The 72,089-nt window shown below is 37.4% G+C and overlaps 2 protein-coding genes and 1 non-coding gene across 3 annotated transcripts in view; 2 read left to right on the top strand and 1 right to left on the bottom strand.

Annotated features, from left to right (window-relative positions):
- The first annotated feature begins 25,180 nt into the window (after positions 1-25,180).
- On the top strand, positions 25,181-25,315 carry LOC126025386 (small nucleolar RNA SNORA42/SNORA80 family). The gene has a single exon (XR_007501393.1). It is a non-coding gene; the product is annotated as a small nucleolar RNA SNORA42/SNORA80 family (small nucleolar RNA).
- Positions 25,316-27,989: 2,674 nt separating this feature from the next.
- GCFC2 (GC-rich sequence DNA-binding factor 2) lies at positions 27,990-62,860 on the top strand. Its single transcript, XM_049784856.1, has 17 exons — positions 27,990-28,263; positions 30,330-30,449; positions 32,072-32,296; positions 33,477-33,571; positions 34,473-34,588; positions 36,097-36,283; positions 37,747-37,870; positions 38,583-38,664; positions 39,302-39,414; positions 40,234-40,433; positions 48,882-49,029; positions 52,615-52,736; positions 55,228-55,304; positions 57,728-57,794; positions 58,713-58,859; positions 61,286-61,410; positions 62,723-62,860. The coding sequence occupies exons 1-17, from the start codon at positions 27,990-27,992 to the stop codon at positions 62,838-62,840; spliced, it is 2,340 nt and encodes a 779-aa protein (XP_049640813.1). The 3' UTR covers positions 62,841-62,860.
- Positions 62,861-67,075: 4,215 nt separating this feature from the next.
- The window catches only part of MRPL19 (mitochondrial ribosomal protein L19), a 6,853-nt gene continuing 1,839 nt past the window's right edge, over positions 67,076-72,089 (bottom strand). Inside the window, exons 3-6 of the mRNA XM_049784848.1 lie at positions 70,656-70,774; positions 70,248-70,382; positions 67,545-67,726; positions 67,076-67,424 (exon numbers count right to left, since the gene is read on the bottom strand). Coding sequence (XP_049640805.1) covers positions 67,203-67,424; positions 67,545-67,726; positions 70,248-70,382; positions 70,656-70,774 — 658 coding nt within the window. The 3' untranslated portion in view covers positions 67,076-67,202. The remainder of the gene's footprint in view (positions 67,425-67,544; positions 67,727-70,247; positions 70,383-70,655; positions 70,775-72,089) is intronic.

Here is a 72,089-nt window from a genome sequence, read left to right as displayed (position 1 = left end):
ATGTGGAGCTGGGGAAACCAACCTATATCTCCAAGAACTACTATAGACTAAAAGAACAAGGAGCTATTACAGACATAGTAAAATTAAGACATTAAAACTACTTATAGTGGGGGCCGGGCGGTGGCGCTGGAGCTAAGGTGCCTGCCTTGCCTGCGCACGGACCGCGGTTCGATCCCCCGGCGTCCCATATGGTCCCCCAAGAAGCCAGGAGCAACTTCTGAGCGCATAGCCAGGAGTAACCCCTGAGCGTCACAGGGTGTGGCCCAAAAACAAAAAAAAAAAAAAAAAAAAAAAACTACTTATAGTGAACACTATAGTAGGAGTGCATGGCTTCCAAATGCATTCTGCACCTGTTTCTGTGGATAAAAGCATTAGAATCTTAATATAGACATCTATAGAGAGCAGTGGGTTGGACACCTGCTCAGTCTAAACAGCTTTATCTTTTATGGGAGAGTTTAATCTGTTGATATTTAAGGAAACTATTGACAGAAAAGGTTGTTGTGCCATTATATTGTGTAGGGTTGTTGTTGGTACAATTGGTACAATTTGAGTAGCTCATTTTGGGTCAATTTGGTTAGTGCAAATATTGTGAGTTCTTTTTTGTCTGAGAATATTTTTAACCCTCTTTCCCATGTAATGCAAGTTTCACTGGGTAATGCACTCTAGGTTGAAAGTTTCTTTCATTCAGTCATTTGAATATGTCATTCTACTTTTCTTGCCTGGATTGTTTCAAAAGGAAGATCTGGTTTGATTCTTATGTTGCTTCATTTATACTCGAGTGTTTTTCCTCCCTTACTGCTTTAAAGAGTTGGTCTCTCTCTACTTTTTGCCATTTTGATTATTTACTGTCTTGGTGTTGTTCTGGTATGGTCTATTTTGCTTGGCACTATTTTTGCCTCTTGGATTTGTAGAGAAACCTCTTTCCCAAGGGTGAGAAAGTTCTATGGTATTATCTCCCTCACTATTTATTCTTCCCCTTTCTCGTTTTCTTCCTCTTCTGGAATTCCTATATTTCAGAGATTATCTCTCCTGTCTTTGTTAATTAAGTACCTTACATTTTATTCCAGGGTTTTGTCTCTCCTTTCTTTTTTAACTTCTTTATTATTGCTGGCTTGTAATTTGTCTTCAAGTTCATTTCTGCTATTTTCCACCAGTGTAATTTTTTTTATTATGGCCTGTTAACATGTTTCTTAGTTCTTTCAGTTCCATTTATGTAGATTCTCTCATCTTCTGAGAGTTCTTCTTTGAGTGTATTGAGTTGTTCATCTTTAGATTTTTTCATTTTGCAGGCTACTGACTCCTTTATTTTCATTGCTAAACCAATAAGAGTTGATTTTAGGTCCTATTCTATAAGGTTCAGGTGTTTGGGAGGACTTGGTGATTTGACAAGATTTCTCTCTGTATCCCTCAAAGTAGATGTCTTCTTTGGCTTCCCCATTGATCTTCGCATTTAGTAGTTTGGAGTGCTTGAATATCATGGTGTTTAAGAAAGTGATCTATTGTGCAGGTCTTTTTTATTGGTCCCAAGATGTATACAGTCTGGTCGTGGTTCTCGTATCCAGTCATCTGTAAAACACAATCTTGGCTTTTGGACCTACCAAAGGGTGCCACGTCTTCTGGTTTTGTCTTGTCGTTGGCTGGTGAGGTAGGCTAAACTGCTCTGAGGTCACAATAAGCATGATCCTCAGTCCCAAAGATCCGACAGAGACAATTGTAACGGAAAGGGGCTTCTGGAAGCACAAAGAAAGACGCTATCCTAGATGCCATCCTAGGTTCAGGGCAAAGACTAAGATCACCAACCACAGAAGACGGATTAAAATGGCACTGAGGTAACAGAACCTCTAGATTCACAAAGACTGACTTCACCATAAGTCCCATCTCAGGATCTGTACGGATACTGGAGACCTCTAAACACAGAGCTCTGATTGCATCACCCTGGACAGAGCAGAAGTCTTCCACACACCAAAAAAAAATAAATAAATAAAAAAACCCACCACCGGGAGAGTAATGATCCTGAGCAAAGACTAGAGTTGATCCCATGACAGTATACTCCAAGGACGGAGAAACCCCATATCGCATAGGGCAAGTGAATTCCTTTTCGAATGACCCCAATATTTACTGTGCCAGGGCAGAAGGGAAAAAAAAAAAAGAAAAAAACACAAAACCTTGGACATTTATATATATATGTATATGTATATGTATATATATATTACCTTCATTTATTATTGTTATTATTATTTTTATTTACCTAGCTATTTTGGTCGATTTCTCTGTTTGGATGTGATTATTGAAATCGTTGTCCCCAGATATCCTTATTTATTTATTTATTTACTTTTCTTCTTTTCTCTCTTCCTTTTCTTTCGAGAGGGGCTACGCCAGGTTTCTTATTTCAAGACCACGGCGTGTTTTTTTTTTGTTTGTTTTTTGTTGTTTTTGGTTTTTGTTTGTTTTGTTTTATTTTGTTTATCTGTCTTTAGTGGTGCTTATCGATATAGCTGGAGTCCTCACTGGATATTTGACACTTTTTTTGGTACTGGTGGAGTGTTTCACATTCTTTCTCTCACTCATTTCCCAAATCGATGATGAGAACCTCTAGAAGGATTCTGCCCATCTTCGGGGTATTAGACTTTTACCCCCAGTTTATATATTTTCACCTTTTCAGGCAAAACCACGCAACTTGAACTAGCTAGCCCTGCCCCCACTTAGAGGGGGAAATCAGGGAGACATCAAGACCAAACTGATGCAAGACTACTAAGTAGTAGGTTAGATACAGAGGGGACCACATATTCTAGACGCCCTGGGGGAGAGGGAAGAGGAAAAGGGAGGTAGGACAAAAACGGAGGTGTAGGGAGGACAATTTAGGGATGGGAATCCCCCCGGATTATATGTAAATATATACCTAAAATATTATTGTCAACAATATGTAAGCCACTATGATCAAAATAAAAATTACATTAAAAAAAAAAAAAAGAAAGTGATCTATTGAATTGTTTATATGAAATGTAGCAGAAGATATATCTTCTTAGAAGTTATTTTTCTAAACTAGCAAGGTTGTTCAAGTGTGGTAAAAATATTGCATACTAATTTATTGATTTGTTCAGCTAATCTTTGAGCTGCATATTTTCTAAGAGAATAAAGTACTTGATCCAATCTTTAAGGAAGTCTATGATATAGTTGAATTTACTTTGGGAAAAGGAGGACTGATGAGCTGAGGGAAGGCTAAAAAGGAGCTCCATTTGAGCTTGTTGGAGGGAATTAATATGGGAGCTTCCTTGTTCCTGCCCAGACACAGACCTAACTTTGTTAATACTTTTTTAAAGCATTATACAGATTTAATGTAATCCCTATAAAAATTCCAGTGATATTTTTCAAAGAAGTAGATCAGATGCTCCTGAAATTTATATTGGCAAAAACAAAAACAAACAAAACTAATGGGAATAATCACTTTCCCCAACTTTAAATTATACTTTAAAGCCATAGTCATCAAAAGAGCATGGCATAGGAAAAATGACCAACTCTTATCAATGGAATATAATTGAATATACAGAGATGGATGGATCCATAGGTTAATCAACAATTATTTTTGATAAAGGCCCAATTAATATAAAGCAGAACAAGTAAATCCTCTTCAACAAGTGGAGCTGAGAAAATTGGTCAAATACATGAAAAAAATGACCTCAGACCTCTCAATACCATGCATAAAGGTCAAATCAAAATGGATTAAAGACCTTGATACCCAAAATAATAAGGTACATGGAGGAAAATATAGGCAGAACACTCCATGACATTGGAGCTAAAGGCCAGTGAAAAACCACTGGCCAACCAAGGGGAAGCAAAGATAAACTAATGGGATTACATTGAACTGAGAAGCTTCTGTACCTCAAAGGAAATAGTGTTTGGGATACAAAAGCTACCTATGGAATGGGAGAAGCTTTTCACCCAATACCTATCAGATTCAATGTTAAGAAATCCAACTATAATCATATTTATAATCAAGGTATTTAAGTAAAGATATTAATTAAAAGATCAGCTTTACAAAAAAAAAACTAAGCCCATCAAAAAATGGGAAGAAATGAACAGATAATTCCTCAGAGAAGAAATACAAATGGCCAAATGCACATAAAAAAATTTCCCTCAACACTAATAATCAGGGAGATGCAAATCAAAACAACAATGAGATTTCATATCACACCACAGATACTATCATACGTCAGGAAAAAAAGAAAGAAAAAGAAAAACCAGTGCTGATGTGGATGCAGGGAGAAAGAGATACTCATTCACTGCTGGTAGGAATATAGATTGGTTCAACCATTTTGGAAAACAATAAGGACATTCCTCAAAAAGCTAGAAATTGAGGACCCTTATGACCCAACAATATCACTCCTAGGGATATAGCCTAGGAACACAAAAACACAGTCCAAAAATGCCCGCTGCACTCCCATGTTTAGCACAGCACTAATTACAATAGCCAGAATCTGGAAATAACCCAGGTGCTGGCCAACAGATTAGTGGCTAAAAAAAAGCATGATACATCTACATAATGTAGCTGTTAGAAAAAATTAAAGTCACAAAATTTGCTTATACATGGGTGGACATGGAGACTATTATTATGAGTGATATGAGTCAGAGGAAAAGGGATAGACATAAAATAATCTCACTTTTTTGTGGGATGTAAGAAAAACAAGAGATAGTATGATAATAATACTAAAAGACAATAGAGACAAAGGTCAGGAGGACCAGCCTAGGGTAGAGAGCTAGCCACAAAGAGTGATAAGTGTAGCTAAAGTAAAGAAGGATCAACTAGGACAATCATAGTTAGAACTGATAGCTCTGTACAATTACTCAGAGCTAAAAGTGGAGAAACTAAAAGGTAAGGCACCTCCATTAAAAATAATGCAAACCACAGTATCAAAAAGGAAAGAGAAAGATACAGGGAGAAAAAGAGAAAGGGAGGAAGAGAAAGAATAAATTTGCCTGCCTAAGAGAAATAATAAAGAAAATAGACCCATAAAAAGGCAATTACAAGGTTGGGGCTGAGGGGTGGGAGGGAAACAGAAGACATCAGTGATGAGAAGGGTGCACTGGTGATGGATGGTGTACATTGTACACTGAAACCCAACAGTGAACAATTTCGTAACTGTGGTGCTTATATAAAGCAATTAAAATACAAATTTATGAAATAAAAATGGAAAAGAAATAAAAATTATATCTGTTTCAAAAAGTAAACAGAAGCATTTATTAGTTCAGTTTCTACCAGAAATGAGAAATAAAGATGCTTCATTAGGCAGGCATAAAAAAAAGGGTAAGAGCCACTGTCAAAGAGTAAAGCATCTGGGACTGGAGAGATAGCATGGAGGTAGGGCTTTTCCTTGCATGCAGAAGGATGGTGGTTTGAATCCTGGCATCCCAATGGTCCCCGAGCCTGCCAGGAGCGATTTCTGAGCCTAGAGCCAGGAGTAATCCCTGAATGCTGCCAGGTGTGACCCAAAAATCAAAAACAAAAATAAAAATAAAATAAAATAAAAAAGAGTAAAGCATCTCTTCTTTCAGAAACTGGAGAGGATCACCAACCTAGGAAGGTAGCTTAACAAAGGTAGTGCCAACAAGGCCTCAGACAGCAGATTACATATGAAAAAAATTTAATAAAGTAAAATTCTAAATAATATGATAAGTTTTAATTCACTCCAAGTCAAATTAATTTGGACAATCTTAATGATGTTAATATAAAGGTGTGAGGAGGCTATGGATTATAGCTTAGAGGCAGATCACTTATTAAACTCTATGTGAGGCCCTGGTTTCAATCCCTGACACTATAAGTCAAAGAAAGAAAGAAATTTTATAAAACATGTTAGACTTTTCCCTGACACAATAAAGAAAATAGACCCATAAAAAGGCAATTACAAAGTGAAAGCAAGTGGAAGTTGGGAGACCCACTCTAAACCTTTCTCGGGGTTTACTCCCTTCACTCCTGGCATGCCTAAGAGACCATGTGTGATGCCAGGGATCGAACCTAGATCAGTTGCAAGCAAGGAAAGCGACTTACCTGCTGTATGATCTGATTCCCTAATTATTTTTTTAAAGATAGGCAAGTATTGCAAAAAGAGTTCCTTACAAACGTTAAAAGTTAGTGGCTAAGTTCTAAATTGATAACCTGACATGAGGAAATGGGAATAACTTGATCTAAGAGCAAGTTGTCCTTCCTCATCAGCTATCGATAAGACAAAATCAGAAAATATGTCACCCTTTGATCTGTGCAAAAGCCAAGATCGCTATATACAGATGACTGGTTGTTGCAACCAAGACTAGACAGTACGCATCCAGGGACCACCAACAACAGCAACAGCAACAAAAAGCTCTAGCCTAGCTTTTGGTTAACGATCTGTTCAACAAACAAGATCTCAAATTCCAGAGGTCTGACTGAGACAACCGCAACTGAACGGGTCTTCCAGAAACATAACGAAAGACTTTATCCCAGGCTCCATCCTAGGAGCAACATAATGACTACAGCAACAGCAACAAAAAGCTCTAGCCTAGCTTTTGGTCAACGATCTGTTCAACAAACAAGATCTCAAATTCCAGAGGTCTGACTGAGACAACCGCAAATGAACGGGTCTTCCGGAAACATAACGAAAGACTTTATCCCAGGCTCCATCCTAGGAGCAACATAATGACTAAGACCACCAACTACAGAAGATGGATTAAAACGACACTGAAGAAGTATAACTGCTAGAACCACAAAGAAAAACTTCATAAGCTCCATTCCTTGAGCTGCACAACCACCAAGATCTCTAGATACAGAGGTCTGATTTTACCATCCGAGACAAAGCAGAAGTCTTCCATACACCACGAAAGCAACAAGAGGAGAGAGTAAATGATCATGCAAGGAGTCTATAGTTAATCCCATGACAGTATACTTCAGAGGTGGAGAAACCCTGTATCTCCTAGGCCAAGGGAATTCCCTCTATAATATCCGCAATAGTTACTGTGCCTATGCAGGGGGGAAAAGAAAAGGGAAAAAAAGCACAAAACAATCATTTTTCCACATATTTATTTATTGATTGATCGATTTTTTAAGTCTTTATTTTGGTGTAAGATTGAAGTTGATGTCTCCAATATTATTTTATTTTATCTTATCTTATCTTTCTCTTTCTTTTTGCACTCAAACATAATTTGATTTCAGAACCGAGACTATTGTGTAGTGCTTGTCTTTATTGCTGTAGTACTCACTGGTTATTTAATTTGATATTTCTTTCTGTATTGTTGTGGTGTTTCAATTACCTTTTTCACATCCTCTCTCAAACTGAGGTTGGAAGCCTCCAGAGGGACTCTGCCCATTTTCAGCATATTTGACTTCTTTTTTTTTTCTCTTATTTTTTACCCCAATCTATTGCTTTTCTTTCCTTCAAACAAAACCACATACCTTGATTTATCTAGCTCTGCCTCTTAAATAGAGGGGAAAACAAGGGAGGGTTCCAGGACCAAACAGATATATGATAACTAATGGTAAGCCAGACAAAGAGGGGTCCACCTACTCTAGCAGGCGGGGGTGGGGGGGGTGGGGGGGATGATGGTGGAGTATATGGGTTGTAGAAAGGGAACTGGGATGGGGGGAGGACATATTTGGTGATGGGTATTCCCCTGATTCAATGTTAATATGTACCTAAAATACTACTGTGAAAGATATGTAAGCCATTATGAAAAAAAAAAAGTTAGTGGCTAGGGGCAGAGAAATAGTATGGAGGTAGGGCACTTGCCTTACATGCAGAAGGACGGTGGTTCGAATCCCAGCATCTCATATGGTCCTCTGAGTCTGCCAGGAGCGATTTCTGAGTGTAGAGCCAGGAGTAACTCCTGAGCACTGCCAGATGTGACCCCCTCCCCCCAAAAAAAAACAGAAAACCAAAATAAAAGTTAGTGGCTGGAGAGATATTATAGTGGGTAGAGTGTTTTCCTTGTATGCAGTTGACCAGGGTTCTATTCCCAGCAACCTATATGGTCCCCCGAGCAACATCCAGGAGTAACTCCTGAGTGCAGAGTCAGGAATTTTAACTCCTGAGCATCACTGAGTATGGCCCCAAAACAAAACAAAACAAAACTACAAATGTTAAAAGTCAAAACAAGTGCCTAATACTGCTCTGGCCCAACTTGTACCAAGTTGATATGACAGCCTGAAGAAGAGGAAACACCAAGAACTTGATCTAAGAGAAGGTCACCCTACCTCATCACCTAAAGGTAAAATGAAATCAGAAGACACACCATCCTTAGATCTGTGCAAAAATAAAGATCACTAAATACAGAAGACTGACTTTGACAACTTCGACTGAGCAGAACTTTTCCTGGGACCAAAAAAGAATGACCCTAGCCTAGGCTTCGGCCAAGGATTTGAACGAATCCCCAAGATCTCTAAGTCCAGAGGTTTGACTTTGACAACCGTGACTAAGCAGAACTTCTGGAACCATAAGGAAAGACTCTATCCTATGCTACATCCTAGGATCTGAGCAAAAAAACAAGATCACTAATTACAGAAGAATGACCACAACAACCGTGACTGAACAGAACTTCTGGAACCATAAAGAAAGATTATCCTAGATTTCCTTCTACGATCTCTGCAAATACCGGGATCTCTAATTACAGAGGACTGATTTTGACAGCTACATGAGTAGAATGTTTCCTGGCACTATAAAAAGACTTTAAGGTTCGACAATGAGCATGTTCGGAGCCTGTAGACGTTCCCATGACAGTATGCTTCAAGGGTGGAGAAACCCTGTATCTCCTAAGCCAAGGGAATTCCCTTTCTAATTTCCCCAACACTTACTGTACCTATGCAAAAAAAAAAAAAAAAAATGAAAACCTTGCCACAGTAGCACACCAGCCTCCCCCACTTTCTTTTTTTTATTTTTCTTCCTCTTGGTGGTGTTGTTTTGTTGCTGTTTTTTTTCTCCGTTGTTGTTGTGGTTTTTTTTGATGTTGCTTGTTTCGTTTTTGTTTTTGTTTTTTCTCTTTCTCCTTTTAAATCTATATTTATAGCTTCTAGACGGGCTTCTCCCAGTTTTTTTTTTCTCCAACAGAACCACAGAACTTGAATCATCTTGTTCTGCCTCAAAAATTGAGGGGAAAAAATAAAGTGGATGGTATCAGGAACAAACAATCGCATGAACATTAAATTGATCAGACCTAAACACCAAACCCAAGGTCAATGACAACAGAATCAAGATAACCCAATCTAAAACAAGCTATACACAGAGGGGACCTGTGACACTGGCAGTTCGTGGGGAGCCGGGGTGGGGGGTTGTGATACATGCTGGGAACAGTGGTGGAGGGAGGACAACACTGGTGGTAGAGTGGCCCTAATTTATTTTCACTATGTACCTTAAATATAACTGGAAGAAAAAAAATAACTAAATAAAATATAACTGGAAGACTTGTAATTTACATTTGTCACAATAAAAAATATTTTAAAAAATAAAACAAAGGGGGGCCGGGCGGTGGCGCTCGAGGTAAGGTGCCTGCCTTACCTGCGCTAGCCTAGGAGACGGACCGCGGTTCGATCCCCCGGCGTCCCATATGGTCCCCCAAGCCAGGAGCGACTTCTGAGCGCATAGCCAGGAGTAACCCCTGAGCGTCACCGGGTGTGGCCCAAAAACCAAAAAAAAAAAATTTAAAAAAAAAAAAAAAAAAAAAAATAAAACAAAGTCAAAACAATTTTAATGTGCAAAATATCAGTAAATGAAGTAAACAGTAATCAATTAGAAAATATTTTCATAACATTTATCAATGTAAAGCATATATAAACACATATACATGCCTGTTATAATAATAAATTACAAGTGATTTTGAAAATAATCTCAGTATATATAACAAAAGCCTACATATAGTATGCTGGAGACAACCTATACTGGCACATGAGATCTAATTGTCCTTGTTTCTGAACTTCATGTTTGGTGAGATATAGATTGAAATTAGATGGTGATATATAAACACCATGGAAAGTAATGAATGTTCAGATCATCTAAGTTTAATTCTGTTTTTTGTCATTTATCATCACAGATCTGTTTATTGCATATACTCTATGCCTATCCCTACTCAAGTTTACATCAAACAAAATATAAAAGTCATTTTCTTGACACTGGGGCAATAATACAATGGGTAGGGAACTTATATTGCATGTGGCCCCTGAGTTCAGTCGCCAAAACCTTATATAATTTCCTGAACACTATCAGGAGTGATCCCTGAGGGCAGTCAGGAGTAAGCACTGTGCAATGCCAGGTGTGGCCCAAAAACCGAAACCAAGAGAAATCTTTATCTTGAGGAATTTATAGAGACAGCAAAGAAGATATTCAATGGAAATCAAATGTCATTTAAAAATAAAAATTGTGTCCTTTGGAACAAAATGGCAATATCTTCAAGTTATTATGCTAAATTAGACAAGGAAGGAAGCGAAAGACAATTATCAGAGTTTTATTCATATATGCAATATGAATAGACTAGCAAACTAGCAAGAAACAAACTAGTAATAAGTAAACTAGAAAAAATAAAACAGCAAACAAACTCACAAGAAACAACATAACTAATTCAGAGGCTCAAAGAAAGCTTAGTGGTTAGCAAAGGAAATGGGAGGAGGATAGGAAGATGGGTCTAAGGTGTTTGTGGAGCCAGGGGTGGCAATGGCACTCTGGTATTGGGGCTGGTAACAACTAAGCACATACCCAAGTGTGACACTGAGCCATGCATTTACATAATATTGAAAACCAATGATAAGTCAATGGAAAAAATAAAGAACATGTAAATGTTTAAAAATATTCTAGCCCACAGAATGAAAACAAACAAGCCAAGAAGACCCTTCTGGTTTTTAAGTATTCTGTTTCAAATCAAGAGTCATTGAGTTGAATAGCAAATCTTCAGTCACTTGAATATCCTTGAAGAGACTGTATTAGACAAGATCAGAATGGGAAATTGGAACAATAGTTAGAGATAATTGCATCTTGTGCAGAACCAGACCACTCAGGCAACGGCCACCAAGCCCCAGAAGGGAGCATCAGCTGCACAGAACATCTCCAGAAGAGCTGCATTACCCTTACAGTCTGGCTTCTAGTCAGAATCAGACCTTGCTTACACAAGAGGGCTGAGATCCCAATGCAAATGGAATCATCTATCATGAGAAAAAAATAAAGCAAGAGGAATGATTTCTACATTTAAAAATGTGATCGAATGTTTAATAGTGAATTCAACATAATATATGCATTGCTTGTTCTAAAAATAAAACCCAAAAACTTCTATATTGTTTTAAATGCAATGTTCCCTTAATTTTATAATGTGACACTAATATTCTAGACAAACAATGGTGTAGATAGAGGGTTGTACAATAACAGAGAGGCTATATGGACTTTTCTTGTTTAGGAATCCAATAGAGATAGTTAACAAATGTGTTGAAGATGACCAATACAAGTTTTAAAAAATGCAATCCAAAGATTCCAAACAGCCATAATTAGAAAAATTAAGGGGGTATGTAAGGCTAGAGGACAGAATTATAAAGAAAAAACACAAAATAAAATAGTAAAAATCACTCACAAAAACATAACAAATTAAATGTCACTATTAATTGACAGGAGCATTCATTTTAATTTCAACTTTATATCCAACATATACTCCTAAAAGAAAGCAACATGAATATGAAAAGTAATAAATGAAAAAATTATGTAGGCCTGACTTCAGTTTCAAAAAATAGAATTTACTTATGATACATTCTGAAATCCCACTAAAAATGGTAATGTTTTAAGAACTAAACCCTATAAAATCTATAAAAACAGAAAATATTGGCTATAAATTTCTGGAAACTGTAAAGCCAGTGAGTTCTTGGTAATTGACTTAGGTGGCAGTGAGAATAGCAAGAAGTAGCATGACTCATATAGCAGTCTCAAAACACTTAAGACTTTTTGGTGACACCAGGGATCTTTGAAATAATGGGGGAAATAATGAAAATTATACTGTAAATAAAAAGACTGGCTGAAAGTATTTAAGAAGCAGTTCCCTAGATGCCATCTTAAGGCATTTTGAAGATTATGAGTAATATATGTAAAGCACATAGAGAATTGCCTGGCACAAAGCAAGTGCTCTCGATATGTTTGCTCATATTACTCCATAATAAGAAGCTAATAGATAATTCTATCCAAAGTGGAGAAGCGGCAATATTAGCATGCTATAGAGATGGAGAGAAATACTAAGCGAATGATCTAAAAGAATTTAAACTTGCTTTATCTAAAACGTGGGGAGGTGAGTGGGGAATAGGGTGTTAACAATTTTTATAGTAAGTATCACAGAATAGTTGTCTCTATAATTATGTTAAAAATAAAAACCCAAAATGGGAAGGAGTAAAAGGAAAGTCAGCAGGCATACTGGCAAATACTAATCAAAAGAAAGTGTCATAATGTTCATATAAGATAGAATGTAATTAATTTATGTAAGAGGGACAAGGAGGAAACATTGCAAATGACTAACTTATAATGCAGCAGGTCCTCGAATAATGTCATTATGTTTGACTTTTTTTTTGTAATGTTAATTAGGAAAACAATCCAGCCTACAATTAAAGAGAAAATGAATCCAGGACTAACTTTTATGTTACACATTTATTTTCTGAAAGTAGCCATTTTCAAAAATCTATCCAGGACATTGAGATGTCGTTGGACTTTTGAACCTTGTGGCTAGCTGCAGAGCTGCAATGGGAAATTGATATCTTATTCAAAGAAAAAATAAGATATAAATCATTTGAACAATACAATCATTTGAGCATGTACAAGATTTTTGGTAAAACATTTACAATATCCTGCACCCAACAAGACTTTCAATAACATGTGGAATATTTACAAAAATTTTGATCAATCCCTGGGTTACACAAAGGATTAAGGAAGGAAAAAGAATTTAAAATTTTAATTGAAGGGCTGGAGAAATAGTTCAGAGGTTAAGGCACTTAACCTTGAGCATAGTCAACTCTAGTTTGACCTCCAGCACCATGGTCCCCTGAACTGTCAGGAAAGATCTCTGAGTACAAGACCAGGAGCAAGCCCTGCTAATCCTGAGTAGCCAAGAGTAGCCCCACATAATAAAAAAATTAAATGAAATTTTAAAAATAACAAAATTTCTGTTGACACAATCTGCACTCATGTCCATAAGGCAACTGAATTTCACATTTCAAATTTTTTAATTTAAGAAATTTAAGACTTATGAAAAACTTGAGGGACATGTTCTCAAAAAATTCATAGACCAAAATAAAATAATAATAGGAATTACTGAATACCCAGGAGATAAGTGAAAGTTTTCTGTGCCAAATGCTTCTAGGTTATGTAACATTTTGTGCTTTACTGTGCATATAAGTAGACATATAAAATGTTTGTTTACTTTGCCCTATTCATTAATTTTTATTTCTTTTCATTGAACCCATGGAAAAAGTCATAAATACTTGTCTTTTTATGTTTCACTTATTTCTATGCATATTCTTTTCAATCTATTTCATCTTTCTCTGAATAGCAAAACTTCATCTTATATAACTAAACAGTATTTAGGATATTTCCATTGTAGAAATATACCCCATCTTTTATATCTAATCATCTATTGATAGGGACTTTAATTATTTTCATATTTTAGCTATTATAATGACATGAGAATAATAATGGTTTGACTTCTTGTTTTGATGTTTCATGTTCTTTAGATAGATACTCAGAACTGGTATTGCTAAATCACATAGCAGCTCTCTTTTGCTATTTGGGTATATTCAATATTCATGCTATTTTGCTCATTCTCCAGATGGGGTCAACCATCTCAAACCTTGCTCAGTCCTTTCTATACCTGGGTCCTAATAGTGACACACCCATATACAAGCACTAGTTCCTTCACTTACTCAGAATGACTCTGGGTGTGGGGTCTTTGTGTCATTTTGCAAGAAACATTAGTGGAATCATGTTTTCAAATGTGACCTGTAAAACATAAAAACAATCCCGCTTATGGATCATCTCGTGATTTAGCTAGCCAGGTGATTTATACCATGATATAAACTAAATGCCTAAGAGAGGTACCCCAGAGGGGAGAGTTTGCTACTTATACAGGAAGTACCACAAGAAATTGTAGACTTGATACCAGATGCATCTTAATATTTGCAGTGAATATTTTCATTCAAAAATATTAAAGGACTCAGAAATCCAGTTCATGTTCTGATGGATGAGCCTTGAACTGTCCCATACACATTTCTAGTCCTGCCAGACCTCCCAGGGTCTGGAGTGCTTTTTTGTGTTGGCATTGTTGGCATTCGCACTAGACCACCAAACGGATCCCTTAGCTTGAACTGAAAGTCCAGGTTTTTTTCAGGTAACAGACAAGTGCAGGAGGAAGGATATAAGTCACTTCTCCCTCTCTAAAGGCAGAAAAAGTGCCATATTCTTGCAAGTAAACTGGAGCCTGTGGTTGCTCAGTGTAATAGGAATACTAGATAGGAAGTTGCCACAGTAGGAGACAAAATGGGAAATGCATGTTTACAGAACTGCCAAAGTAGAAGCATACAGTGCCCCCATGTGGAAAAAAATATTTACAAAATATTTAACGTTTGTTAGGGATAACTTTATTTTATTGGGGGGCAATTTAATGCAGCACCCAGAAGAGCTCAGGGGCTAATCCAAATTCTGTGTTTAGGAAAGAGTGACCCTGGATGGTGCTTGAAGGACCTTGTATAAATGTTAAGAACTAGGAACACAGCAAATGTCTTACCTTCTGTACTATCTCCCTGACCTCCCAAATAAAAGAGTGTTTTTAAAGAAAGTAAAGAAAGAGTGACCCTGGATGGTGCTTGAAGGACCTTGTATAAATGTTAAGAACTAGGAACACAGCAAATGTCTTACCTTCTGTACTATCTCCCTGACCTCCCAAATAAAAGAGTGTTTTTAAAGAAATTAAACTCTTATAGGCAACCCTGCTGCTGATTGTTCAGAATTATCCAAGAAGCCAGTTATATGTATACATCAAAAATAGTTTACTAATTCTCCACAGACCACAATTGCTGAAACTTTGATGTCAAATATGGCACAATCAAGAATTATATGAAAGAAGTAATGGTTAAATTTATCACATAAAATTTAAGCCCAGTATGCATTCAAAATTAAATAGATTCAGGTTCAGAGACAGTATGGTGGGTAAGACACTTTACATCTGGCTGAGACTGTTTCAACAACCCCAGCACCACTTTAGGTTCTTTTAATAGATCCCATTGCCAAGTGCAGGTCCTGAACACTTCCAGGTATGTTCATCAAGACCCCTAAAATTTTTTATCATAATTTTTATTGTGACCAAAGAGTGAATAACTAATCTTTCACAGTAGTATTTAAGGTACATAGTGACAATGAATCAGGGCCATTCCCACCACCAGGGTTGTCCTCCCTCCACCCCTTTTCCCAGCATATGTCCCATATCTCCCCTATGTCCCCTGGAGTTCTCGTGAAACTGTTGCCTTCTGTGTATAGCTTTTTGTAGATAGAAGACCCCTAAATTTTAATATAATCTTTAACAATTAGATAAAATATCTTAGTATAATCAAATGTAACATCGTATCTAGTTCATAGGAAATCCGTATTCCTAATCCCATTAAATAAGATAATTTTTCAAGACATTTGGAGACCCCAGATCTAAATTGCTAAAGGTATCTATTTTCTAGTGTGAGCCCATGAATCCTACACAATTGCTTATCTTTCCCTGGGCACCTAGCACACACAACCAAGTCTTTTCAGATATAAGAACAAGTTGTAGAGCCATTTTTTTCTCCATAAGTCAGTAGGTACTTATGTAAGTATCCAGTCTGGGTTGGTAAACACCCACTCCTGATAAAGCAATTATAACAATCTGCATTGGACAAACTGCTTAGTTCCATTCAACCTCACCATTCACCCTCAGATATTCTTAATCCATAAGGGTTTATCAGCTTAAACTGTTCTGAAATACAACTTCTTTCTCAATATTATTTCTCCTTTATCCTTCCCAATAGGAATTCTCAGTATGGAACCTCACTTTCTTTTATTCCTTTTTCTTTTTCTTTTCTTCTTTTTTATTTTTGGGCCATACTCAATGGCGCTCCAGGCTTACTTCAAGCTCTGTGCTCAGAAATCACTCCTGGCAAGCTCGGGGGACCATAAGGAATGCCAGGGATCAAACTCGGGTCCATCCAGGTTGGCCAAGTGCAAGGCAAATGCCCTACAGCTGTGCTATCGCTCAGGCCCCAAGGGCCCTCACTTTCTGCTTCAAGAGCAATTCTATTAACATTTGGTAGAGCTTATTCGCTATGACAGCCACAGCACCCACAAGCTTGTTAGAAATGCATAGTGGCAGTTCTACCATAGAACTCGGAATACAGCCTCTGTGGTTGCAGAGGTTAAACAGATCACCTCTGTGGCCTGTATTTTAATAAACCCTTCTCCAAGTGATTCCGATGCACATTCAAGGTTTTTGCTTGTGTTTTCCAGTGAGATAATTAGAATATAAAATTGAATTAGTTATAGACATGTAATGTGAACTATTATGTTGATATATTGTGAGATGATTGCTGCAATAAATTCTTCATCCATCACTACATATATTTTATAAATTCCTTCCTCCTATGATGAGAACTTTCAAGATCTACTCTCTGACAAACTATTTATATGGATATATAATGGCCCTTCCTCTTATTCCATTCACAGAAGTATTCCACATCTTTTCTTTCTTCTCTGCATGTCAATTTTAAAATCTACAAAACAAAGATAATAATGCTGACAATAAGTTTGTGAATATTAGTAAGTTATTTTTAATAAACTATATGTACAGGGGTCATGGATGTTTTGGGTATAGAGTAAATCACATATGTAAAAGCTTGGTTGCCATCCCCAACACCATAAATGTAAATAAATAAAAACAGCTTAACTGGTAACTTAAAGTGCTCAGCCCAAGTAATAACAACAGAGGGAAAGAAAGGAGTAATATTTTCTTATATTGGTTTATGGGCCACACCCACTTGTGCTCAGGGCTTATTCCTGATTCTGTGTTCAGGGATATGTCTACTAAAGCTAAGGAAGACTACATAGGGTTCTGGGGACCACGACTGGATTGTCAGCATGTGAAGCAGATGGTCTATTCACTACTATTACTCTGGCCTCAGAAGAACATTTTATTTTTTATTAATATATTTATTTACACACCTCGATTACAAACATGATTGTGGTTGGGTTTCAGTCATGTAAGGAACACCCCCCTTCACCAGTGCAATATTCCCATCACCAATGTCCCAAATCTCCCTCCTCCCCACCCCACCCCCGCCTGTACCCAGAGACAGGCTTTCTACTTCCCTCATTCATTCACATTGTTATGATAGTTCTCAATGTAGTTATTCCTCTAACTGCACTCATCACTTTTTGTGGTGAGCTTCATGTAGTGAGCTGGAACTTCCAGCCTTCCTCTTTTATATCTCTGAAAATTATTCCAAGAATGTCTTTTATGTTTCTTAAAATCCACAGATGAGTGAGACTATTCTGCGTATGGGACCCAGAAAAAGAGGATAAGTGCTTAGAGTGCCTGCTTGTAAGCACAGTGACAAATCCCTAGAGCTCTACCTGCACCAAGAAGAATACTGAAGACTCTGCTATTTGAGTCTAGCAGCTCTGCTAGCTCCAGTACTAAGCACTGCAAGCAATTTTCTGCCACACTGCCATGGGATGATACATTTAAGCACTGCAAATAAGGAGTGCCACCTCCAGAAAGGATCATTGTAAAAAAAAAAAAAAAGTATGCTACTGCCATGCCCAGAAAGTGTGATCTCTGATAAGTGGGTGTAAAGGTACCAAGCATCTTCACCTTCTGAGAGCACCACAGCCATCACTTATCTTAAATAAGAGGGCAAATTCTGGTGAGCACCACAACTAGGGTCCCTGAACAATAAGGAAGGAAAGAGAATGTGTGCAAAGAAATAAAAGGGAAAAAATTTTAAGAAAAAAATTGAATTCTAGAAATAAAAAAATAAATAACAAATGAATACATATTTGTAAAGTTTAAAAAGAATAGCTGTGGGGAGCCAGAGAAATAGATAGAGCTGAGACTTGCTCACTTCCCAGAGCATCACCAGAAGTGAGCACAGAATAAGAAGTAGCCCCTGAGCAGTGGCATAACCACCATATTTGTGAAAAAAAAAATCTACACACCATAAAATGAATATCTCAACTTCAATGATTTTTAGCATATTCAAAGTTTTACATCCATCCCAATGATCTAACCTTAAAACATTTAAATCATGCCAAAAAGAATCCCAGTTACTTCCCATTTCCCTCTCTTTTCATTCTTGACAATCCTTCATCTATCTCAAGTCTCCATAGATTTGACTATTGTGCACATTACGTAGAAGGGGAATCATACATTACTTGCTTTTACATGACTGGCTTCTTTCACTTAGCACAATATTTTCACTGTTTAATTTGGAAAGCTTTTAGAGCAGTCTCTGGCACATGCTAAGTAGGCTGTGAGAATTGCTGTTTGCAATTATTTTTTCCCTAGATTTATGCTTTCCTAAGGACAAAGTCCCAACACTTTTCATATTCTGGAGACTCAAGTAATGGTTCTGTTTTCATCCTTCAATCTGGTCGTGCCCTCCAGACAGAAACTACCAGAAACACACCTGCAGTTGAGCAAGTTAGATGTTTTCTCTCTATGCAAAGGTATATGCTGAGAAACTGTGGGAGCTCAGCAAGAAAGAGTTAGGAAATAGGTTTGGAACTTGTCTTAACAGACTGGGGGAGAGAAGAGAGATATAAGTCAGAGGGATAAGCACAATCATGGACTGCTGTCACTCAACTTTGGTATTTAGTTAAAGAAAAAAGAATAAGGGCATGGACAATATCTAGCAGAGACAAATGTTTGATCTTTGAATGCAAAACTGAGTTTATGGCGCAGAGGGTGGGGGAGAAGGCAGACTAGGTAACAGGAGACAGTGGAGGAAAGTCATGAGCCCTTCAGAGTGGTAAAGAAGTGGTCACCTATAGATTACAACCATGAAATGGTCAACAATATTTTACCTAAGTGATAAGCACTTTTAAAAATTGGAGACAGGGGCCGGAGAGATAGCATGGAGGTAAGGTGTTTGCCTTGCATGCAGAAGGATGGTGGTTTGAATCCCGGCATTCCATATAGTCCCCTGAGACTGCCAGGAGCGATTTCTGAGCATAGAGCCAGAAGTAACCCCTGAGTGCTGCCGGGTGTGACCCAAAAACCAAAAAAACATTAAAAAAATAAAAGGAAACAAAAGAAAAGAATGAAAGAATGCATGGTTGTACTAGATTGGATGCAAAAGCAATTCTAATTGGACCTCAAGAAATAAGTTCTGGAACAAAGACGAGATAATGCTATAGTTACAAAATAATCAGTTACCACTAATTTCTGCCAAAGCTTTGGTCCTTTCTGTGACTTGAAATACTAGTCACAGACTTGATAGCAGAGAAGTCTTGTTTTTGTCTTGATTCATAATAGGACAAAATGGCTTTGGTGATGCTACTCTACAAATGTTTACAGTCAAGAACATTCTTTACTAAATGTGTTAGGTCAACTCTTAGGACTTCTCAACTCAAGAGGAATAGACTAGCTTGTTTTAGCAGTTCCTCTTCTTGGCCAAGAACAGATATCTTTAGTATCCAGATTTTTATCATTGCTGACACACACCAAGATCAAAGGATATCCAAATTATCAGCCACAGTTGAATCAAGTTTAATTCCTCCACCCTGATATCACACATTGAACTTTTTCAAACATCTTATATAATGATGGCTATTCTGGATGAAATATATTAAAATGCCAAAAAAAATCTAAAAACGCTAATTATTCATCTATGTAATAAGTCTCAAAGCCAAGAGTCTATAATATAAAACTAAGGCAATGAAAATATGTTCAGACTCTAACTGAGCCTAATTTAGAAAACAGTAGCTTCTCCTTTTAATTTAGTTACAAAATTATCATGAATCTAGAGAGAGATTACAATATCAAGGATGCTTGCTTTGCACATGACCAAGCCAGGTGCCATCCTCTGAAGTCATATGGTCACATGAGTGACTAAGAGTGACCCCTGATCAAGTAAGCCCTAAGCACCATTGGGTATGGCCTAAAAAACAACAACAAAATTATCTACTTTCCATTATACAAATACACTGAAAAAAATACCATTATAGTATAACTTTCCCTCACTAGCTAAGAATATTCTTAACATTATGTCATATCTATGTTAAGTCCACCTAAGGAATTTAAATTTAAACTGGTTGATTGGGGCTTCCAGAGGCAAAGTTAAATAAAGAGAAAGTTTTCACATTCTTTTCCAATTGCCCATTTTTTTTCTCTTTAACTATGGGAACTGTAGCCATTAGAGTGCATAACGAAGTTTAGTTTCCTACAGGGAATTTTGCCAAGTATACTGTGCTTGCCTCTGTATTTATAGGTTTCTGGCATTTAAAAACAAAGTGATATCTTGGCACTTTAAACTTTCTTAAAAACCTCTATCCAGGACCAAAGTAATAGTACATCACATAGGGTGCTTGCTTTGCACAGGACCTTTGACCCAGGTTCGATCCTTGACACCCCATATGGTTCCAAATACTGCTAGAAGTGACCCCTTAGTGCAGAGTAAACAGTAAGCCCTAAGCACTTCTGGGAGTGTCCCCCAAAATGACAACAAAAAGTTAGGGGCTTGGGAGATTGTATACCAGATAAGGCATTTTCCTTGCACTCAGCCAACCTGGGCTCAATCCCAGGCACCCTATATTATCCCCCATATTGACACTGATAGGCAAGGCCCCAAAACCAAAACAAAACAACCATAATCCTCTCTATCAAGTATCTTGAATACACAGGTTAAGAAGGTGTGTGAACAACATGAGTGTTTCACCTGAGCAGTACTTTTGCTGCTTTAATAATTTATCATTTATAAAGGAACATTATATAAAGAGTGTCTGTATACATTAGTCAAACAGGAACAAGATAAATTATTTTTTCAATCGAAAAGTTTCCTTCAGTTAAGTTAAACAGTTCTCATGCAGGTTGCTGCATCAGGAGTAGATGTGTACCAAAGCCAGTTGGGTGTGTACATATGAATCTACTGACTTATGTGAGAGGAAGGGCCCTACTTAAAGTGATATAGAAATGCACCCTTAAAATATGGCCAGCTTAAGTTTCCCATCTCAGGCTGAGATTCTTTTTGCTAAGATAATCGGGAAGCCCTACAGGCCCCACCATTGTTCCATCTGCCCACCTCATAGTTCCTAGAGCTGTCTTAGGCATCCTTGCCTTGCCAAGTTGATCCAGACAGACACCCATTCTATGCATTTGCCATCCACATTCCTAGAATTGACCACACAACTCTCTTCTCTTCCTGGAACAGGCTAAAAATATTTCACTATCTTTATTTGACTTAGAATATTTTGTAGTTGGTCTAAATTGCTATACATATTTTTATCTTTTTTATGTGATTGGTTTAGAATATTTTCTATACAGTTTACTCTTTCCCCAAAATTGAATGCATGTTTACTGCTGGTCCCTTACAAGGGCTAACTATCTATAGAAAGAAGACAGGCGCAAGTGGTAAGGCATCTGCCTTGTCCGCGCTAGCCTAGGATGGACCGCGATTTGATCCCCCAGCATCCCATATAGTTCCCAAGCCAGGAGCAATTTCTGAGTGCATAGCCAGGCGTAACTTCTGAGCATCACTGAGTGTAGCCCAAAATCCAAAAAACAAACAAAAAAAAAGATGACCAATAACAGATGAATGGATCATGAATGATTTGTGTTTTATATTTATATGTGTATATATACATGCATTCATACATATATAGTGGAATACTCAATATCTATAAAAAATGACGCAATCATGTAATTCCCTGCAACATAAATGGAAGTGGAAGATAGATTAAATGATGTAAACCAGGACTGGAGCAATAGCTCAGTGGGAGGGTATTTGTCTTGCATGTGGCCTACCCAGGACAAACCTTGGTTCCATCCCCAGAATCCCATATGGTCCCCTAAGTCTGCCAGGAATGATTTCTGAGTACAGAGCAAGTAACCCCTGAGAACTGCTGGGTGTGGACCTCCCCAAATTAATGAAGTAAACCAGAAGTAGGATGATATCACTTATATGTGATATTTAGAATAACTAGATGAATGCAATGTTTTAAACAGGGTTACATAGATCCCTTGGCCCCAGAGTCTAGCGCATAGAAGGAATAATGTGGAGGGGAGGAAGGAAAAGATATAAGAAAAATATTGGGGGAAGGCCAAAGGAATTTAGGTACACTGATGATATTAAGAAAGGACAGAGCTAAATATACAAACCAGAGTCAAGAACACTAAAATCATGAAACCTAACTCTCTCTCTCTCTCTCTCTCTCTCTCTCTCTCTCTCTCTCTCTCTCTCACACACACACACACACACACACACACACACACATACACACACACACACGCACGCACGCACGCACACACACACACACAACCTGTATTTGTAGTATTTGTTTGGTAAGTTAACTCTGCCTCTATTTTTTTTGGTTGACCAAAGTTTAGCTTATTTGTCAATTAGAATAATTACTGTGCAAAGCACATCCTCTGTTTGCTGATAGCATAATCTTAAATGTAGAAAATTGTCAGCCACACACACAAAGTTTAGAACTAATAAAAGATTTCAGCAAAATTAAGCAATATAAATATGTTTTATCTCTAACTACTAAAATGAGTAATCCAAAAGGGAAATTAAAAATGATCTTATGCATAATAGCGTAAGAGTACTTAAGAATAAAGTTAAACAAAGAAGTGAAATATTTATGTCTTGCAAACAACCAAGAATTCATGAAAGTAAAAATTAAAGAGACACAAATAAAGATATATCTTGTATATGTATTGAAATACTAAATATTATTACTGTGTTCATATTTACCAAACAATCTGAAGAGTTAGTAAAACCCTAAGAATATTCTTTAGAATGAGCAATATTTAAAAACAATAAACAAATCAAAAATGTCAGTGGGGTTGTGGAGAAATGGAGCTATCTCACACAGCTAGAAAAGAAGATGGTGCAGTCATTATTATGGAAAATAATATGGAGGTTTCTCAAATTTACAAATAGAACTATTGCATGATTAGCAATACCAGTTTGGGGCTTTATAAAAAGGAAATTCCCTCTCTAATGTCCCCAATATTTACTATGCCTATGCAGGAAAAAAAAACCAGCACAAAATAATCTTTTTTTATTTATTTATCTATTTATTTAATTTTTTGATTTCTTTGTTTGAGTTTGGATCATGAAGTTGTCTCTAATTTTTTTTCTTTTTCCTTTTTGCGCTCTGTTATTTCTTCATTTCAGGACCGTGGTTATTATGTGGTGCTTGTCTTTATTGCTGTAGAGCTCACCGGATTTTTTTTTTTTTATGTGAGATCTCCTTTTGTATGGTTGTGATGTTTCACTTCCTTTTTCCCTTTTCTCTCTCAAACTGAGGTTGAGAGCCTCTAAAAGCACTCAGCCCATTTTCGGCTTATTTGATTTTTACCCTATTTTATTGCTCTTCTTTTCTTCAAACAAAACCACATAACTTGAACTATCTAGTACTGCCTTTCAAAATGAAGGGGAAAGAGTGGAGGGTATCAAAACCAAACAGTTGTATGATCACTAAGTAGTAAGCTAGACACAGAGGGGGCCACTTATACTAGCAGCCCGGGGTCAGGGTGGGGGATATGGGATGCAAAATGGGAATGGGGGTTGAGGAAGGACAACTTTGGTTATGGGAATTTCCCTGACACATTGTTAATAAGTACCTAAAATATTACTGTGAAAGATATGTAAGCCACTTTGGTCAAAATAAAAATCATATTAAAAAAATCATCTATCAGGGGTATTCAGTTTAACATTGATGCTATTGCTATAATTTATTAAACCACATTCAACTATGAAAAAAAAAGTTGGAATCAGAATCTCAAGGAGTTATCTGCATTCCCATATTTCTTGTAGCATTACTAACAATATCCAAAATGTAAAAAGATTTTGATTTTTTTTCTTTGTTTTTTCTTTGGGAGGGAGGGGGCACACCTAGCAGGGCTTAGGGATTACCCCAGCTCTGCACTGAGAAATTACTCCTGGGGGGACCATATGAGATGCCAGTGATCAAACCTGTATCTGCTACATACAAGGAGGCAAACGCCCTAACCTCTGTGCTATTACTCTGGCCCCCAATTTGTTGTTGTTTGGGTCACATCAGCAATATTCAGTATTTACTTCTGGCTCTGAAATCGAGAATGGGCTTATGTATGGGATGCTGGGGATTGAATCTTCATCAATAGTGTGCAAGGCAAACTCCTACCCACTGTATTATAGCTACTGCCTCTAACAAGGTGGATATGTTCTAAATATACATTAGCTAATGACAGCAATACAGAAAATCTGGTGTGTAAGTTACATCTGCATTAAAAGGAGAAACCTAGGATTGTTGCTGCTCAGTGGCAGTGTCTGTTTTGCTAGCATGAGGACACGGTTTATCCCCAACACAACCACCCTTCCTCAATGCCAAGTGCAAACCAAGCAGCACCACCATTAGGGTTTCCTGGCACCACAATGGAAATGTGTACAAATGTGCCACCCCAGCACAGTACAACTAAAGCAAGTGTGCCACTACAGCCAAGTATAGGAGTACAGGAACCAGGGGGTAGGAGCAATGCACAAAGAGTAGGGCGTTTGCCTTGCACGTGGCCAACCAAGGTTCATTCCCCGGCATTCCATCTGGTTGGTTCCCCAAGCCTTCCAGGAGTGATTTCTGAGCTCAGAGCCATGATCAACCTCTGAGCACCACTGGGTGTGGTCCAAAAACAACAACATGGGCCTGGAGAGATAGCACAGCAGTGTTTGCCTTGCAAGCAGCCGATTCAGGACCAAAGGTGGTTGGTTCGAATCCCGGTGTCCCATATGGTCCCCCGTGCCTGCCAGGAGCTATTTCTGAGCAGACAGCCAGGAGTTACCCCTGAGCATCGCTGTGTGTGGCCCAAAAACCAAAAAAAAAAAAAAAAAAAAAAAAAAAAAACACCACCACCACCAACAATAACAAAGAACCAGTTCAAGAGTGTGGGAAGCTTATGGCCTTCCAAACTGTATCTTCTGAAGATATTTGAAATAGTTTGGCTTAAAAATTATATGTATCAGTCCATCCCCTGGGCCTCTCATAGTGTCCCATGCCATAGCAAGATGTGGCCCTGAATCATTGCCTGGCTCTACAAGTGGGCTTTGTGTACTGAAGCGGGTCACACAGTGAAAAAAATTATATGTATATATCTATTACTAATAGGAAGAGTAAATTTGTTTTAAAAAAAGTTTATATGATAAGAAAGCCCTTCCCAGAGATCTGCACAATTCCTCTGTAAGTAGCACATTTTTCACTAGAGGGAGCTCTGAGCTCAGCAATCAGTGTCAAGAACTGCTGAAAAGAAAGTTCTTGCACTTGAAGGGAAAAGCATTCTTTTCAGCAATTGGGAATTCTTTTAGATACAAAATTTCTATGATCATTAAAGTCTGTTGTTTAAAACTACATTTTTAAAAAAGATGCAAAGTCCCCTAAAAGTCAATTAGCTTAATAAACTATTATAATAATATATAATATGTTATATAATATAATAATTGGACATATGATGTTGGACAAAGAGAAGGTAAGTCTTCTTGCCTTCTTGGGAGATTAATTCTTTTTATTATTAGGAAGAGAAAATAATGTAAGGTAGTAATGATTATGAATACTCAGAAAACCAATTTTTTTATCAAATATGGAATTCTTTCTTTCATTTTGTTTTGTTGTTTTTGTTTTTGTTTTGAGAGGAGGTGACTCCCAGCTATACTCAAGCCTTACTCCTGGCTCTGAACTCAAGAATCAAGTGCTTGGGGAGTTGGAGGGGAGGGGTGGCACTCGCCCCCAACCGACTGAATATTGTTGGCCATGTGCCAGGCAAGTGCCTTCCTCTTCCACTCTCTTTATGCTCTACTCAGGACTTACTCCTATCTCTGCAGTGCTTGGGAGTCATATGGGATACCAGTGATCAAACGTGAGTCAGCTTTTAAAAGGATTTCTCATGGGCTGTCCTTGTAGAAATAATGACACTTGGGCTCTTTACATGCCTACTAAATTAGCATCCACATTTTCACATGATTCCCAAGAAATGGAGAACATCCCACTTGAGAAATACTGGTCTAGGGTCTGGCATCGCTTGGACTAATAGGACACATGATAAATGCCAGGTGAATTATGTAATGCACGACTATGCTGCTGCATACAATGCATAAAAGTACAGATTCCCCTCCAATCACAATCATGAGCATCTTCCTCATTCTCACCGTTTCTACAGGAATCTATTGTGTGACTGCACAGTAATTGTTCCACAGAGTCGGTAAGACATCCTCCTCCCCGGAGCAGTTGGATTTCATTGTTAATTTTAGTTTTAAAGGTCAGTGGACAGCTGAATTTGATCTTTCAATTTTGTTTATCTTGACACCAAAACATTGGGTATGGTCCACAAGTGTACACCTAAAGGGGGTAGGTAGTGACTGCTGACTGGCACCAGTCTGCAGAAGGATGTTTAGAGACCACTGTACTATTATATTCAGGAAAAATAAATAATTCTGCCTCTCCCAGAATATAGATGAAAACAAAAAGCCAAGTTGACATAGAATAGCATGATTATGGGGATTAGATGGGTTTTGAGAAAGAAAATGTGGAGTCTGACATAGCACTTCAAATACTAATCCTGTGAAGTTTTAAGAAAGTTCCTTTGCTCTCTGGAGCAAATTGCCTTGTTTTGACCATGAGCCCCACTCAAACAAGAGTTACTGAATGTTTAATTGTCCCAATGGATTTGGTTAGCCATTCATAGGTTTTACCAAAAGGATGAATCCATCTGCCTCCACAGTCAAGGCCTCATTTAGCCTGACTTTTTTTGATCTTTGTTTTCCTTGTGTGGGTCAAATCGGGTTCTGTGGAAGCCTCGCCACCTTGGAAACAAGCATTTGATATTTTTTGCTTATTTTTATATATTTTACTGTTTTATTTTAGAGAACTGATCACTATCACCATACAAGCTCTAGGTTTGGGAGAGTGTGGTCTTTTCTTCCTTTTTTAGAGAGTAAAGGGGTGACAATTGTTTCTTTCTTTTTTCTTTTTTTATTCTGCCCCCTTTTTCTTTTTTTTTTTTATAGTGGTCAACGTGAATTACGATTATTTCACAGAAACACTTAAAGCACATAGTGACAATGGGGGCATTACCCATACCTAATGCTGTCTTTCCTCCACTCCTGTTCCCAGCATTCATCCCATATCTCCCTCCTTTACCCCCCTCCCCATAATGCTAGTGTAACTGTTCCCCAGTTGTACCGCTTGTTGTCAAGACAATTGTTTCAATTATATTTGGGGGGATAAGGGAGGCTCATAAAGGATGAGCGAGGTATGGGCGAAGCTCAGAGATTTGCAGAGCATCATAAATTTTAGGGTAGGGGAGGGTATTCCTGGATATGCTTATGGGATGCTGGGGATTGAACCCAGGACGACCCGTGCAAAGAAAATGCCCTATCTGAGGGCCCTATGGCCCATTTTATTTCTTGATTGGAAGAATTTTAATTCTTAATTTTAATCCTTGATTAAGAATTTTAATTGATTTGAAGAGCTTGACTCTCTAGAAAGCTAGACAGAGGACCACTTCTAGTCTGGAACACAGTGCCTGATTTCTAAAGAGATAGCGTGCCCAGGAGAGTTTGTATATCGAGTTTGTGTGTCGAGTTCAGTGAGATTCAGATTGGGAATTTAAGGAGACCGCGCCTAGCACCAGCACACAAAACTCAACACGCATGCGCAGAGCAGGTCGCGCGCATGCGGACTCGAGCGGGAGACGGACCCCGCCTTCAGTAGACCACGGGCGCGCTCGGTGCGAGACGCCCTTCTAGTTCGGCCATGGCTCACAGGCCGAAAAGGACTTTCCGGCAGCGCCGAGCTGACTCTAGCGATAGCGACGACGCTCAGGAGCCGTGTGAGGAAGTCGGAACACCGGGACAGCAGGCAACTCCGGGCCAAGAGGAGAAAGAGCCGCCATCTTCAGGACAGCGGGCGGAAGTGACTGAAAGAACTCTGAAGCCTCGCGCTCGGCGCATGCGCGGGCGAGTCTGGGCGAGCTCCCGGCGCGCCGGAGGAACCGCGCCACAAGCGGACGTCTGCGCAGGCGCCGCAGGTGACTCGGGCGGGCTGGGGCGTGGGCGGGGCTGTGGGCGGGGCCCGAGTCCTATTAACTGAGCCCTGGATGGCTCGGCCCTGCGACTGTAGGGTATCTGACCCTCAAAGACACAAAGTCTAATTTTGGGACTTTTTTAATTGAGATTCTGTGATTGTTTTTACAATGTTACTATGGTTTTTTTGTGCACATAAAGTTTTCTAGGCCTTTTAAAACGTGCCCAGTTGTTTTCCTAAAAAAAAAAAAAACACTGAATATTTGTATGCTAGAAGAATAAGCAAGACGAGCTTTGGAAATTTTCCCTTCGCTTGATTGGGAACTAGCTTTTTATTTCCTCCCATCAGCTCTTGGGTAAAACGGGGAGATAAAGTGTCACCATAACTGAACAGACTGATGGCACTGTTTCTCCGAAGGCATTAAAGAACTGTTCTTTAAACTTATTTTAGTTATATATGTTTATGTTTTATAACTATATATATTTTTAACACTCCAAAATTGTACTTTCATGAGTTAAATAACTTTCATATTAAGTTATTAACTTTCATAAGTTAATCTTATTTAACTTATTTTTTTGTTGTTTTTTAATTGGACTCTTCAATACAGGAATCTAATAACTTAGAAGTGTTGTTTACAGGCAAGGTGCTCCAGTTTGAATTGGACACAGAACTTGCCATAATGGGAAAGAATCTCAGTTTCCCAATTGGGTACTTTAGGCTGAAAGTTCCATTTCTTCACCTACTGATTTTGTACCACGTGGATATGTAATTTGTTGATCTCTATCAATAAATATAGTATCTGAATGTCTTCATCTGTAATAGTGTTTACATTATAACATAAATGTAATGTAAACATTTATAAATGTAGTCCATGAAATAAAATTTGTAAAAAAAAAAAAAAAAGAGAGAGAGAGATTTAAGGCCAGATAGTAGTGGATAGGGTAAATGCCTTGTACTCAGCTGACCTGGGTGTGATCCCCAGACCTTTTTGGGAATAATTCCTGAGCATAGAACCAGGAGTCACCCGTAAGCACTACCAGGTGTGGCCCAAAAGCCAAAAAGATTTCAATTGTGTTAGTTATAGTAAGTATACTTTAACTTTTTAACTGACTCTCATTACTTTTTTTTCTAGATAGCCCCACACTTTTTGTCTTTTCCAGCTGTTATCTTCCTATTACAGTAAAATTATTTGGGAAATATTTTACTTGATAAGTGTAACAGGGTAATCCTGTGTACATTTATTAGACATTGTGTACATTGGTTTCAGAAAGTATAGTTGGAAGTCTGTATGTCTCCTTAAAAGAATTATTTTTAAAAACTAATTGAAGTAACATGAGTTTCATAATCACAAGCATTTCAGGTGTGTCTCATCTTAAAATTTTGCCTGCCAATACATTAAGTTGACCACTAAATGTTTGGTGACGTCTTTCTCTGTACAATTGATCTCTTTTACTCAGTTTCCTCTTCTCTTTTGGAAACCACTAAAGAGGCCTTATGGTGTAAAATAGCATTTTACAGTTGTAGGGCATGTGGCCCCTGTAGATCCCCAAGTTATTTCAATGAGGTCACAGGTGAAATCATTTAATTGAGGGACAGTCCAGCATGGGACTAGGATGCCATGCTCCGAAGGGAATCATGGTCAGTAAATGTTGACAAACACTGGTTAAATCAGCTTCACAGTCTGGTTGTTAAGAGGTGCTCCAAGGGCCAGTGAAACAGTTGGGAGGTGGAAGATAGCAGTTGGGTGCCAGTGAAGTGGGTACCACTGGAGGAAACTTCTGTTTATTTACTGATGAAAGGCAGATTTCATCAGTTACTGATTTTTTTTTTCCTAAAACAGGTGTTGTAAGTCACATAACTTGGGAAATTTTTACTCTAAAATGTTACTTTTGTTTTATTTAGTTCATTAGTTTATGTATTATATATGAATGAAATTATCTGATATGTCAACATTAAGTAGGGGGAAAACTAGAACATTCTATTGGACATTTGTCAGGTGTTTGAATTTCACTTATTGATTTCAGTATCTTTACTCTTTCTTTTTATATCCAAAAAACATCCTATTATAAGCCAGAACAGTTGATAATTCAACAGATGATGAGAATGAAACTTCTTCTGAACAGAAGGATGATCAGAGTTCCTCTAATGAAACCTCTAGCTCTCAGGAAGAAAAGGAATTGGCAACAGTAGGTTCGTACATTTTATAATTTTTGTTAGTAACTTTATTTCTGAAGGGATTACTGAAAATCTTATCTGAATGTTTAACATTGGGAAAGATGAATCTAATTCAAGGGTCAGCAGATTAGCATCCATTGGCCAATGCTAGCTCACCATCAGTTGGTGGGAATAAGGATTTATGAAAACACAGCCAGTCATGTTTGTACTGTGGCTCAGTGGTAAAGTGAATTCTTTGGGACCAGGATTATATCCCAGACATTATTGTTATGTATTGTCTGTGGCCACTTTTCCACTACAGGGCAGCACTAAGTTGTGGCAGTTGTTTTTTTTTTAGCCCACACAATCAAAAAATACTGGCTTTTAACTTTATTTTGTGTGTGTGTGTGTGTGTGTGTGTGTCTGTGCCTTTGTCTGTCTGTCTGTGCATATATAGAGCCATATCCAGTGGTGTTAAGGATTTTTACCTGGTGGTGCCATATTGGATGCTGGGGCTCCAACCCACAAGACGATTGCTTTAGTCCCTGGCTTTGTACTTTGGCTCCAGGGTTTATAACTCTGCACATTCCCTTCTCAGTCATATGACACCTAAGACTCTTCCAAGATAATTGAAATAAAATACAAAGCTCTACTAAAGAAAGAAATTATATTGAATAGTCACAACATGGCTAGTGTGTTCAGTAGTGCTAGAAAAAATATCTATTTAGGGCCAGAGTGATAGCACAGTGATAGGGTGTTTGCTTGGCTAACCCATAACAGACCTGCGTTTGATCCCCGGTGTCTCATATGGTCACCCAAACCAAGAGCCATTTCTGAGTGTAACTCCTGAGTGTCACCAGGTGTGGTCCAAAATCTGTTTAGGACAGTGTACAGCAGTGGTCCTCAAACTGTGCCCCGCGGCCACATATTGTATTTGTTCTTATTTTGTTTCTTCACTTCAAAATAAAATATATGCATTGTGCATAGGAATTTGTTCATAGTTTTTGTTTTCACTATAGTCTGGCCATCCAACGGTCTGAGAAAAAGTGAACTGACCCCCTGTTTAAAAAGTTTGAAGACCCCTGTAAAGTGTTGGCAACACTGCCCACCTAAGGAGACAAGACAGTATTTACAAATCTGTGGCATGATACTTTTTTTTGACATGCCCAGCAATGCTCAGAGATTACTCCTGGCTCTGTGCTCAGGGATCACTTTGACTGTCCTCAGGGAATCATATATATGGTGCCAGGTTTTTAATCCAGACCTGTGGCTGGAGGGATAATTTTAATTATTATGTTATCACAGTGTCTTCAGTATTGTTGGCATGTAGTTCCCTGAAGGGAAGAAATTCTCATTGTGTTGGAGAGTACCAGACTGTTAAGTATAAAAAAGAATTATTCTTCAAAGACCTCTCTAAGAAACACTAATTGAAAGTTGGAAACTTGTAAGAAAACTGTTGAAAGGGATTAGACCAGCTGGAGAAGAAAAATTTGAGAGGAATGTTGTCTATTAATTTTTCTCCATTGATAATAGATCTTGAGCCACTCACACTCATATCAAAATAGTAAAGGTTATAGAAAAAAAGTGCTTTTTAAATATAAGAAATACTAAATTTTGATGCTGTTCAGTTTTCATCTTCCTCTTTTTTTTTCTTTCAGTCAATATTCCTGATGCAGCTTTTATTCAGGAAGCCCGGAGAAAACGTGAATTAGCCAGGACCCAAGAAGACTATATTTCTTTAGATGCAAAGCATACATCCACTGTTTATGGGAAGAAGAAAAACAGTGATGAAGATCCTGAGAGTGAGCCTGATGACCATGAAAGAAGAATACCATTTGCCCCAAAGCCTCAAACACTGAGACAAAGAATGGCTGAAGAAACAAGTACATATTTAATTTACTTGCAGTAGAATCAAATTAAGGCAGGGCCTGCAGGGAGTGTTGGGTTTAGCTGACCCTGGTTTGATCCCTGGTAGCACCTAATATTCTCTGAGCACATACCTAAGCACAGACTAAGCCTTGAGCACAGCCAGATGTGGTCCCAAAAAAACAAACAAAGGATTATAATGTTATGAGGTCTCTAAAACTAAAAGTTACCACGGTCAGTTTTTAATGAAAATTAATTGGGTCAGTTACATGTCATCTAAAAGGCATGTTTGTATCAAAATGCTATCAGACGGAATGTATCAGAGGGTATGTTTACTGTTATCACATTTTCCCCTTAATATTTTTATTTATTTTCATTTCATTTCATTTCATACCTAGCAATGCTCAGGAGTTATTCCTGCTTTTGCGCTCAGGGATCACTCCTGGTAGAGTTTAGGGGACTATATTGTATGCAGATATGAAACCACATTCAGCTGTGTACAAAGCAACTGCCCTGTCCACTAAAATATCTCTATGGACCTCCCCCATCTTCTTGATAAGTTAAATAAGTGTATAGTGTTTCAAAATTATACAAGTTGAAATGGACAACTTTCATATCACCTTTAAAAAGATATTTTTAATATGGAAGCATCTGCAGAGATTTTGTGTCATAAACACTAGTAAACACTTTCCTCTACCTCTGGTTTCAAAGAGGTATTTTCATTTTTTCTCATTTATAAATAATTTATGTTATGTCAGAATTTTGTCATTTCAATTATTTTTCCAAAATTAGATTTCTGCCTTTTTATAGCCTAGAAATAATTCAGATATTCTTGTGTGGCATTAAGCTCTCTGACATGGAAAAACTAGCATGTTTCCAAATGACCTGTGTGAGACTCTAGTGTTTGAAGTAGATTACTTTTGTGCTCAGAGTGCAGGTTCTGGAGTCAGATTGTTACATTCCCAACTTACTTCAGTTTGGTCCTCTGATTGTTTAACCTGCTGACAGCTGCATTCCCTCATTTCTAAAATGAAAATCTTAGCTTTGCTTTTTTCCCAGAATTAATTGTGAAGAATGGATATAAATGTATAGTACAGTTAAACTAGCACACTAGAAAGCTCTCCATAAATTGGAGATGTTGCTGTTAGGATGAAAGAATAGCCTATATGTGAACGTTTCTCACCCCTTCCTTGGCAGCTCAAAATAAAGAATCAAGTGAAGAAAGTCAGGATGATGAAAATCAAGATATTTGGGAACAGCAGCAAATGAAGAAAGCAGTGAAAATCACGGAGGTAATAGATTCTTGAAGCCCTATAGCTTTCTTGCTTTATGATTGTATAACTTTTATCTGTCACCTTTTTGTTTTTGCTTTATTTTGTTTTGGGTCACATCCATGATGCTCAGGTTACTTCTGGCTTTGCACTCAAGAATCACTTCTGGCAGTGTTCAAGGGACCATATGGGATGCAAAAGATCAAACCTATATTGGTCACATGCAAGGCAAACACCCTCACTGCTGTACTGTCTTTCCATTATAGTCTCCTTTCTGATTTGACTCCCTTTTCTGTGCCTCTACTCCATTGGTGTCTTACAAGGAGAACTCTTATTCCTGGACTTCGAGCCCTGCTGAATTATTTGGGATCATTTTATTTTGAAATATTTCTGTTAATAGAACCACAAAGACCCTTTGGCTAATGAAGTCATGTTTATGGTTCTGGGACATAGGCTTCCCTTTCTGGAGACCACCATTCAATTCACTACACAGTTTTTATATGTTCTTCTACTCACTATCACAGCTTCTGCACAATAAAACTCCTTGAAAGAACCATATAATTTTTATAATAAACTCCTTGAAAAATCTATATAAGAAAGTCCTTGAAAGGACCATATAATTTTTATCTCTAATTTCATAATCTGCATATTAATTAGTGCTTAAATATGATGTTTAAACAGATTATTAATTGAGAGATTTTAAAACTCTAATTGAAAAATACTGTAGTTGGGACCAAAAGTTCTTGATTTGGGTTCTGTGTATGAGATCAAGATTGATTAATCTATTGTTGTTGTTGTTATTGTTGTTACATCTCACATTCCTAATATTGTGGATACTTAAAAAACCATGGTATTTTCAGTATCCTTTTATACTATCAATATCTCTAAGATAAATGAATGTTTATTTTCATGCTATTTATAGGGTCGAGACATAGATCTGTCCTACAATAGTAGTAAACCTCAGATGAAGAAATTTGATACTTCCATTTCATTTCCACCAGTAAATTTAGAAATCATAAAGAAACAAATAAATACAAGGTAAGTCATGTTCATTTTATCTTACATTAACCCTAGTTGTTTACTACTTAAGTCAATAGTATACATAATTCTCTCTATATCTGTTATATTTATTATTATATAGAGAAAGACTTCAACAAATTGAAAGTCACAGATACCCAGTCCTTTACCCCTTACCAAAGCCTGCACCTTAGAAGTAGAGGCTCTAAAGTCTTTTGAGACCTACCCAAGAGATCAGAATAGGCCAGTCAAGATTTTCCACATGGAAATATAGGTAAGAAAAAGGATTTCATTGCATCAACTCATCCCGAAAGCATAACTTTTGGTTGATGGAGAAGGAAAATAACAACCACTTTTTTCATTGCTCAGCAAAGCAAAGATTAGGAAATGTCTACACACAGCACCACAACTTTCAGTAATCTGCCGGGAGTTTAACCTTCTCAGAGTTTTGATAGGACTATCATGTCTTAGGTAGCCATTTAGGCAGAGAACCCAGGAAAACTCAGTAGCTGGTTGCTAAGCTAGAAAACCTAACAAAATCTCTGTTAAACCTCAGAAGAAGCTAAACACTACAGCATCTTCAAAACTGAATTCATAAATCTCTAATTGAGGAACCCAGAGAAGCTATATCTGTGTAAGAGGTGTGAGAGCACACACTCTTACCTACTCTGCAATCCAGAAAGTTCCTAATACTGTGAATCCAAGAGGCTAAGGGAATTAGAGAGCAAACTAATACAAATACAAAATTAAAACCAGAGAAAAAGGGAGTAAAATTAAAATTTTAATTAAAAAATAAGAGAGTAGGCAGCTCATTTAGATAGGGGGTGTGTGGTGTTTGGTGGGGGAGAGGGAGATGGGGGAGAGAGGAGGGGGAGAAGGACGAGAGAGAAAGAGGGGGAGAGAAGAGGGGGAGAGGGACTGGGACTATTCCTGGTTGTGCTCACGAGTGACCCCTGCTGGTGCTCACAGGATCACATGTAGTAGGACAGGTTCGAACAGGTCAACTGTATGCAGGACAAAGCTTTACCTCTGGTGTGATCTCTCTGGCCCTCAAATACTTGTTATCATATAAAGGGATGGATGTTGGGACACTATCTGACTGAAACCCAACTATCAACAACTTTTTAACACTGAATCTCATGGTGATTTAATTTAAAAACAAAACAAACTTGTTATCAAAGAAAAACAACAATCTGGCCTAGCAGTGACTGTATAGACGCCTTTTCAAATATACAATCACTGTTCTAGAAAGTTGCCTAATTATTAACCTGATTAATCCCTACAGTTCTCTCCTTACCTTTCAATAAATGAACACCTCTAAATCTCTAGGGTCTTTTCCTTTCTTTTTTTTTTTGAAACTGCTTTCATTGTGATAGCTCTACTTGGTTCAGCAGGGTAAAAAGCCCAGGTTTCTATAATGATCAGTTCCCTTAGTAATCCTTGTAGTCACTTCAAAAACATCTTAAATTGGTACTCACTAGAGTAGAATTGAGTTGGACAACACAGTTTTTATTATTTTATTGATGCAGATTAACACAAATACAGGATACTCACCGCTCACACCTGAGAGAATATGAAAAATATATAGAAGACCTCAAGAGCTCAAAGAATGCTATCAAGAACCTAGAGACTTCATCAAACCAAGCTCTAAATTTTAAATTCTACAAAAGCATGAAAATTTATGTGGAAAATTTAATTGACTGTCTTAATGAAAAGGTACAGAATTATATATATTCCTTTTTCTCCATACAAAACTCTTGGCATGCAATTTTTTTGAAAATCTAAATGCCATAACTCAATACATGACTTCAATTTTCCTTTATATATTTGGTAATACATTTGTGTTCCTAAATATTTCCTTAACATTGGCCAGTTAGGAATCTTTTATCTTATTATCTTTTATAAATAGCATAAAATTTTATAACTTAAATTAATTGGGGAGAGAGGAAGAGGAAAGAGTCTGGTGAATTTGGGTGGGTGGAGTTATTGACACTTTCTAATAGTGATTGTATCCATAGCATTTCACAAACTAGAATCTTGTGTCACTCTTTCTATGTGAGGTGTCAGGGACTGGATCCACCTTTCTTGTGTGGAAAACTGTGCTTGCCCACTAATCTCATCTTGACCCTTTAACCACTATTCTTGTAAACTGATTTTACCACATAACTTTATTATTTTTTTCCTTAACTCAAAATTTATTATTTAAAAAAAAGAGTTTAGCAGAAATTCCCTAGAAAGTGAATTGCTAGAGTGCAAATAATCACTAAGTAGTTTAAATCTTGCCAAATTATCCTATAGAGAGATTGGGCCAGTTTTATTTTATTCATTTGCTGTACTACCCCACTTCCTCCCCAATTCATTTGATTAGCAATTCTTGATTTTTTAATTAACTTACTTATATTATGGTGTTAGGAAAATACTCTGCTGCTGAGCTAAAACCATATTGCTTAATATTTCTAGCTTTTATCTTAATAATAGATTAAACAAATAAATATTTTGCTTTCTGGTTTGCCTTTTCTTTTCTGTTTTCATTATTCTTTTGGCACTGAATGTGTGTCTTGAAACTTTTATATAATGAGATTTAGGAGTTTTTTCTTTTTATACATACATTTTACGTTGAAAACCAACTCCCATTTAACAAATATACACTACTTCCCAGATGTTTTTATTTACATTTAAGTTTGCTAAGCAGTTAGATGCTTTCTTACTCTGCTATTTAAAGTTAACTACTGTTTTGTGTTTTTTTTGGCTTTGGGGCTACACCGAGCAGTTCTCAGATTCACCCAGCTGTGCTCAAAACATGCTTTACAAGAGATCAAACTTAGGGCCCTCATATTTAGCAGCCTTTCGGGCCATCTCTTCTTCCCATAGTATACTGCCTTAACCTGTAAAAATAGTGGCAGCCTTCCTTTTCTTTTTTGTCAAGGAAAAATCACTCCTCCTATCCTCCTACCCATGTTCCTTGCTCCAGTCTATTTGTTTTCATTATTATTCTGTATATTAATTTATGCCTGTATCTAGTCCAATAAGCTTTTATTGTTATTTTTATTAAGATACCATAGTATTTAATACGCTTATATGAGAATTGAGCATATGCCTATGCTTATAACTGTTGCTTTTAATCAGACATTATTGATATACCACAAAGTTTTATTCATATACATATATGTATTTTTTAGATTATCAGCATCCAAGAAGTAGAGTCATCCATGCGCGCACTTCTGTTAAAACAAGCTCTAATCTTTACAAAACGCAGACAAGATGAATTGAAATATGAATCAGCATATTTACAACAGTTATCACGTTAGTGTTTTTCATGATCAATTATGATTATTATGCTAAAATGTCAGCTAGTTGTATTTTTTAGATGTCTTGTACACATTTTTCCACTACTTTTCATCTCCCCCATTATTTAAGCCTCAGATATTCAGAACTAGCACTTCAGTGTCAGAAGTATAATACTAAAACATAAATTATAGGGGCTGGTGCCATAGTACAGGGGGTAGTGTTTGCCTTGCACATGGCCAACTTGGATTCAGTCTCCGGCACCTCATGTAATCCCTTGAACCTGCCAGTTTTAATTCCTGAAAGCTGAGCCAGGGGTAACCACTGAGCATCATCAGGTATGGCCCAAAAGAACAGGAAAAGAATTAGTTATCATTTTATCATTTGAGACTAAATACATGATTGTTAAATTAAATTTTAAATGGATTAAATTATTGATTGGTTAAAACTGATTCAAAAGAATATGGAAGAAAGAGACTTCATTATGAACTTTTGTTACTCTTTTCAAGTGTTGAATAATAATCATCAGCCAAGGTACATTTTCCCAAACTAACAAACTCAGTGCTTGTTAATATAATGTGATGGAGACTTAATGTAATTTTGTTTCATGATTAAGTACCAATTTAGTTATAGCTCATTTGTATTTATACATATATATTTAAAGTATAAGTTTTGCTTTCAAAGGGTTTCATTGTATGAATTATTAATATGAAATCAATTTTATTAACAGGCAACGCTGAAGCATCAACAAATGGAAATTTGACTATAGATGAAAAAACTCAGTTGATACTGAAAGAGATTGAATCCCGAAGGTATTCAATAAAGAGGACTTAAAGCAGCATTGCACAAATACTTTAAATATAAATGTTCGCATTATCATATGTACAATTATATTTAAATAGTGGAGATAGTCTATTATAATTAATGTAATTAATCATAGCTAATGTTTCATTTTGTGAACATTTGAAATCATATATTAGTTAAGACCCCTAAGTTTACTAATGTCTTAGGTCAGTCAAAATGAATGAGCAAAGGGACATTTATCTAGAAGGAAATTGTGTATAACTAGAAGTTAATTATAATCATCTTATCTCTCTTCGAAAATGAATTAGCTATGGAATGTCTTATTAGATAAGAGGGGGAATGAATCAAGGACTAGTAGGGTGCTTGTTTTATCACGTGGCTAATCCTCTGTGATCCTCTGAGCACTGCCAGGCATGGTCTTCATCACAGAGCCAATAGAAAAATCCCCTGGGTATTCTGGTGTGGCCCACAAACCATAAAAAAAAGAGGGAGGGAGGAACATCCATTCAAATAACATTAAAATGTGATATAAAATTGTGTTCTGATAGGATGTATTTTTAGATGTTTTTCATTCTTTTATTTTTGTTTCAAAGTATTTGCTTTTAGCAGGTGCTGGTTTTAAATTTGTTTTGTCACAAAATACAGGGCCCAAAGAAGACAAGCTAGGGCAGTGTCTGGGAAGTGCGAGCATCTGGAAGGCGCATCCAGTGATGAGGAATTGTCTTTGGCAGACATGGCTGATCTTGAAAAAAGCCAAGGTTACTACCTTCTTACTGCTGGGTCTTGATCTCTCATATTAAAATAGTGGGAAATCATTACCGTTACTGTTTTTAAATTCATAAGAATAGTGGGAAATTTTTAAATAACAAAAGATCATATATTCTACCTCTAAGTGAGAAAAAATTGAGGGAAAGACTGAGTATTTCTCTACCTTTATAGTTTTTTCCCTCAGGCCTTTTCTTCTATTACAATTTATATTTGTTTCATTTCTGAACTGTATATATACTTTCCATATTGTTTTTCATTTAAAACACTTGAATTTAGTTACCATTTTAGCATTATGAAAAGGCAAATGATATATAGCTGAAGCTTTTTTGTTTTTTGCAGTACAGGCCTCATACATTCAAACCTTCTTTCTGCCACCAAGCCAGATTCCCAGTCCCTGAAATATATATGGTTAAAAATATATGAACAAAATTACTTACAGTCAAAGAAAATATATATTCTGTGTAATCTTAGGTATATTATTTTCCTTTCTAAATCTGATATTGTTTGGTTGGTTTTCATCAATAAAAAGTAGAGTAGTAACAGTTAAATTAGATTCTATGATCATTACATTTTAGCAAGGACTTAATGGATTTTATAAGTGGTTTAAATTAAAAAATTAAAATTAATGATAAATTAAAGTTTTGGTGCATTTGATTATATTACCATACATGACTTCATAGAAAGTAAGCTTCAAGTTCAAAACAAAGCATACTCTAATGATTAGAGATACATGCCTTATATGCAGAAGAACTGGCCTCTGGCAAGACACACACAATTTTATAATACACGGTGATTTATTTTATTTGCAGGTGATATTTTACAGGAGTGTAAGAAAATTTTTGAAGATGTGAATGATGATTTTTGTAATGTTCAGAATATTTTGTTGAAATTTCAGCAATGGCGAGAAAAGTTTCCTGATTCTTATTATGAAGCTTATATTGGTTTATGCATACCAAAGCTTTTAAATCCCCTAATACGAGTCCAGCTGATCAACTGGAATCCTCTTAAGGTAAATAAAATTAATAAGTGAACAAAAAAGTCTTGATCCTATTGGGCACTAAATTACTTTGTTCAATCAATTTAGCTGTAAAATACTTCACCTTAGGGTCAGAGAGACAGTTTAACAGGTAAGGTGCTTGTTTTGAATGCAGACAACTTGGGGGGTTCAGTCCCCAGCACTATGAACGCTGTAAGGAGTGATCCCTGAGTGCAAACCCAGAAATAAACCCTAAGCACAGCAGGGTGTTTCCAAAAATCAACTGAATAAATAATAAAATATTTCACCTTTAGAGCTGAAGTTCATACTTATTGTCTTGTAGTAATTGTCTACATTTCTCTTTTCTTGATTCTCTATTTTTAAAGCTTGGTGGTATGAAACATCAATAAAAGGCAACTTTGTTTTCACTTCCTCTGTTATCATAGATGAATTTAAGATCACTCAAAATAATAAAAGAAGGGGCCGGAGAGATAGCACAGCAGTAGGGCATTTGCCTTGCACTCGGCCAACCCAGGACAGATAGTGATTCAAATTCCGCCATCTCATATTGTCCCCCCGTGCCTGCCAGGAGCAATTTCTGAGCACAGAGCCAGACGTAACCCCTGAGCACCACTGGGTGTGACCCATATATATATATTGGATCCTAAGATTTTTACTATCTGTATGGGAAAAACGGGCAAAAATACCTAGTTCAAAGACCCTAGAAATTAAAGATAACATACTGGATTATGAAATATTTGACTTGATTACGAGATAGGAGAGAAATTTAAATAATATGAACAGTATATAGGGTTTAAGTAGAAGAAATAAGGGAATCATAATTCAATGTGCTGCTTGGGGTAAAGAATATATAGATCTTAAATTTAGGGATGAAATTTTTTTTTTCAAACTTGAACTTTCATATCTTTATTTTAAGAGCATATACATTTTAGCTGAATCCAAAGCAAACTCCAAACTTTTTTAATACTTTCCTTAATGTTTAATGTACATTATTGAAGGAAAACTTCTCAGTCATTGTGACGTAACGCAAAATAAAAACCTAGATATCAATAGAATTTGCTGATGAAGAAGAAGAAGAAGGAGGAGGAGGAGGAGGAGGAGAAGGAAAAGAAGGACGAGGAGGAGGAAGAAGAGGAGGAGAAGGAGGAGGAGGAGAAGAAGAAGGAGGAGGAGAAGGAGAAGAAGAAGAAGGAGGAGAAGGAGGAAGAAGAAGAAGAAGGTGGAGGAGGAGGAGGAAAAGTAAAAAGAAATGCTAATAGGACAGCAATAGAAATTACACTAGATTATATTTATTATTTACAGCTTCAACTCTTTTAAGTTCACAGGATAATATTCTTTTAAAGAAAGCAACTTTTGGGGCTGGAGAGATAGCATGGAGGTAAGGCTTTTGCCTTTCATGCAGAAGGTCATTGGTTCTAATCCCAGCGTCCCATATGGTCCCCCGTGTCTGCCAGGAGCAATTTCTGAGCATGGAGCCAGGAATAACCCCTGAACACTGCTGGTTGTGACCCAAAAACCACAACAACAAAAAAAGGAAAAGAAAGCAACTTTTCTCATCTACTAACAGTAAGAGACCAGAGAAAACTTGTGCTGAGATGCTGAAGAAGACTTTATAGACAGGGGTTGACAGCAGGTGGGGTTGGTCCCTGGATTCAGCAATATAAGCATCACCTAGGATTTCTTAAGCCTTGTAGGCACTAACAAAGTCTTGTTTAATAATCTCTCCAAGAGACCGTGATACTTCAAATTGGAAATCTTTATATTAGAGTTCGGTGGAAATTGAAGTAGAAACATCTTACAATAGTTATGTTTAAGAAATTTAGCTTAGGGCCCGGAGAGATAGCACAGCGGTGTTTGCCTTGCAAGCAAGCCGATCCAGGACCAAAGGTGGTTGGTTCGAATCTTGAATCCCGGTGTCCCATATGGTCCCCCGTGCCTGCCAGGAGCTATTTCTTTTTTTTTTTTTTTTATTTTCTATTTCTTTTTTTAATAATAATTTTTTTTTTATTTAAACACCTTGATTACATACATGATTGTGTTTGGGTTTCAGTCATGTAAAGAACGCCACCCAGGGGCCGGAGAGATAGCATGGAGGTAAGGCGTTTGCCTCTCATGCAGGAGGTCATCGGTTCGAATCCTGGCGTCCCATATATGGTCCTCCCGTGCCTGCCAGGAGCAATTTCTGAGCCTGGAGCCAGGAATAACCCCTGAGCACTGCCGGGTGTGACCCAAAAACCACAAAAAAAAAAAAAAAAAAAAAAAAAAAAAAAGAACGCCACCCATCACCAGTGCAACATTCCCACCACCAATGTCCCAAGTCTCCCTCCTCCCCACCTAACCCCTGCCTGTACTCTAAACAGGCTCTCCATTTCCCTCATACATTCTCATTATTAGGAAAGTTCAGAATGTACTTATTTCTCTAGTTAAACTCATCACTCTTTGTGGTGAGCTTCCTGTGGTGAGCTGGAACTTCCAGCTCTTTTCTCTTTTGTGTCTAAAAATTATTATTGCAAGAATGTCTTTCATTTTTCTTAAAACCCATACATGAGTGAAACCATTCTGTGTTTTTCTCTCTCTCTCTCTGGCTTATTTCACTCAGCATAATAGATTCCGTGTACATCCATGTATAGGAAAATTTCATGACTTCATCTCTCCTGACAGCTGCATAATATTCCATTGTGTATATGTACCACAGTTTCTTTAGCCATTCATCTGTTGAAGGGCATCTTGGTTGTTTCCAGAGTCTTGCTATGGTAAATAGTGCTGCAATGAATATGGGTGTAAGGAAGGGGTTTTTGTACTGTATTTTTGTGTTCTTAGGGTATATTCCTAGGAGTGGTATAGCTGGATCATATGGGAGCTCGATTTCCAGTTTTTGGAGGAATCTCCATATCGCTTTCCATAAAGGTTGAACTAGACGGCATTCCCACCAGCAGTGGGATAAGAGTTCCTTTCTCTCCACATCCCCGCCAACACTGTTTATTCTCATTCTTTGTGATGTGTGCCATTCTCTGTGGTGTGAGGTGGTATCTCATCGTTGTTTTGATTTGCATCTCCCTGATGATTAGTGATGTGGAGCACTTTTTCATGTGTCTTTTGGCCATTTGTATTTCTTTTTTGTCGAAGTGTCTGTTAATTTCTTCTCCCCATTTTTTGATGGGATTAGATGTTTTTTTCTTGTAAAGTTCTGTCAGTGCCTTGTATATTTTGGAGATTAGCCCCTTATCTGATGGGTATTGGGTGAATAGTTTCTCCCACTCAGTGGGTGGCTCTTGTATCCTGGGCACTATTTCCTTTGAGGTGCAGAAGCTTCTCAGCTTAATATATTCCCATCTGTTAATCTCTGCTTTCACTTGCTTGGAGAGTGCAGTTTCCTCCTTGAAGATGCCTGTAATGTCCTGGAGTGTCTTGCCTATGTGCTGTTCTATATATCTTATGGTTTTGGGGCTGATATCGAGGTCTTTAATTCATTTGGATTTTACCTTCGTACATGATGATAGCTGGGGGTCTAAGTTCAATTTTTTGCAAGCAGCTATCCAATTGTGCCAACACCACTTGTTGAAGAGGCTTTCCCTGCTCCATTTAGGGTTTCCTGCTCCTTTATCAAAAATTAGTTGATTGTATGTCTGGGGAAAATTTTCTGAGTATTCAAGCCTATTCCACTGATCTGAGGGCCTGTCCTTATTCCAATACCATGCTGTTTTGATAACTATTGCTTTGTAGTACAGTTTAAAGTTGGGGAAAGTAATTCCTCCCATATTCTTTTTCCCAATGATTGCTTTGGCTATTCGAGGGTGTTTACTGTTCCAAATGAATTTCAAAAGTGTCTGATCCACTTCTTTGAAGAATGTCATGGGTATCTTTAGAGGGATAGCATTAAATCTGTATAATGCCTTGGGGAGTATTGCCATTTTGATGATGTTAATCCTGCCAATCCACGAGCAGGGTATGCATTTCCATTTCCACGTGTCCTCTTATTTCTTGGAGCAGAGTTTTATAGTTTTCTCTGTATAGGTCCTTCACATTTTTAGTCAAGTTGATTCCAAGATATTTGAGTTTGTGTGGCACTATTGTGAATGGGGTTGTTTTCTTAATGTCCATTTCTTCCTTATTACTGTTGGTGTATAGAAAGGCCATTGATTTTTGTGTGTTAATTTTGTAGCCTGCCACCTTGCTATATGAGTCTATTGTTTCTAGAAGCTTTTTGGTAGAGTCTTTAGGGTTTTCTAAGTAGAGTATCATGTCATCTGCAAACAGTGAGAGCTTGACTTCTTCCTTTCCTATCTGGATTCCCTTGATATCTTTTTCTTGCCTAATCGCTATAGCAAGAACTTCCAGTGCTATGTTGAATAGGAGTGGTGAGAGAGGACAGCCTTGTCTTGTACCAGAATTTAGAGGGAAGGCTTTTAGTTTTTCTCCATTGAGGATAATATTTACCGTTGGCTTGTGGTAGATGGCTTCAACTAGATTGAGAAAGGTTCCTTCCATTCCCATCTTGCTGAGAGTTTTGATCAAGAATGGGTGTTGGACCTTATCAAATGCTTTCTCTGCATCTATTGATATGATCATGTGGTTTTTATTTTTCTTGTTATTGATGTTGTGTATGATGTTGATAGATTTACGGATGTTAAACCAGCCTTGCATTCCTGGGATGAAACCTACTTGATCATAGTGGATGATCTTCTTAATGAGGCATTGAATCCTATTTGCCAGGATTTTGTTGAGGATCTTTGCATCTGCATTCATCAGCGATATTGGTCTGTAATTTTCTTTTTTTGTAGCATCTCTGTCTGGTTTAGGTATCAAGGTGATGTTGGCTTCATAAAAGCTATTTGGAAGTGTTTCCGTTTGTTCAATTTCATGAAAGAGTCTTGCCAGGATTGGTAGTAGTTCCTCTTGGAAAGTTTGAAAGAATTCATTAGTGAATCCATCTGGGCCTGGGCTTTTGTTTTTCGGCAGACCTTTGATTACCATTCTAATTTCATCTATGGTGATGGGGGTGTTTAGATATGCTACATCCTCTTTCTTCAACCGTGGAAGATTATAAGAGTCCAAGAATTTATCCATTTCTTCCACGTTCTCATTTTTAGTGGCGTAGTTTCTCAAAGTAGTTTCTGATTACCCTTTGAATCTCTCTCATATCAGTAGTGATCTCTCCTTTTTCATTCCTAATACGAGTTATCAAGTTTCTCTCTCTCTCTTTCTTTGTTAGGTTTGCCAGTGGTCTATCAATCTTGTTTATTTTTTCAAAGATCCAACTTCTGCTTTCGTTGATCTTTCGGATTGTTTTTTGGGTTTCCACTTCATTGATTTCTGCTCTCAGCTTTGTTATTTCCTTCTGTCTTCCTATTTTTGGGTCCTTTTGTTGAGCATTTTCTAGTTCTATTAGCTGTGTCATTAGGCTACTCAGGTAAGCTCCTTCTTCCTTCCTGGTGTGTGCTTGCAAAGCTATAAATTTTCCTCTCAGTACTGCTTTTGCTGTGTCCCATAAGTTCTGATAGTTTGTGTCTTGATTGTCATTTGTTTCCAGGAACCTTTTGATTTCCTCCTTGATTTCATCTCGGACCCACTGGTTATTGAGTATGAGGCTGTTTAACTTCCAGGTGTTAAGGTTTTTCTTCTGAGTCCCTTTGGAGTTCACAAATAATTTCAGAGCCTTGTGGTCAGCAAAGGCAGTCTGCAAAATTTCTATCTTCTTGATCTTATGGAGGTATGTTTTATGTGCCAGCATGTAGTCTATCCTGGAGAATGTCCCATGTACATTGGAGAAGAATGTGTATCCAGGTTTCTGGGGGTGGAGTGTCCTATATATATCCACTAAACCTCTTTCTTCCATTTCTCTCCTCAGGTCTAGTATATTCTTGTTGGGTTTCAGTCTGGTTGACCTATCCAGTGTTGACAAGGCCGTGTTAAGGTCCCCCACAATTATTGTGTTGTTATTGATATTATTTTTCAGATTTGTCAACAGTTGTATTAAATATTTTGCTGGCCCCTCATTCGGTGCATATATGTTTAGGAGAGTTATTTCTTCCTGCTCTACGTACCCCTTGATTAATATAAAATGTCCATCTTTGTCCCTTACAACCTTCCTGAGTATAAAGTTTGCATTATCTGATATTAGTATGGCCATTCCAGCTTTTTTATGGGTGTTGTTTGCTTGGATAATTTTTCTCCAGCCTTTTATTTTGAGTCTATGTTTGTTCTGACTATTCAGGTGCATTTCTTGTAGGCAGCAGAAGGTTGGATTGAGTTTTTTGATCCATTTAGCCACTCTGTGTCTCTTTACTGGTGCATTTAGTCCATTGACGTTGAGAGAAAGAATTGTCCTGGGATTTAACGCCATCTTTATTTCAAGATTTGGTGTGTCTTTTGGGTAGTCTTGTCTTAGATTAGGTCTTTCAGTTTTTCTCTTAAGACTGGTTTTGTGTCTGTGAAGTTTCTGAGCTGTTTTTTGTCTGTGATACCATGTATTCTTCCGTCAAACTGGAAAGTGAGTTTTGCTGGGTATAGTATTCTGGGTGAAGCATTCATTTCATTCAGTCTTGTCACAATATCCCACCACTGCTTTCTGGCATTGAGTGTTTCTGGTGACAGGTCTGCTGTAAATCTCAGGGAAGCTTGCTTGAACGTAATTTCCCCTTTTGATCTTGCTGTTTTCAGAATTCTGTCTCTATCTGTGGGATTTGTCATTGTGACTAGGATGTGTCTTGGGGTGTTTTTTCTGGGGTCTCTTTTGGTTGGTACTCTTCGAGCATGTAGGATTTGATCACCTATATTCTTTAGCTCTGGGAGTTTCTCTTTAATGATGTTCTTGACCATTGATTCTTCCTGGGAATTTTCTTCCTGGGTCTCTGGGACTCCAATGATTCTTAAGTTGTTTCTGTTGATCTTATCATAGACTTCTATTTTCATCTGTTCCCATTCTTTGACTAATTTTTCCGTTGTCCGCTCATTTGCTTTAAGTTTTTTGTCCAATCTCTCCTGCTGTATGGAATTGTTATGTATCTCATCTTCCACAGCACCAAGTCTATTCTCAGCTTCTGATACCCTGTCCCAGAGCTTATCCATTTTGTCATTCACTTCGTTTACTGACTTTTTCTGGCTTGTTAATTGATATGTTATTTTAGTTTGGAGTTTTGTGATTTCTGTCTTCATATTTTCTTGGTTCTTATTAGTGTTCTGTTCAACTCGATTCATGGTTTCTTTGAGTTCTTTGAACATATTCCATATTGCTAGTCTAAAGTCCTTATCTGAGAGGTTGATTAGTTGGTTGGCCATTATCTGGTCATCAGAATTGTCCTCTTCATTCTCTATGTCTGATGCTGGCCTGCGTTGTTTCCCCATTGTCACACTTGTATTTTGGGTTTTTCTACGTGTTGTGGTGGTATTCATTGGCTATATGATGTAGGCAGCACACTTCTCTGGCTCCGCCCTTTCTGGATGGGCTGACTTGTCTCTAAGGGAGGGGAGTCCTCTGTGGGTGAAGCCTCACACTGGATCAAATCTTAGGCCCAAGCATTCAACGGAGAAGACAGTTCGAAGAGGAATGCTTGCTTCTGTGTTATAGCTCAGTTCTTAGTGTGATTTTTTCTTCTTGTTACGATGGTGTTCTTTTCTTAGAAAGAGCGCACGGCCGCGTAGCGAAGCGGAGCGGCCGTGCTCTGCTGGAGCCTCTTTTGCCCCACTCCCAACAGTTTCACGCAAGAGGACAGTAGAGAAACATTTACAAGGAGCACTCACAGTTAGGCTCCACTGGGCGGGCGCAGATTCGTGGCTTTTCCCTGCCTGATGTCCCAGACAGGGCAGCTGGCTTCTGCGAAAGCCCGCCGGTTTTCACGTTCTGGAGACCAGGGATGAAATTTTTTAATAAATCAGAGTATTCTGTTGAAAGTAGGAAACGAGAAGTCACAGAAATGAGTAGAAGACTAACTTGCAGAGAAGAAAGAAATGAAGATACTTATTGGAAATCTATTACTATAGCTCAAAGTCTAAATGAAAGATAGCTTTTGTAGATTGATTATAATAAAAGCAAGAGAATTGAAAGAGTATTATATATGAACAGTGGTAGGAAGAATCAATAAAATGCAGAGAGCCAAAGAGATAAGTAAGTATCAGGAAGTAAGGCACTTCTCTTGCATGAACCTAACCAGATTCTGTCCTCAACATCACATTTGATCCCTCTGTCACCACTGGGAATCATCCCTGAGCACAGTCAGGTGTAATCACTGAGCCTTTCTAATATTGCATGTCTTGACCATGCATCCACTCTTGCCTTGATGGTCTACTGCTGCATACATGGAGTTCAAATAATGAAATTATTCTCCTTTAGCTCTTAGAAAGCTCTGGTACTGAAAGGCTAAATATTTTAAAATCAAACTCATGATTATAAGAATTTGTTTACAACTTTTATTTTTTATTTATAAGTTTTTATTTATTGATTGATTTTTATTTATTTATAAGTTTGATTCCATAGGTTTAAAACAGATGACTTGGTTCACATCTGTTGAAGAGTATATGGCTAACAGTATGGACTCAAAGCAGGAAAATAGTTCTGATCAGAAGATCTTGTCTGCTGTTATCAACAAAACAGTTGTTCCTCGACTTACAGGTACTGCCTTATCATCTTGATAAAAATTAAATTCACTTTGGCATGATATAGATTATTTATCTTTATTATACATATTTTTTTTTGGTTTTTGGGCCACACCTGGTGATGCTCAGATGTTACTCCTGCCTTGGTGGACCATATAGGACACCAGGGGATCAAATCGCATTCTGTCCTAGGTCAGCCACATACAAGGCAAATGCCGTACTGCTTGCACCACCACCCAGCCCCTATTATACATTTTTTAGCACAAAATGTGATGATAAAAAACAAAATAATTGGGGCTGGAGTGGTGGCGCAAGCAGTAAGGCATCTGCCTTGCCTGTGCTAGCCTAGAATGGACCACAGTTTGAATCCCTGGCATCCCATATGGTCCCCCAAGCCAGGGGCAATTTCTGAGCATATAGCTAGGAGTTACCCCTGAGTGTCACCAACTGTGGCCCAACCCCCCCCCAAAAAAAACCCAAAATAATTCATATTTTCAAAATGCTTAGCAACCATTTATCAAACTGCTGCTACTCTAAACCTTTTAGTATCATGACACTATCATTGCTATTATATTATTATCATATCAGATAATGATAATATATTTTGTGTTATAATTATATATACTATATAAGTTATATATATTACATATATACTGTTATATATGTTATTAAATATCATATACTATTTTATATATGCTATATATAACGATACTATTCTATATATTATACTATTACTGAGTCATTTTTTATGGCATACTACTATTCTTGCTTTATTTAAATTTTTCCCTTAATGTTTTAAATTTAAACTTTCCCCTTAATGTTTCCCTAATGTTTTTTTTCCTATCATTATTTTTTTCTTTAAAAAACTAAAGTAGACAAATCTTGCACATTTTGCTTGCAGGAGACTTGGGTTGAATCCACATCCCAGCTTGGTTCCCTCAGTATCACCAGGAGCACCAAAGAGTACTGTACAAAAAACAGTGACTACATTTCTGTTACATTGCCTCTAGCATTGAGGAGCACTTAGCATCTGTACTTGTACTTGGTCTACATAAGATTACAATTAATAAAGATCTGTGTTGCTGAGAATAGAGTCTAACAACAAAGTCTACAAACTTGTTTTGAAAAGATATATAAAGCAGTATAAAGCCAGCTTTATATTGCTTTCTAATCAGCCTGATTAAACTTTGAAATTACCCCCCATGTAATTTGAACTGGTGTCATAGGGTGCATTAGAAAGTTATTGGGGTTTTTTTTTGGGGGGGGGGCGTTGGGGGAGTTTTGGTCACACCTGGTGACACTCAGGGGTTATTCCTGGCTATGGGAACCACATGGGATGCCAGGGATCAAACCCAGGCCTGTCCCAAGTAGCCATTTGCAGGGCAAATGCCCCACTGCTGTGCTCAGAGGACCATAGGGGATACTGGGGATCAAACCCCAGGTGGCCACATGCAAAGCAAGGCATTCCTTGCTGTGTGCAAGGCAAACACCCTATCCACTGTGCTATTGCTCCAGCCCTTCAAATTCCACGTCTTTGATACAGACTTTCCACTATATCTGCCAGTAAGAACTTTCAGATTATCCAACTATCCACTCCTTTATCTTCTTACTAATTTTAAGTATAATTTGGTTTTCTTTAGCCCATTTTTTGTCTTACAAGCATAGTAATCTGAGATTTAACTCTGATTCTGTAAAAATTGTCTTAAATATTTAAATTATTTTAACTGCCTGTAAAATTGAATCTCAACTTTTTAGTATGATTTAATAAGTAGGTCTATTTAATGATGTGTTATCCCATTTCTCTTGGGGGATAGGGTCACACTTAGCAATTCTCAGGGGTTACTCCTAGCTCTGAACTCAGGAGTCACTCTGGACAGTAATCAGGGCCCTCCTGGGATGTGGGGATCAAATCCTGACAGCATGGAAAGAAAGTATTTTACTCTCTGTACTTTCTCTACAGTCTGCATTTGGTAAGCCAAATGGGGTAAGTCCCATTTCTTACCAAGTTCTTTGCCTTGTTTCCTTCATCCCCCGCTTCACAGTAGAACACTTCAGCTCCAATCTCCAACGTCTTTCCCTTTCCTCTGAGTTAAACCTTTAACCTCCTCATCCTTCCTCTTCCATCTGGCTGACTTCTCTTTATCTTCCAAAACCTTTATAGACATCACTTAGTAAAATGTTTTGGGCATATCTCTCTGTATTTTTATGTACTCTAAACTTACAAGTAAAATGGTACCCACACATTGAATTGTGATTACTTGCATTTATATGAATGAAATTGTTCAAAGGCAGGCTGCTAATCATCTTCATTATTTCTCCCATATCTAATGCTTACATAGAGTAGTCCCTCAATATTAGTTCATTGATTTTTTCTAAAGCCATTAAAGGCTTCACCTTCTGATCAGTTTTGTTTGGCTATTTTTTCTATTTGATTTTTTATAAATGAGACAAATAATAAACTCTATAAATAAAATATAAAATATGCTAAGTTTTAAAGCAACAGATAAATATAAAATAAGGGAAGCAAGAGGCAAATTATCAGAGAGGAGTGAAATTTAACAGTCAGCCAATGTGTTGGAGATAAAGCTATAAAGCTCAAAGGATTGAGATAAAGTTCTGTGTACTTTGCATACATGAGATACTGATTAGATCCCCATTACCATAGGGTCCCCAAGCACCACCCAGAGAAACCCCCAAAGCAGACATCAGTTGTGATCCCAAAACAAACCAACAGAAACATTAAGTTTGCCAAGGGGACAGTCTTCCTGCAAAGGAACTAATTATGTTAAGCTTATATGAAAGATCTAGTAGAAGTATTTACATTGCTAATGATAAATTGCATAATTCCAGAAGATGAGTTTTGGAGTAAGCCAGATAAGTTGACTTTTTGCAGAAATAAAGGGTCATCATTAATGAATGATATTAATCCTTTTTCCATGGGACTGGGAGAAAATTGGAAAAATTTTGTAGGAATAGAGATGTAAGAAAACCCGGAGTGATAGTATAGCAGGTAGGGCACTAGCCTTGCAGACAGGCAACTCAGGTTTGATTTCTCAGCACCTCATCTGGTCCCCCAATCTTGCCAGGAATCTTAAGTGCAGAGCCAGGAGAAAGTCCTGAGCACAGCTGGTATGGCACAAAAACAAAAGAATATCTTTTCTTATTGATTCTATCTTACCATCTAATTAGGAAGTAATTAGCTGAGTAAGAGCAAGGAGGAGCAAAAGAAAGATAAATAGTTCTATAAATAGTAAATCCATTAGTAAGCAGTTAAGAGAAGACAAAACATAACTGTCTAGAATCAAGGAAGAAAAAATGGTCTAGAAAGCATTCTGGTTGGGGGCATAATGGCTCACTGAAGTTTAATGATGATGAATTTAAAATATATTTATTTAGCTGCATTGTTACAAGCAAAGGCTTGGTGGTAAGGCGGTTTTTAACAGCCATGTTCAACAAAGTCTAAAAAATAAAAGTTAATTAAGTATATAAGCAAATGCATAGTGGTAGTGATTGACAGTGATTTAAATCATGTAAGGAGGATTTGTTTTTGCATGATCAGATAAGCAATTTAAATAAATTTCTACTGAAATTTTTGTTTCAGACTTTGTAGAATTTGTATGGGATCCTTTGTCTACCTCACAGACAACAAGCTTAATAATGCATTGCAGAATGATTCTTGAGGAACATTCCACTTGCACAAATGAAGTTGATAAAGGCAAACAGGTAATAATTGAAGTTATTAATTTATTTAAAGTCAGTATGGTTTGGCTGGAAACCTTTGTTTACAAAAGATGCTCACGAAGTAGTTTTAGGAAGCTTGAGGAAAAATAAATTCTTATGACTTAAGACTTTTTCTTCATTTAAGATGGAAAAAATAGGGGCCAGAGCAGTGTCACAAGCAGTAGGCTGTTTGCCTTGCTGCTGACCTAGGACAGACTGCAGTTTGATCCCTTGACATCCCATATGGCCCCAACCAAGAGCGATTTCTGAGCACATAGCCAGGAGTAACCCCTGAGCATCACCGGGTGTGGCCCCAAAACAAACAAACAAATAAATATATATATATACCTTGATATTTCTGACACTCTTAAAAGGAATCATAATTGTCATTAAGGAATGCACACACATGTAATAAAACCTGGATTTTTACTTTCATTCTTTTCAGCTATTTCTTTGTTCATGTTCCAATCAGCCATCTTTTATAGTGAATATACATTCTACCATTTGAACAGGAAGAAATATATTAGTGCAGATCATTCCTTCTAAAATAGTCATTGTTTTTGTTGTTTTAGTAAAATTCTAGTCATATTGTGACCTTGTTTTAACAGTGATATTAAAGTTAGCTTAATCTTCATTATTGTGAGTAGTCATTTATAATCTTCAGAGTTAAGAGCAGTAGTGTAGTCTCTCAGAAGTCAAAATTAAGCTAGAATAGATTCTCATCTGTCATCTAGAATTTAATTTTATTGAACATAAGACTAAAGAACTTTTTATAGAGGCCTTGGTGGTAGTTAAATATTATATTACGGTGGCCCTCTTTTCTATCATTCTGCTTATTAAGAAAGCTCTATACACATTCAGTTAAGTAAACTGGTTACATGAATCTTAAGAAAGTGAGAGAAATTGAAATACTTAAATATAGAGTAAATAAAGTTATTGAAAAGGCAACATACTATATTCATATTGTGAACAACATTAACTTTTAGTCCTTTTTGTTATCATATAGAAGGGAAGCTTGGAAAGGGAAGACAGTGGCTTGAATCTGCCTTCAAGAACATGTAATTTTAAAGTAAATAAGTGAACTGGGTGCAGTACAAGTTTTATACAAGGGTTATTGTTATGAGGAATGCCACTGGATTTAAAAATGTTGTGATGTTTTTAATTGACTAGAGTATTACATCAATAATTGATAGTGGCATAGAAATATTAGCCTGGCTCTAAAAAATTAGTGCATGGTTTTGGGGAGTGAGATTTAATTTATTAGGATAGTTAATACATTGCTAATATGTTTATTTCAAAATCAGATCATCATCCAGTATGTTATTATAGTTCCTAGAATAATAGTGGATGAAAAAGATTACAATAGAAATAGTAGAATTTGTTAAGTGCTAAGTATATAAGCCAACATTTTGAGTATGGATCCACTAAGTTACTTAACTTAGGACTTCTTAAATTTTTCCATTGTGACACCCTTTCACCCAAGACCTCTTAAACAATTCTGATATAAAGGTATATAAAACGAATGTACAAATCAAACGTTTACTGGACCAGAGCCATAACATAGTAGGTAGGGTGCTTGTCTTGTACATAGTCCAATATGGTCTTGCAAGTCCTCCAGAAATGATCACTGAGTGCAGAACTCGACCGGGATGAGCCCTGAGCATCACTAGGTGTGGCCCCAAAACAACAAATCAAACATTTACTGATAATAAATTCTAAATGAGTGTATTTTTAGCCAATCTCAGCATTCCATGGATTTGTTGCCCCACAATTTTAAGAAGCAAGAATGTATATAACTCGACCTGGTAGGCTTTTGGCATCTACCTATAAATCTTCTCAAGAGTTTGCATTGTATGCTACATGGATGCCACTGTGTATCTGTATCTCCTAGAGAAAGACAGATACAAACTATCTCTGCTCTTGGAACTGAACGCTTTGGTTCAGACTATTTATTTGGTGTACAGAACTAGCACAAGTAAGTACAACTCAGTTCTGTAGACCAACTCTCAAGTACTGTTGTGTTGCCTTTGCCATTTGTCATTTCTTTACTCTTCTTCTTTATGTCCCATATGTGAAAAAAAAATAGACCAGTCTTCATCTCTCCGTCCCCTTGTGGCTGACTGTGTTCATCATGATACCCCCAAGTTTCATCCATGTAATACACACATATTAGGTATAGTCCAGCAGGTCCATTCTTTCAGTGTTCATCCCATTAGAAATATGTACTCATGCAAAATAAAAAACATGTACAAGAACTTTTGGGGAATGTAATAATGGATGCCCTAACTAAACACTATCAAAATGCCCTGCCAATTTTGAGAGTAGAATTCTTACAGCATTGAAAATCAGCTAGATGCTGCTGTGTTCTTTTTCCTAACCCTGAGTTATTTTCACACCCGATTCTTTGTATACTATTCTTTTATAATTACAATATTTGGTAAATGTATTTCTACTTAAGACTCTTATTGATGCTCTTAAAATTTTTTCATCATAGGATTTAATTAACTCCATCATTTCAAGAATGAAGAAGACAGTAGAGGATGACGTTTTTATTCCTTTGTATCCAAAGAGGTAAAAAGTGGTTAATTTCTACATTACATAAAATAGTCATGTAGTCGATTTGTTTAAGAATATAATACTGAGTTGGAGTGGTAACTCAGCGGGGAGGATTCTTGCTTTCCATGTGACCTCTGCAGGTCTGATCCTTATCACCACAAATGGTCCCCTGAACTCAAGAGTGATTCCTGAGCACACACAACCAGGAATAAGCTGGGTGTGGCAACCCTCTCCAATGATGATGATGATGATGACACACACACACACACCCAAAAAAAAACACTTTGCTTTTGTGATTATAACACTTTTCCACTTATAGAAATGTCACTTAAGAGGTCTTCTCAATCACCTTGCTGTTCATCATACTGGCATTTAGATGTAGAATTTTGAAATGTGTTTCCAAGAACATGGTAAGTAGATAGCAGAGGAGAGTGCCTTTAAAAGTTCAGATTATGAAGCAGATTCACCACTTAGTCTTTATATGTGTCACTCTCCTTGTGGTAAATGGGTATCAATTAATACCTACCTGGAAGGACATTGTGAAGAGAAGCAGCGCAGAACAATGCCTGAGACAGATAGAGAAGGCAAGCATTAGAGCCAGCGCCTCACTGAGGTTGCATCTGTGAGTGGTGTATTTACTTTAAATTATGAAACCGAGTTGTGTTTGATATATGGTCGTACATTTGTTAAGAAGGTAAAATTATGAGGCCGGAGCAGCAGCACAACAGGTAGAGAGTGTTTGCCCTGAAGACGATCAACCTGGTTTGATTTTTCAGCATTGGAATCGTATAGTTCCAAAAACCTGCCAAGAGTGATTTCTGAGGGCCGGGCGGTGGCGCTAAAGGTAAGGTGCCTGCCTTGCCTGCGCTAGCCTAGGACGGACCATGGTTCGATCCCCCGGTGTCCCATATGGTCCCCCAAGCCAGGAGCGACTTCTGAGCGCATAGCCAGGAGTAACCCCTGAGCGTCACCGGGTGTGGCCCAAAAACCAAAAAAAAAAAAAAAAAAAAAAGAGTGATTTCTGAGCACAGAGCCAGGAGTAACCTCTGAGCACCACCAGGTGGCCCAAAAAGAGAAAAAATAAAAAGGCATAATTATGTAATAAATGCTGGACTGAAGCTGCCCAGAGAGTACAACAGGGTTGAAGAGTTTTAGACAGAGAAAGGGAAGAATTGTCCAACTTTCTTGTTCATCTGAATGATGACAAGATCCCTTCATGTATGAATTCTGCCCCCAATGCAGTTTTTTCAGTAATATTGTAAGTAACAGACTCAGGTATGAGTATATATTTTTTCAGTTTTCTGCCTGAAATGAAATTTGTTTCCTCTTATTCTTACCTCTGACGTTTTTGTCCTTCTTCTTCTGTACACATATATGTACACAGTAATCACTGTTACTAGTTTTCATCATTTTGGAGCATTTGTAACTAAATACATATACCATAGTTTTATTTTCTTATACTTCCTATATATAGAAAAGCAAGTGTATGGTGAACAGTTGTAATCATTGTTTTTCCTTTTTTTAATTTAGTATATATTTAAAATCTTTTCCTACCCTCACCAATGATTAATACATTTTAAACTACAATATATGCCATCACATAGATTTATTGTGATGGGGCCAGAGAGATAACATGGAGGTAAGGCGTTTGCCTTTCATGCAGAAGGTCATTGGTTTGAATACCTCCCAACACACCAGATGATATATTCAAAGTTAAGAATGAACTTTTGGAACAGGTATCATTTTTTTTCTTAAGTACAAAATACTTATAAATATCTACTCTTTGGGGAGAGATAGCGTGGAGTTAGGGTATTTGCCTCGCATGCAGAAGGACAGTGGTTCAAATCCCAGCATGCCATATGGTCCCCCCGAGCCTGCCAGGTGCGATTTCTGAGCATAGAGCCAAGAATAACCCCTGAGCACTGCTGGGTGTGACCCCCCCAAAAAAAAGATTTATTGTGATTACTGTATATGTAAATTGTGAAACAGTACCAGTAATCTAGTACCAATGAATAACATCATTCTGTACATGTGCAAGTCTGTTTACGAAAAGCATTCTTAGAAATGGTAATTTGGGGCTAAAGAAAACATACATTTGTAATTTTGTTAGATGTTATCAGAACAGCTCCATTCATATTCCATTAAGAATTAATTTGATTGAAAATAACTCTTTTAGGGACTGGAGAGATAGTATGTCGGTAGGGCATTTGTCTTGCACACTGCCAACCTAGGACGTACGGTGGTTCGAATTCTGGCATCCCATATGTTCCCCCAAGCCTGCCAGGAGCGATTTCTGAGCACAGAACCAGGAATTACCTATTACTGCGAACGGGTCTGGCCCAAAAACCAAGGGGAAAAAAAAAGAACAACTCTTTTTACTCTGGTAATGAGAGATTTACAGTTTGTATTTTATCTTTTTTTAATTTCTTTCAAATTAGTGCTACAGAAAACAAAAGCTCACCTCATTCAAAGTTTCAAGACAGACAGTTCTGGTCAAGTCTAAAGGTAAATAGAAAACTAAAAAAAATAAAAAATACTTTGATTTTTGCATCTGGTTTATTGTAGAGCAAAGACTAGCAAGCTTCTCTTATAAAGTACCAGATCATAAATATTTTAGATGTTGCATTTTTGTGGCTTTATTAGTGTTTTACTCACTATCTCCAAATTCAGAGTTACAAATTTCATTACAAAATGAAATCTTGCACATCAGAGCAGTGATGTGTTTGGATTGATTTGGTATCTTGGGCATCTATTGGTAGTGATAACACCATTAGATAGTCTTGCACAGCATTGGGTCAATGCCTACAACAAGCTGGGGGAAAACAGGGGCTAAGGAAGAATATTAAATTGAAAAGATTCTTGATGAAGTATTCGAGATTGATTTTTGTTGGTTGCTCAAAAAGTAAAAATAGGATGAGCAAATAGTTGGAAATAGGAAAGCAGGTATTAAGTCATATTTTCTATTCTATAACTGACTTGTTTAAGTGCTAGTTTAAATTGATTTTGACTACAACATTTTCTGGAAGTTTTTCCCTTTAGAAAAATTTTGAAAGCTAACTTATTTTCATATCATAAGATGCACTCCCCCTCACCAAAGAGGGGGGCGGAAATGTATGGGTGTCTTATGGAGTGAGTGCTGCCTGAAGCTGAGGAATTCTTGGAGTTCCCAGAAAACTAGAAGAGTACTTGAAACTTAATCTCCCTCCATTTGTTAATGATAATCATGATTCTTAATGTCACGTTGACTGCTGTTCACTTAACATGGTTGAATATTATTCTGTTATAGTTTATTAAATATTTTAGTGCACCATTAGCTTTAGAATTTTGTTCTTGTTTTCCTCATCTAAAAACTATGTCTTATAGTCAGCTTTGTCTTATAGAACGAAAAGTACAGTATTTGCTTGACATTCTTTTTGGTTTTAGCTCTTCCACAATATCTTGCTTTGGAGTGGACTGCTCCCCAATGATGTCTTGATAGAGCTTGGACTTGGGAAGCTGCTAAATCGGTACCTTCTTGTAGCTCTTTTCAATGCCATTCCTGGTCCAGATATTGTTAAAAAATGCTGCCAGGTAAGTTGTGAAAGAATGATCCTAATTTTACTTTTTAAATTGATATTAAAATTTATTTCAGAAGCAAAATTCGTAAAATTAATTACTCACATATTAACAAAAATGAGACTTGAAGCACAGAAACAGCATTATACTTTTTAAGAATTACTATTCTGGTTTGAAATAATGATAGTCTGGAAAGGCAAATTCCTTTGAATGAATACCAGCCCACTGGCTAACTACAAAATAATAAATAAATAATAGAGTGTTTAAATCCATACCTCTTCCTCAAACCAATAGAAATTTCCAATAGAAATTTCTGATATATATATATATATATATGTACATAGTTATATATAATAACTATGATGAACAAAGAAGTGACTGTATCTGAGAGCTATTGCCAAATTTAAAAGCAAGAAAAAAAAGAAAAAACTAACAGACTTAACATAAAGGTAAAACTTCAGTTGATCAAAGCATTAACCAAAGAAGTATCAGGATTACTTAATCTTGTTAAACCTAGAAGCTGGGATTATTGCGTTCATTATATATTTTCCTACTGTTTGAAATTTTCTATAATTAAAAGTTATAAGGGCAATTAGGAAATTAAAGGTTTAAACACATAACAAGCATATCTGTTTTAAAGAAAACTTTTTATGAGTCAATAAAAAGATTCAGATATTCTAACTGAAAAAAATGACCAAAAGATGCAATAAGAAGTTTATTAGAAAAGGGCTTTTCAGGGGCAGAGTGATAGCACAGCTTACACATGGCCGACAGGATGAACTCAAGTTTGATTTCCCAGTATCCCAGATAGTCCCCCAAGCCTACTAGGAGTGATTTCAGAATGTAGAGCCAGGAATAATCTTTGAGCGCTGCTGGGCATGTCCCAAAAATCAAAAAGAAAAGAAAAAAGGAAGTGTTTTCAGAAACAGTCTCTAAACATGTACAAATGATTAATCAAAGAAATGAATTTATACAGTAAGGAGGTCGTCTTATCAGCAATTTTTTTTTTACTGTTATTTACATGGTAGTTGTCAGTAGTGTCATATAAGTACAAGGAAGCACCTTTCCTACATTTATTCCCCAGAATGTCATTCATCTAAATGTTTTCTAAGTTTTCTAGCAAGTCTGAGAAATAGCTTGGTGCTTGTATGTGAAAGTGCATGACCCTGGTTGGTATAGTGCATAATAAAATCTTTAAAATTTATACCCTTGGGCCCGGAGAGATAGCACAGCAGTGTTTGCCTTGCAAGCAGCCGATCCAGGACCAAAGGTGGTTGGTTCGAATCCTGGTGTCACATATGGTCCCCTGTGACTGCCAGGAGCTATTTCTGAGCAGACAGCCAGGAGTAACCCCTGAGCACTGCCAGGTGTGCCCCCCCCCAAAAAAAAATTTATACCCTTGACATAGCAGTTTGACTCCCAGAAATTAAACTCAAAATCAGAGGTGAGCAGGTTGGGGGTTTGAGGTTGTGCTCAGGACTGACTCCTGGTTTCTGTGCTCATGGATTATTCCTGGCAGAACTCAAGGGACAGTATTTTGTGGTCGGAAAACAACACAGGTCTGCTATATGCCAGACAAGTGTCTTCATTGCTCTGATGTCCCTCTGGCCCCAAGTTTCTACTTTTTATCCTAGATCTTGCCCACTGAAGCATAACCTTATTGTTAAAGTATCTTTGAATAATCTGGCCTGTTTTTGTCTTTTCTCATCTTTTTTTCTTCCTTTCTCCTCCCTGATCCAACTTCTACTGTGAAGAGACTTTTCTGTTTTGCCAACATTTATTTTTATAATTTATTTAAGCACCGTGATTACAAAAATGTTCATCGTTGGGTTTCAGTCATCAAATGTACACCACCCTTCACCATTGTAACTTTTTTCAATATTTTTGTGTTTTGAACCAAATTTTCCCTCAGATTTATATATAACCCACCTTATAAATGCCTGTACAATAATTTTCTATACTTCTATGTATAGTTAAAGCAGAGTATTAGGCCAAAAGTCATGTTTTATTAGTCTAGTTTGTTAATACAGATCATAGACTAGACACAGTGCTATAAAGTAATATTAAAAATTACATTAAAAAAACAAAAATAAATTACATTTTAAAATTGAGTTAACCAAAGTGCTTTGTGTCTGGGCATTTCTTGTGTCTAATTATAAAATTTGGTTTTAGCAGATTACAAAGAATACAAAGAATAGATTGTATTACAGAATGCTAGTAGAAAGTATTCTACTTTAATACTTTAATGCTTTAATAGACGAGAATCGTCTATTAAGTTCTTAGCATTAAAGTATGTGTGCGTGCGTGTGTAAGACTGGGCAAAGAAAACAGTCTCTAACCTTATAACCATAATAAAATTGGGTAATATGTGGCCTTAGGATTAGAGTAGTATAAACAAGTGGAAACATTTTAATCAACCAATTATATGTTCTGATTAACAGATAGCATCATATTTACCAGAAAAATGGTTTGAAAATTCTACCATGAAAACATCGATTCCCCAGCTAGAAAATTTCATCCAGTTTTTATTGCAGACCATTCGGAAATTATCTGAAAATGAATTCAGGTAATGCTTATTTTATGTATATCCCCATAGATTCTCAAGGATTCTGTCTGTAGTATTTTTAGGAAGATGATGCTTTTAAATTACTTTTAAAAAAAAGTTTGGGGGCTGGAGAGATAATACAGCAGATTGGACATTTAACATGCACTACGCCAGTGCTTCTCAAATAGTGGGGCGCGGCCCCCAGGGGGGCCCGCGTGACTCCATAAAGGGGGCGCATTTGACCACAGCAAGCACTGTCGTAACAAGCTAAGCCCTGTATTTATGTCTCTGTATGTCTCTGGAGCTGAGAGAGTTGCTGTGTCCTGCTTCAAACCCCGCTCCAAAAAGCTATGCATTGCAAAACATGCTCATTGTAGCCATTAATCCAGGCATCACCTCTGATTGAAAAATCAGCTCAAATTATTTTACATATTTTTTTGCAGGTTAAAGTTTTTTTAATAAAGATACTATTTACAGTAGCACAGGTGGGGCGCAAAAAATGTTTTCTTCTTCTGGGGAGGGGGGCGGGCATGACAGAAAATAATTGAGAAGCACTGAACTAAGCCAACCTTGGTTTGCTCCCTAGCATCCAGTATGGTCCCCTGAGCCTGTCAGGAGTGATTTCTGAGTACAGAGCAAGAAGTAATGCCTCAGCGCCATCAGGTGCCCCCCACCCCCAGAAAAGAATCTATGATTATTACTGTTGAAGTTAGTAGATATTTTCATGTGACTTTGTAATGACTATGTGATGCATATTAATTAAATTAGTTCATACATTTTACATCAGTCTGCCTAAATAAGCACTTTCAGAAAACCATATATCATAGGGAATTTAGAATTGAAGCTGTAAGTTGAAACCATATTATTGAGCGTGGTTTTTAATTATCAGTGTCTGGAAACTTGGTAAATACAGGTCACAGTCCGGCATTTACTCCACATAGCTAGATAGTTCACATTCACAGCACTAGATGTCAGTGTGGTTGTTTAATGTGTAAAATTGCTAACCCAAGTCTTCAAAAAGAAAAATCCTTTTAAATAGAAAGCCCCTATTTGCAGCACTTGATGAGGCTTTAACAAAAATAGCAGCACAGCTTATATTCATGACAGATATGCTCTGTGCATTTACACTGTTTTCTAAACATTTACGTTAAAATCTGTTGGAATACATCCAGGAGGAGTATGTTGGAAATGCAAGTTTATAATTATGTGTCAAGGTAGCATCTGAACATTTTATGTTATTTGAGACAATCACATTTATGTAAGGTAAAATTTTAGTTTCTGATTAACTATATTGCTATATTGTATTTTTAAAGGAAAATGTTTTGTTTCTCAGGGATGAAGTCAAAAAGATCATTCTTATTCTGGTGAAAATAAAAGCTCTGAATCAAGCAGACTCCATCATCAAAGAATGTCATCTAGACCATCTTAAGTCAATACTTAAGGATGTTTGAATAAAACTTACAAGAAAGTACTCAACAGATATTACACACACACACACACACACACACACACACACACACACACACACACACACACACACACACACACACACGGATCACACTGATCTTTGCTTGAAAAAAAAAATTACAAGTATGACTTTGTTCCCTCACATTATACTTTCTGGCATCATAACAGGATTCTGCTTCTGCAGCTTACAGAAGCAGTAATCATCAGTTTCATCTGAACTCTTTAGCTTCTTTTCCAATTTAAAAAAGTGGGACACTTGTAGCTGCCTGAGCTTCGGAGACACATACGTCCTGAACCATAAAACTGTCCTTTAAATCTCTTCATTACAGTTATCTCATATTTACAAGTAAAATGGAAATCTAAATTGGATTGAATTAGTATCGATTGTCAGCTGGTCCTCAGAAAAGTATTACCAATGTATAGTCTGTCAACACAGGATGAGAAAGCATAGAATCCTTATTAACTCTACATGTTATTGTTTTTGAAATCACTAAAAAATAGGTTAAAAAATGTCTTGTCAGTCACTAGAGAGTGAATTGTTATTTTGGGAGCCATCTATAATTATTAAATGCAAAGTCATCCTTTTTAATGAATTTGTTAGTTTTCTATATTGAAGATATTGATGTTACGCATGACCCCTACTATTGGTATAAAAGTCATTTCTTACTAGGTAATTTAATGACTTGGCTAGCTGTTTATCATTGGTAATAGCAAAGAAATAGGTCTTTCAAGTGCTCAGGACATGTGATTTACTTAATCAAGCATTTGTATAATTTATATCCAAAATAGCAGGAACTTACTTACTTCCTGATAAACTTACTTCATGATAATGTAGAATTTGTGTATGTGATCTCTGACTTGTATTATCCAGTTTTAAGTCTGTACATATTTTAACAATTTGGTATGCTTATTTCTGTCACAGTGGTGATTGGTCAGATGTAAGGGAATGAATAACTAGAAAATTCAAGTCTGACATTGCTGAAAAGCATTTAATATTCCCAGACAATGTTGTGGCCCAGTGGTTACTTGTTTTTAATGCTACTGTATCTTTTTTACTTTTTTAAAAATGGGATTGTAAATTTTATATTGTAACATCTAAAATTTGTAATATTTTTATTATTAAAGTACCATTTGGTAATTTTTCTCTGGCTTTGCATTTTTAGTTAACCTTGTGTTGACTGTGTTCCCTTTTAACCTTGGCAAAAAGATTTATCTTGTTTTTTTAGAATGGAACTATTAGGAAACTATAAATTCCAACTTCCCAACTGAATTTTAGTTAGGAACTCAGGATTTTTATTCCTGATGAGAGTTGAGGATGATCAAAAGCATTAGTGAAGTTCATGTAGTGTCAGATGAGGGTGCCTCACAAACATTGAAAAGGTCTTTAAAATAACAATAAAATGAGAGAAGCAATCAGTATCTCTGACACAGAATTTGTTAAAGGGTTAACAAATGATTATAGATAAGACATGACAAAATGTCATTGCCTTTCATAAATACTTGGAATTGAATTTTTTGTCTGGTGAGGAGCATAGGGGCAAATGTGTGTACTAAAAGGAAGGCATGTGCTTGCACTATCTTTGCTCTCACTGTTGTGGAGGTGCTAGCCCTATGGCCCAGTCATGAACAGACTCTGCTGATGGACCATGCAAATGAGTGAATGTATCTCACAAAGGACATTTGGATCAGAGCCTCTGGTAATTCTCTTATCTGTGATGAAAAGGCCCAGGCACACCAAGTTAAAGAGAAAAACTATGTCGTTGCCTAAATTATGTCAATACAACCCCCAAACTCCAGCCACTGATGAAATATTAAGAGTATGTTTCAAATTTAAGCAAGGTGTTTAAGGACCTGAGTGATACAGCAGGTAGAGTGCTTGCCTTGCATGAGCCTCAACCTGGGTTTAATCCCTGGCAACCCCTATGGTTCTCTGAGCCCTGTCAGGCATAATTGAGCTCAGAGCCAGGAGTAACCCTTGAGCACCTCCAGGTGAGGCCAAAAACAAAAGCAAAAAAGAAACATTTGTGGGAAACATGTCTTTATATAAAAGCATAATTTTAATTTCAGGAAATAAAAGGCTTGAGAATTTTACCTAGAAGTTAATTTCTACTTTAATAAATAAAAAAATTGTAGGGCTGGAGAGAGAGTCCAGTGGGTAGGACACCTGGCTTGCAGCCAATACAGGTTTAATCCCTGATGTCCTGCAATAGTCAGAGAACTGAGAACTGAAAAAAAAAATTGTTTTTCAAAAATTTTTTCTGAATCAGTAGTAATGGCATCATGAATCAAATGGTAACTGCATTCATTTAAATGTTTTTTTAAATTGCATTAACATTCAGGTGGCATTTAAATGTTTTGAGACAATTTAGTCAATAAAATAGAATGTGAATGCTTTACAGAATCTTCCTGGGGTATTTTTGGTTAGCTGGTTGTCTTGAATCCATCACATGAAACCGAGGCAAGACTGTGGGCTTTGGTAAACTAAAAAAACCTTAAAAATTAATAAAGAGCATAAGGGTGGGAAAGGCCTTTAGATAAAGTTTATTTGAATCTTTTCAGGTGGAGGATTGGTTGACAGAATGAAATGTTCCCAAACCTACAGTTCCCCAGCTCAGCTTGACTGGGGCACTGCTGTGAACCCAAAGAGGTAGAGATTTAACTTGTCAAGGGAGAAGGCAGCACTTGGCAAGCCATAAATCACAGAGGCTTACAGATGAAGGTGGTTCCATGTCTACCTTAGATTCCACTACTTTGGAAGTCACTGGCAGGGACAGCCAGGTTTTCAGAGATTTCTGAAATAAGAAAAAGTACCACAAGAAATGTCATGGAAGACTGAACTAAAGAAGAGATAAACCAGGGACTGGAGTGATACCATAACAGGTAGGGTATCTGCTTTCCATGCAGCCTGGCACTTCATATGGTCCGCCCCACCTCCCCCAAGCCTGCCAGGAGAAATTTCTGAGCACATAGACAGGAATAACTCAAGCACCACCAGGTGTGGCCCAAAAACAAAAACAAAAAAAGAGCAAATAAACCATAGAGTATGGACAAGAAAACAGACAAAAATAATTCAGAGTAAAGTAGAAGGAGATTCGTTTCCTAGAACTGAAATGTGTTCATTGAATGCTCAGATTAAAAACGGAACTGTCCAAAGTACACTACTTTAAATGTCATTACTCCCAAAACCAAAGATAATTCTTCAAACTTCATATACAAGGAATAGAAATCAGTGATTTGGAATTTCTCAGTACAACACTGGAAACAAATCAGTGAAGCAACAACTTCAAAATTCTGAAGGAAAATTATCTTCCTAGAACTAAAAATATTAAGAAAATAGGAGTGCAGGGTCAGTGCAGCAGCTTAAGAGCTAGCTTTGCGCACACGGAGTTTGATCTCTAGCCTCCTTTGCGTACAACTCAGAGTTTTCTCTGAGCCAGGAGTATGCCCTAAGCACAGCCAGGTATGGCCCAAAGTTTTTTAAAACTTTTTTTTTAAAACCAATAAATAACATGTAGAGTTCTCAAATAATTTACCTTATTTATGTATTTAATTTTGATTTGGAGAATTTGGAGATTCTCTGCCAACCAGGCCAGTTCAAAGCTTAGGTAGGTGCAAAGATGAGGCAAAGATACGCACACTTGCGCAAAGATGTCCTGTGGTGCCAAGGACCCAAGCAGGGACCACCATGTGGAGCCAGGGATGGAGCTAGGACAAGCTTATTGCTGTCCAAAATTTGACCCCTGTATACAGTTTTGTTTCTTTTTGTTTTTGTTTTTGGGGGCCACACCTGTTGACGCTCAGGGATTACTCCTGTCTATACACTCAGAAATTGCTCCTGGCTTGGGGGACCATATGGGATGCCAGGGGATAGAATCGCAGTCCGTCCTAGGCTAGCGAGGGCAAGGCACATGCCTTACTGCTTGAGCTACCACTCTGGCCCCTGTATACAGTTTCTTAACTGAATGATGCAAGTAAAACAGAATTCGAAATAGTTTCCTTCTTAACCTGCCAGAGGTTTGTGAATGTGCATTTAGTTACTCTTAAAATCACACTTTACCATATTTAAATTTATTTCACATATTTAAAAAAGCCATCAACCCACCTTGCTCACACACCAGAGCATGCTAGCCCCAGTCAGACCACACACCATTCTCTACATGCAGATACTTCTTTTTACAGAGATAAACTAGTGGGATCAATTTACTTTTTAAAAAAGATAAAATAAAATAAAAGCCTAATAAGTTGAAGAATGTTTCTTGATGTTATGATTGTCCTCTGAGAAATTAATGTTTTGCTCTCTAGAAAGTCAGAACATCCTCAGATGTTAACCAGTCTCATCATAAGAATCAGGACTTCTTTGATGCTTCAATTTCTTCCCAGATTGCAGCCTCGATCTTAGAGGTATCATATTCCCTCATCATATCAAACTCAAGCCACGGCTGACTCCACTTCTGAGCTTCTTGCATTTGCTCTTCAGTTAAAGCAAGATCAAACCTGATGCCTTTAATATTAAAGTTGGGACGTTCCCAGCGTTTAGACCAGGGCTTGGGCTTCATTTTCACTCTCAGCTACAGAAAGATAAAGGACAAGGAGCAGAATGAGGTTGACTGTCATCGGCAATTCTCAGAAAAGTTCTTCGATGATAGTTACTTCAGACCTCAAAGGAAGTTCTGATGCACAGCTCTTACCTGATTAACAGGAACTTCTTGGTTAAGTTCATATGCTACTGGCTTCATGTTCACATCAAAAGTGCTATACTCAGGAAGGGCATCCCGTAAGTACAGCAAACTCTCATCCAGACGCTTCTCTAACTTGACCACTTCGATCTTCTGGATCCGAGGATTATAAAGTTCAAAACAAATCTCAACACCTTAAAAGACAAGAAGACAGATTATCGTACAAATTTAGATTCTTGCAAATGCCTTCTATTACAGTAAAGATTTTCAAGTACAGGAAGAGTACCTAACATTTATATGTAGAAAATATAACATAAAAAAATTTTTTGAGAGGCCTGGAGTGATTGCATATCAGGTAAGGCAGTTATCTTGCAGGCATTGGACCCTGGTTCAATCTTCAGCATCTCTTAAGTCCAGAGATCCCATGAGGGGTGATTCATGAGTGCAGAGCCTGTAGTTGGCCCTGAGCACCACTGGGGATGGTCCAGGGGTAGGACCCAGGAGTCTGACATCTGGGTATGGCCCAAAAAAACAAACAAAATAATTTTTTGAAGGCAGAAATGTTTTTTTTTTCCTTGTTTTAAATTTTTTTATTTTAACCATCATGGTTTACAATCCTGTTTCTAAATCCTGTTTTTCTTCATTTGGGGGGTCACAGCTGGCTGTGCTCAGGACTTGGAGGACTCAAGAGACAATGTGGTGAACCAGGTCTGCAACATGCAAGGCAAGCATCTTAAACACTGTACTTTCCCTCTGGCCTCCCTGATTTATAATCCTGCCAATGATAATTTTGAGCACTAGACACTGTACCAGTGTCCCCTTGCCTCAACCTTTGTCCCACTATCTGTCCACACACACACACACCCTTTATATTCCCATGAGAAGCTTCCTACAGTACACTATGTCTCAGTTTCTCTTGTCTTTGGTTATTTGTTTTATCCCTACTAAGTTTCCTTATATCCCACATGAGAGAATTCAGTTTGTTCCACTCTTTCTCACTAACTTCAGTCAGCAGGATACTCTCCAGATTCACCATATAGCAGAAAATTGCATTATTTCATCTTTTCTTATAGCCAAAATAGTCTTCCATTATGTATATGGATCAGTTTCCTTAACTAGTCACATGTTCTTGAAAAGAAACTTGGGTTGTTCTTAGACTGTGACTACTGTGAATAGTGTTGCAATAAATATAGGAGTGTAAATGTTCTTTCTGTAGAGATCATAAGGTGAAGGAAATGGAAAATTATATGTGGCCAAAAGGCATGTTGGTTATTGCAAAGTTACTTTCTGTCAAGAATTAGCAGATGTCTATCACATAGATTACCTATGTGTGACTAACAATATCTGATGGACTCACTTAGGGTTTCAGTTTGGAGAAATAGAGCTTATAGTTAAAGAACTGCATTCTGAGCCTATTTTCATTTGCCCTTTTTTCTGATAGGGATCATATCCAGCCATGCTTAGGGTCATGTGGTCTGGGGGGATGCAGAGCTGAAAACTGAACTCAGGATCTGAAACGTGCTATACCAGATATGTGCTCAACATCTGAAACATCCCAAAGTCCTGTTGTCTTGTTTCTTAACACTAGCAACAGCTTGGGGCCAAAGTTGTAGCACAGCAGTAAGGCATTTGCCTTGCACACAGCTGACCCAGGAAAGACATAGGTTGGACCCCCGAGCGATTTCAGAGCACAGAGCCAGGAGTAACCAGAGCACTGCCAGGTGTGGCCCCCCCCCCCCAAAAAAAAACCCAAAAACAAACTAACAAAAAAAAAAAAAAAAACCACTGGCAACAGATCTGTAAACTACCAAACATGACAAGCACATAGAATAGGTATGAGAAGCAGGAGCCATATTCTGCCAAGCTCACAGCCCTGTGGGTGACAAATTCACCTACAAAGATAATGGAATTCGGAAACTCAACTGTTTAGTTTGAAAACCAGAAAATCAGATACAGGAAGACTGGATGCAAAAGCAATGGACAAGCATTTTTCAGATTCATTCAGAAATTTTAGTTTCCCACCATCACTGCAGCCCCATGAACCCAGTACTTGAAAAGCCCATGGCAGCACTGGAGCTAAAGTATAATGCATAGGATGCTCACCTTGTGCACTGCCCACCCAGATTCAACATCCAGCACCTTTCATGGCCCATTGAACCCCACCAGGAGTGATGTCTTATTAAAGACATTAAAAACAAGAGTTAAGCCCTGAGAACTGCCAGGTATTGCCCTCACACAAACAAACAAAAAATTTAATAAAATAAAAATAAAGAAAAGGCCTTGTCTTCTCACTCCAAGTTTGGACACTTTAATTCTTTGTTTGTTTCTTTTTGGGGGGAAAGCACCCACTGACACTCAGGGGTTACTCCTGGCTATGCACTTGTCCCTGGCTTGGGAAACCATATGGGACGCCAGGGGATCGAACCTCGATCCATCCCAGGTTAGCATGTGTAAGGCAAACGGTCTACCGCCTGTGCCACTGCTCAGGTCCTGGACACTTTTATTCTAAGGGTAGTAGTCCCTATAATTAAAAAAGTTCTTTAGAGTAAAACAGCAGTGCTGCACTAAACCTGCACCTTCAATGCTGAAGGAATTCTGAAGCACTTGGTTCTACCCACCCCTTCAAGCAAGTTCCAAATGTCTCACCTCAGGAGGAAGAAAAGTAAAAGACTCGAGACATTTCCAAGAAAATCAAAGCAATGATCTCTGACTTACCTTGTCCTTCAATAGTGTTTCTAAGAATGAAAGTGGCTCCAAGTCCTGATCCTGATCTCTGAATACAAATGCCCAGAAACTGGTTGGTTTTGCCACTGGCATACAGGTCAGCCGAGGTAACACGGAGGATACTCCCTGAAAGTGGGAGAGAAAGGTGCTCTTTGTTGGCAGTGCAGAGCACTAAACCCTCATTCTCACACCTCCAAGACTTTTTACTGTGTCACATTCCTTGTCCAAAATGTGACCATTTTTTCTAAGATTAAAAAACAAATAATATCATTTCAAAGTCACTTAATAACTTAAGAATGATTTCCTATGCCAAATTCCAGATTTGTGAAAATATAATCATCTCTATGCCAAGAAACAAACTCTACTACCACGAATAAAATTCATCCAGCACTTACTGACCCACATAGAACTCTGGAATGTGAAGTATTTTCCTTCTTTCTAACATGTCTTTTCTTTCTATTTTAAATTTCAGAGGATTTGTTCTTCCCCTTGGAGGAATGAATTCAGGACTCAAAAACCTATTAAAAAAAAAATTTAAAAAGAAATTAAACATGGTGAAAAGAAAGTTACAAACCAAATATGAAAACTTTATGATGTCATGTTTTACTCTCCCTTCTCTAAAAACAAAAAGTTGAACTTCCAAAATTGACAATAAGAGCTCAGAGAGAAGCTAACAACAACTCCTGAGTACTGGTGTGGTGAAAACTTAAAGGAACATCTCAAACCTTCAGTAAGCTTGACAACATATGAAGAAAATAAAGCTGGGCAGGGTACATACATGACTTGTCATTAGCTATAATTTTAGTAAGTCAAGATTTAAATGTAGGCTGGCTGTCAGACAGAGTCTGTGACCATAATCACAGTCCTCGTGTTGAGTTATACATCTCATAATACATTATTTGTGAAAAGGTATACATATAAATCACCACTTGCAAATTGACTCTAAAAGAAAATCTTATTCTCTTCGGCAATTTTTAATACAATAAATAGAAAAAAATTGACATTAGCATGAAAATTCATTTCACTGGAGTCAACGCAATAGTACAATAGGTAGGGATTTTGCCTTGCAACCTTGACTTGATTCCCCCGTATCTGATATGGTCCCCAAAATGTGATGCCTAAGTACAGGAATGAGCTGTGAGCATCACTTAGAAGCTCCACCCCCGAAAAAAATTCACGTCTGTAATAACTCATCTCAAAAATACATGATCATATAACCAAAGCCATTGTTATTATTATTAACCCAGGGGTCCTCAAACTAAGGCCTGTGGGCATATGCAGCCTGCCAAGGACATTTATCCAGTCCACCAGGTGTTCTTGCAACCACTGCCAGTCCTGCTTAGCATTCAATTAGTCCTGGGCCAGTAGGTCACAAATGTGTGAAATATGTGCCTCACTCATCTCCCCTCCTTCTCTGGGTCTCTCAATCTCGGGCCCCTGCCCCTGTTTTCAAAACTATGGCCCACCAAAAGCAGGCCCATAGTTCCCATTAAAATACTGTTAAGTTTGTTGATTTAACTTTACTTGTTCTTCATTTTAAATTTTGTATTTTGTTCCTGTTTTTGTTTTCTACTTCAAAATAAGAGATGTGCAGTATGCACAGAAATTTGTTCAATTATTTTAAAACTATAGTCCAGCCCTCCCAAGGTCTGAGGGGCAGTAAACTGACCTCTTGTTCAAAAAGTTTGAGGACCCCTGTATTAACCTAACTCTGGATATTGTTCCTGTGAATTTCTTTCCTGTTCTCAATTTTCTACTGTGAAAATTTTCAACCTAATCATAAAGTTGATATATTAATGATTTATGCACATATTCTTCATCTAGTTTTAAAAT

The sequence above is a fragment of the Suncus etruscus genome, chromosome 12, assembly GCF_024139225.1.
Source record: "Suncus etruscus isolate mSunEtr1 chromosome 12, mSunEtr1.pri.cur, whole genome shotgun sequence".
NCBI lineage: Eukaryota > Metazoa > Chordata > Mammalia > Eulipotyphla > Soricidae > Suncus > Suncus etruscus.
This window is presented reverse-complemented; position numbering and strand designations above follow the sequence as displayed.

What these genes read in the sequence shown, in the direction of transcription:
- GCFC2 (XM_049784856.1), top strand. Translation starts at nt 27,990, where the DNA reads ATGGCTCACAGGCCGAAAAGGACTTTCCGGCAGCGCCGAGCTGACTCT. An exon ending in CGTCTGCGCAGGCGCCGCAG is followed by an intron (nt 28,264 to 30,329) that starts GTGACTCGGGCG and finishes TCCTATTATAAG; the next exon opens with CCAGAACAGTTGATAATTCA. An exon ending in TTGACTGTCTTAATGAAAAG is followed by an intron (nt 36,284 to 37,746) that starts GTACAGAATTAT and finishes TGTATTTTTTAG; the next exon opens with ATTATCAGCATCCAAGAAGT.